The 71615-nt window shown below is 43.0% G+C and overlaps 3 protein-coding genes across 5 annotated transcripts in view; all 3 read left to right on the top strand.

Annotated features, from left to right (window-relative positions):
• LOC109902396 (KN motif and ankyrin repeat domain-containing protein 2) overlaps nucleotides 1-19337 on the top strand; it is a 22330-nt gene extending 2993 nt beyond the window's left edge. Inside the window, exons 1-12 of one of the 2 annotated variants that reach the window (XM_020498711.2) lie at nucleotides 7630-7762; nucleotides 10324-10442; nucleotides 11460-11548; nucleotides 11675-13543; nucleotides 15193-15295; nucleotides 15432-15656; nucleotides 16050-16140; nucleotides 16488-16707; nucleotides 16930-17072; nucleotides 17176-17376; nucleotides 18399-18497; nucleotides 18825-19337. In XM_020498711.2, coding sequence (XP_020354300.1) covers nucleotides 11512-11548; nucleotides 11675-13543; nucleotides 15193-15295; nucleotides 15432-15656; nucleotides 16050-16140; nucleotides 16488-16707; nucleotides 16930-17072; nucleotides 17176-17376; nucleotides 18399-18497; nucleotides 18825-18884 — 3048 coding nt within the window. In that variant the 5' untranslated portion in view covers nucleotides 7630-7762; nucleotides 10324-10442; nucleotides 11460-11511 and the 3' untranslated portion in view covers nucleotides 18885-19337. Of the gene's footprint in view, nucleotides 1-7629; nucleotides 7763-10323; nucleotides 10443-11459; nucleotides 11549-11674; nucleotides 13544-15192; nucleotides 15296-15431; nucleotides 15657-16049; nucleotides 16141-16487; nucleotides 16708-16929; nucleotides 17073-17175; nucleotides 17377-18398; nucleotides 18498-18824 lie in introns of those variants that run through there. The other variant, XM_020498710.2, reaches the window with a different exon arrangement.
• Nucleotides 19338-19813: 476 nt separating this feature from the next.
• ndufa7 (NADH:ubiquinone oxidoreductase subunit A7) lies at nucleotides 19814-23318 on the top strand. The gene is made up of 4 exons (XM_020498712.2): nucleotides 19814-19949; nucleotides 20194-20243; nucleotides 20466-20600; nucleotides 23096-23318. The coding sequence occupies exons 1-4, from the start codon at nucleotides 19899-19901 to the stop codon at nucleotides 23184-23186; spliced, it is 327 nt and encodes a 108-aa protein (XP_020354301.1). The 5' UTR covers nucleotides 19814-19898; the 3' UTR covers nucleotides 23187-23318.
• A 10844-nt stretch (nucleotides 23319-34162) lies between these two features.
• LOC109902399 (low-density lipoprotein receptor-related protein 8) lies at nucleotides 34163-71060 on the top strand. Of its 2 annotated transcripts, XM_020498713.2 has the most exons (15): nucleotides 34163-34446; nucleotides 36050-36175; nucleotides 36620-36736; nucleotides 37675-38046; nucleotides 38861-38980; nucleotides 39290-39415; nucleotides 50048-50219; nucleotides 50362-50577; nucleotides 51006-51124; nucleotides 60341-60480; nucleotides 61685-61826; nucleotides 61957-62085; nucleotides 66775-66849; nucleotides 67888-68045; nucleotides 68898-71060. In XM_020498713.2, the coding sequence occupies exons 1-15, from the start codon at nucleotides 34386-34388 to the stop codon at nucleotides 68931-68933; spliced, it is 2109 nt and encodes a 702-aa protein (XP_020354302.1). In that variant the 5' UTR covers nucleotides 34163-34385; the 3' UTR covers nucleotides 68934-71060. The 2 variants fall into 2 exon arrangements, with proteins under 2 accessions (XP_020354302.1, XP_020354303.1); XM_020498714.2 differs by lacking the exon at nucleotides 36050-36175 and having other exon boundaries at nucleotides 34166-34446.
• The last annotated feature ends 555 nt before the right edge of the window (nucleotides 71061-71615 follow it).

Raw genomic sequence — 71615 nt, 5'->3', positions numbered from 1 at the left:
GCTTGTTGTGATAACAATTGATTCTCATATGGTGGATTGAGTTGTGCTCTAGACATGGCTGGTCCAGACTGTAATTCATCCACTTGATTGCTAACCATCCCCAAGTTGTCTGTCATGTGATTCTATGCTTTAAGCTGGCTTATTGCCAGTCGGATTCCCCAGTCCATTCTATCTCACTTGACAGCCACGGGATCATTGTTTTGCAACGTCCAAATGAGTTCATCTTGAGTTCACATGTTGAGAACTATCACTATGCAGGCTGGTCTCGTAGACTAGACTCAACATAGTAAATAAAAATCTGGGCCACTCAAATTAGTATGATATGTTACACTTTTGGTATGGTTACATAAGACAGAATGTCTAGCAACCCAAAGCTTGTGTTTTCGAATCTCATGAACAACTTAGCATGTTAGCTAACAGTTGCCTTAACCCTTTAACCTATCTAAAGTTAGCCACCTAGCTAACGTTAGCAATAGCCATTTAGCTAAGTTTAGCAATAACAAATTTGAATCTGTATTTTATATATATATATAATTTGTAATATTGCATACAAATGGGAATTCGTAAAATATCATACGACATGGATGATGGACGTCCACACATTAATACATACCAATCGGAGGGCCTGTTGTCCGGACCTCTGGCAGTCTATGGGGGTGCCACAGGGTTCAATTCTCGGGCCGACTCTTTTCTCTCTATATATTAATGATGTTGCTCTTGCTGCGGGTGATTCTTTGATCCACCTCTACGCAGATAACACCATTCTGTATATATCTGGCCCCTCTTTGGACATTGTGTTAACAAATCTCCAAACGAGCTTCAACGCCATACAACACTCCTTCCATGGCCTCTAACGGCTCTTAAATGCTAGTAAAACTAAATGCATGCTCTTCAACCGATCGCTGCCCGCACCCGCATGCCCGACTAGCATCCCTACTCTGGACGGTTCTGACTTAGACTATGTGGACAACTATAAATACCTAGGTGTCTGGTTAGACTGTAAACTCTCCTTCCAGACTCACATTAAGCATCTCCAATCGAAAATGAAATCTAGAATCGGCTTCCTATTTCACAACAAAGCCTCCTTCACTCATGCTGCCAAAATTGCCCTTGTAAAACTGACTATCCTACCGATCCTTGACTTCGGCAATGTCATTTACAAATTAGCCTCCAACACTCTACTCAGACTGCATCCAGTTTGCTATCACAGTGCCATCTGTTTTTGTTACCAAAACCCCATATGCTACCCACCACTGCGACCTGTATGCTCTCGTTGGCTGGTCCTCGCTACATATTTGTCGCCAAACCCACTGGCTCCAGGTCATCTATACTTCTTTGTAGTTATAGCTCTGCCTTATCTCAGCTCACTAGTCACAATAGCAACACTCACCCAGGGCACGCGTTCCAGAAGGTATATTTCACTGGTCATCCCCAAAGCCAACACCTGCTTTGGCCGCCTTTCCTTCTAGTTCTCTTCTGCCAATGACTGGAACGAATTGCAAAAATCACTGAAGTTGGAGACCTATATCTCCCTCACTAACTTTAAGCGTCAACTGTCAGCAGCTTACCGTTCGCTGTACCCAGCCCATCTGTAATTAGCCCATCCAACTACCTACCTCATCCCCATATGTTTTTGTTTTTCTGCTCTTTTGCACACCAGTATTTCTACTTGCACATCCTCATCTGCACATACCACTCCAGTGTAAATTGCTAAATTGTAATTACTTTGCCACTATTGGCCTATTTATTTCCTTACCTCCTTACTTCATTTGCACACACTGTATACAGATTTTCCTATTGTGTTGACTGTACTTTTGTTTAACCTATGTATAACTCTGTTGTATGTGTTTCACTGCTTTGCTTTATCTTGGCCAGGTCGCAGTTGTAAATGAGAATTTGTTCTTAACTGGCCTACCTGGTTAAATAAAGGTAAAAATACCAAACGTTACCTATCATACTAATTTGAGTCTCCCAGATTTTTATTTACTCTGTTAGGTCTACCAACGACTGCAGTTTGCCCTATCAGGCTTTCTTTAAAAAAAAACGCTTTGGTGGAATTTTCACGTGTGTATGTGGTACATTTTCACAACCCTTATTACAAAACTCAAAACAGATCGTCAAAACTATAAGCACATTTTCAATTGACTAAGTACAGCACACACAATCATAGCCACTTTTTCACCAACCTTAAAACAACCCCCCCCCCAAACCACTAATTCTTATAATTTACAGTGTTAAATAACATGAATATGTGGGAACAATATTTTTTGTGAACAAATGTTGAATTTTGTCATAAGAGGGTGGTAACTACATGTGAAAAATCGTGTTGGAAATCTGTTGCAGCCCAAGTCTGGTACAAAACCCACAATGCAATGCTTTCTCTATGGGTGGGCTGGCTAGCTAGCAAACATAGCTACACACAATAATACCAAAGTCAATATCAGGATATGAAGTAGCTAGTTTGCTGTAAAATTGCCTAAATCAATTTAGGAGTCGACAATCTCACCATGTTCAACCTGCAGATCATGTGCCGCATAGAGTGGAGTTTGATATAGAACCCCTCACTGTGCGTGTCATAATACCCATAAAACCTAGTGGTCAAACAGGGAAATGGTTCCAGTCGTTTTTTTTTTACCATACATTCTTCCCATAGGGGATTTTAGAAACACTTAAAATAAGGTCTGTGTTTCGTGTAGGCTTACCCTGGCGTGACGTTTTGATAACCATGTAAATCTCTCTCGGACATTATTCAAAAATGTATTGAACTTATTAGAAAATGAATTACATTTGCCCACGTTAATCATGAACAAAATACATCAGTGATTCATATTTTCCTGCAACTTTCTAAAATGGCATAGGAATGCCTCAAATCAAATGTTATTTTTCATATGCGCCGACGGTGTAGACCTTATAGTGAAAAGATTACTTACAAGCCCTCAACCAACAATGCAGTTTTAAGATAGGTGTTAAGAAAGTATTTACTAAATAAACTGAAGAAAAAATATTATAATAATTAAAGAGCAACATTAAAATAACAGCAACAAGGCTATATACAGGGGGTACCAGTACCGAGTCAATGTGCAAGGGTGTATGTCTCGTCTACACGTTGTGTAGCCGTTAACGATAATGCTAATGATAACCGTCTGCTGGTAGATGGAAAGGTTTTCCCCAAATCCCTTGATTTGAATTGACAATTTTAAGATTCATAAAGAAACCACAACCAGGCAACCAATATGTGTTTCAAAATTGCACAAGATTATATAGTCGAAGGCCATTAATGTCCTCTATTGGTATGCAAGTGGCTGCAGTGCAAAACAAGTGACATGGGCACTCTGTGTCATACATACAATGTCCACATATTTAGATGTATACAAACAAAAAGCTAAATCAACATTAGGCTATCTCAACATTAACCAAGCCTTGCAGAAGTTTTTGAACTTAAGACTGGCAGAAATCGTTTTTATCTCAGCTGGGAGTTTGCTCCACTCTACCACTGCCATATCTGAATGTGTTCTGGCCAGTACCGACATAGCACAAAATCTTGTGGCGTAGGAATGAGAGAGCTCTTTAGATACTGAGGGGACTGTACCATACATGGTTTTTCTGGCCCAATCCCAGCTTCAGCTGAATGACTCTTTTTATCAACTGATAGCCACTGTATTTCACAGAGTTGAAAGGCCAACAGGGCTAAGATTCAGAATGACCCTTGATATTTTATTCTGAGCTGTCTATAGCTTGTTCTTGATGAAGTTAGGGGAGCTACTGTACGAGGTAGCGCATGCATGGTCAGTGAGTCTGCACTAACGCTGCTGCAAGTGTTTAAGGTCCCTTTATCTAGAAATGTGGCTTTTCTGAACAGAAATGTCACTTCCTGGTTGACCTTGGCAATTACTTTCTGCCCCATGCTCTCCCCTGTCAGAAAACAGTCTAGTTCACAGCCAATGTATCTTAACACAGTTCTTGGTTGTAACCACTGTCACCAACCATGGCTCTAAAGCTAGGTGATCTACAGTTGAAGTCGGAAGTTTCCGTACACCTTAGCCAAATACATTTAAACTCAGTTTTTCACAATTCCTGACATTTAATCCTAGTAAAAATTCCCTGTCTTAGGTCAGTAATGATCACCAGTTTATTTTAAGAATGTGAAATGTCAGCATAATAGAGTGATTTATTTCAGCTTTTATTTATTTCATCATATTCCCAGTGGGTCAGAAGTTTACATACTAATTCAGTGTATTTGGTAGCATTGCCTTTAAATTGTTTAACTTGGGTCAAATTTTTCGGGTAGCTTTCCACAAACTCCCCACAATAAGTTAGGAGAATTTTGGCCCATTCCTCCTTACAGAGCTGGTGTAACTGAGTCAAGTTTGTAGGCCTCCTTGCTCGCACATGCTTTTTCAGTTCTGCCCACACATTTTCTATGGGAGTGAGGTCAGGGCTTTGTGATGGCCACTACAATACCCTGACTTTGTTGTCCTTAAGCCATTTCCCACAACTTTGGAAGTATGCTTGGGGTCATTGTCCATTTGGAAGGTCCATTTGAAAGACTCATTTGAGACCAAGCTTTAACTTCCTGACTGATGTCTTGAGATGTTGCTTCAATATATCCACATAATTGTCCTTCTTCATGATGCCATCTATTTTGTGAAGGGCACCAGTCCCTCCTGCAGCATAGCACCCCCACAACATGATTCTGCCACCCCCGTGCTTCACGGTTGGGATGGTGTTCTTCAGCTTGCAAGCCTCGCCCTTTTTCCTCCAAATATAATGATGGTCATTATGGCCAAACAGTTCTATTTTTGTTTCATCAGACCAGAGGACATTTCTCCAAAAAGTGCAATCTTTGTCCCCATGTGCAGTTGCAAACCGTAGTCTGCCTTTTTTTATGGCGGTTTTGTAGCAGTGTCTTCTTCCTTGCTGAGCGGCCTTTCAGGTTATGTCGATATAGGACTCGTTTTACTGTGGATATAGATACTTTTGTACCTGTTTCCTCCAGCATCTTCACAAGGTCCTTTGCTGCTGTTCTGGGATTGATTTGCACTTTTCGCACCAAAGTACGTTCATCTCCAGGAGAAGGAACGCATCTCCTTCCTGGACGGTATGACAGCTGTGTGGTCCCATGGTGTTTATACTTGCTTACTATTGTTTGTACATAGGACCTTCAGGCGTTTGGAAATTTGTCCCAAGGATGAACCAGACTTGTGGACATCTACAAAAACATTTCGGAGGTCTTGGCTGATTTCTCTGGATTTTCCTGTGATGTCAAGCAAAGAGGCACTGAGTTCGAAGGTAGGCCTTGAAAAACATCCACAGGTACACCTCCAATTGACTCAAATTATGTCAATTAGCCTATCGGAAGCTTCTAAAGCCATGGCATAATTTTCTGGAATTTTCCAAGCTGTTTAAAGGCACAGTCAACTTAGTGTATGTAAACTTCTGACTTCAACTGTAAATGGTTAATATCTCTTAAAAAGTTCTAGCATTTCTCAAGTCAGCAATTAACGTTAAGTGTGTAACCTAACAGTAGAGGCCTTCAACCATAAGTAGCATGCACCCCTACTTAGAAAATGGAAATTGCCACTTTCAATATCCAGCCATTCTTTCTGATTGGAGTTGTTTTTTTCATTTGCACCTCTACAGAAAGAATTTGATTGTAAGTTAAATTTAAAGTTTGAAGAAACATGCAGGCTAACATTTGTACACTTTCTTCAGTTGCATTTGGCCAACTTGGAGATTGACACAGCATCTCAAAAAGGACTTGTCCTGGAGCGAAGATTTGATTGATACGAGTAGGAACATACTGCTTAATGGGCTTTTGTTACACAGGAACTCTATTCAATTGAATCCATCTTGGATATAAGATTGACTTCCTACTACACTTTCTACAGAGAAATGCTGAATGAAAAATGTGCTAAAAATACCCAATTCTCTAACAAGGTCTGAGGGAGAGAGGCTATTTACTAATTGAATCCAGTGCCTTGAGATGGTGTTTATTCCCCCTCAAAGTATAATCAGCTGCTTCTCACAGGAAGACACAATTTAGCCTAGGCCACTTTTGGAGACACTTAATGCATGTCATTATGCTGTTGTCGCTGAAGTCCTTAGCTTCATTCATTTACGTTTATCACAGTGAAAGGCTTCCGTGGCCTTTGCACTCCACTTAATAAAAAAAACAAGGAGAAATACTGTTCTCCCTAAAGCTATTTACTTGTATTCAATGTGACGGACTGCTATAGGCATCAGACCTGAAACATACTGCTATGGTGACCAATGGAAAAGTTGTATAATTGGGAAAAAATAGATTCATAAGAACTGTTTCTGTGTGAGACAGTTGCATCATTTATTGGACCATTCCAAGTCTTGTTGACAATGTAACAGTTTGAAAATATACAGTTTGAAAAAGTAAAATAGTTCATGTCAGACTGGGTTTTGTATTTGGCCTCCCAAACACCAACCAAAGCCACAGACTTCCCCAATGCCTGATTGAATTCACTTTTGACATTTTGAACCCAGTAGGGAGTGAGGGGGAAGGGGACTGGGATGTTGAACAAGGAGACCTCAGAAAACAGCATCACCACTGACATGGCATAATGCCTCATTGTGGGGCTTGAATGTGACTGTTTGGATGAGAATCAAGGGGTGTTGTGTGATGTTTGAGACCAATGTTGCTAGTTAAAAGATAGGGTTCTAGTCTAGATGCATATTCAAGATTGATATATTTAATATCTAATGTTAGAGCTGAAGCATAACTTGGGATTGCATTGTGTTTATGTGCATCTCGAAATCCCCTCATTGACATCAATGCATGACTTACGAGACAGAGTTATGGGTAAGCGTGCAGCCCAAAGTGCCTAGGGAAACATCTGTATATTTCCAGGTATTTGGGGGTTATTTCCTTAAACTTCCCATGCTCTTGCCTTCATGCTGTTTACACATGTTATATATCCCTGGCTCTAATAGCATGTTGTCCAAGTTTTGCATGATGTGTCATGCTTGTACTCCAGGTAAAGGACAGGACCTGTAGTGGATGTGTGTTTTGCGTTTCTGTGTGTTGGTCTTTTGTTATTGTGTCGCAACGAGGTAGATGATGTTGTGTGTTTGTTCAGCTCCTCTTTTTACTTGTTTTTTTACCTGACTTTTTCCTCTGGCCTCACAGGAAGCAGCTTTTTGGCCTTAGCGATGGGCTTCCTGGCAGGAGCAGAGCGGCCCTGAGTTCCTGCTGCGAGACAATAGGTCTCCCCGGGGCTGGGGGCTGTTCTCAGACCTGATTCTCTTCAGGAAACAGCAGATTTATCCCAGCAGCTGAACTGAGCCATACAGGGAGTGGGGGAGTGTGGCCCTACCCTATGAGTGTCTCTTTTCTGAATGGGATTTTTCTTATGTTAAGTAGTGTGATGATAAAGATGAGCCTGTGGTTGTGGTGGGGCGGGCTGGAAGGATGAAAGAATAGTCTTGGCCTTGCCCAAGAAGTCCCAATCTGGGTTAATATGTGTGGGCTGAACTGGAGTGACTATCATGTATCTCAGTTAGATGCCTTGCTTTTTCTATTGTCAGCTGGACTTGTTGTAGACCCTCCCCTTCCTTTTGAGGGGAAAAGGGAGGTGGTGGCAGGGATGAGGTTACTTTTCCAAATCATGGCTCATGCGATGTAGCCAGCAGCCCTCGACCAGAACATTTCCTGTTGAAAAGCAGTGCTGAAAAAGTCGACTTCAGTGTTAGATTTATGGTGAATGCTGGGGAAACGGCTGCCTCATTGATGACGGTAATAGTAGAGAATCATTATTTAAAAAATGTTAGACAAATATTTACAGAAATCCTCAACACCTATTTGAAATATGTGCAGTTAATTGCATTGCTTAGCTTAAAGTAACTTGGCCTCAATTTGTAGAGTAATCCAGTGTGTCTGTTAACAGTGGGACAGGTTTACAAACTGAAGACCTAGGCCTGCTATTAGTTGTTCCTCACAATGAAATCGGGGAGGGGACTGTGGATGTGTCGCCCTCTGTACGTTCATCACACGTGATATCTCAGACAGCACTGGCACAATTTTGATTAAACTTGGGTGGATGATGTGTCTTACCAGAGAGATCCGGCATTTACAAAATGACACTGATGGGCCCAATGCGGGAGATATAGTAATTAACAGAAATGTGTTAGTCACACGCAATATCTCATTTGTCCCAAGGGGTGGGGGGGATGGGACATGTTTACTGTTGCCTTGTTTTGACTTACAGCCATAGGCATTAGTTAAGGTCGTTTATGGGATCATAGTCTACAAGATCGCTACCACAACAGAACGGTGTGTATGTAACAGGCAATTTGTGTGTGTGTGTGCTCACTCCTGCTGGTGTGTGTGTGTGACATCGCTGTGGCTCACTACTGGTGAGGATGAGGGGCGCAGCAGAATGTGGTTTCTCCCCCTGAGTGTGTGGGTTGCCCTGTAATTTGTTGCCTGTCATCAGGACCTGGAAAAAACATATTGAACTGGCCTATTTATGCTGAGTGGGAGCTGGAGGCACTAAGTGAGGAGTAGTGAGGGTGGGATGGGGACTACGTGTTTATGTTACACTCCTCTGATCTGAGGAGCTGGCATCTGGAGCAAATCTGAGGCACTTGGAATTTGGCACGTCCAGTGGGATACTGTATTTCAAGAAGCCCAAACACAGACAGATTCTTTCTGCAACCTAGAACGGAAACCTTGTCCACAAGAAGTTATACAACAGCTATTTTGAGTAGTTTTCCAGTTTACTCAGTATAACTAATGGACTCTAGATAACCACTTGTTTTATTTTATTGTTCTTAACTGGTGGCTGTGCAGCCGTAGATTCCGTATGTTTTCAGCTAACCTGCGCAGCACCTTGACTAATTAGACTGAATGTTGTGTTCACTCCATTGTGCTAGGGCAAGCGTTCTGCAAACAGCTGGTTTGTATTTTCTTAGCAAGTTGTGGCTAAATCGTATTAGCCACTAATCGCTAGTTATCTGGCTAATAAATGTACCGAGTCAGAGCAAACGTAGCAAGCTATACAGCCTAATACCATTGGTGTAGGCCTAAATGAGCATGTTGTTTGTGCAACAGTATCCTCTAAATCAAAGAGGAATAGGTGAAGCTTGAATATGTTAGCTACATGAAGTAGCTAAGAGAGAACATTTAATGTAGCCAATGATTTATAGGGTCCCCAAGGAAACACGGACCAACACTTTGGTTCCAACCCTATCACAATAACTTCTCCCTGGCATTTTAATTTGTTGTCATGTCAAAAAACACTGCATTCAAAGTGCCCCCTACTATTTTATAACTGTAGAATTAGGAATTTATGAAAATGTAGAAAACTATTTGTGTTTGAAGTTTAATTGAACAGTATAAAAAATAAATCAGAATGGGGAGAGACCCATGAAATCACTTAGGATGTATGTGATGCCACCCTAGGGTCACACACTACTTATAAAGCAAATGTAGAACTTTTATTATTAAAAAACATAAAAATACTATCATAAATTAAAAAAATACCGTGATTTGATTTTTTTGGGGCCATAGCGCCCAGCTATGGCAACGCCTAGGAGTATTTCCATACCAGTACTTGAAATCCTGTCCCTAGTCAAGTTATAGACTATAACTAGAGCCCAGAGATGTACCTAGTCAGGAAAATCTCTGCTCTATGGCCCTAGAACCCTGTGTAGGAGGGACAGGGTCTTTCCTCTGGCTGGGGGAACGAAGCAGTGACAGCAGGCATGTCCGGCTGGCTGAAGCTAACCAGAGTCCACTTGATGTCTCACGCTAATGACCAGTGTCTGTGGATGCCATTCTCTTGTGATAAGCTTGTTTTGGTGAGGCGGAGGGCTGGAGGGACTATCCGCTGCAATCATTTTAATTTGACGCCTTGCTTTGTGGTATATTAACATAGGCTACGCTGAGCTTTGCTGTCACAGTATCAACAGTATCAACAGCTTCTCTTTGAATGGCAATGAGAGATGTCAGAAATTCCTTGTTTTTGGAGATGTTTTTTTATTTATCCTATGTAATTACAACTACCTTGTAGCCCTCCTCAAGTATCTGAACATGTCCCAGCCTGGTTCATGCTAGCAGGATGTGAGAGGGAATTGTGTGGTGGAATGTGCTTAAGGCTATATGGAAACGTGTGTGTGGGTGTGTGTGTGTGTGTGTGTGTGTGGGGTGCTCTGACCCTTTGTCGATCTCTCTTAGTCGAGCCGTGTATGGAAATGTGTCCCACAACTGTGAACTCTGTACATGTGTGTGTGCCTCTGCATGCATGTGTGTTTTCTGCTCTGACCCTGATGTCTATCCATCACTCTCCCTGTCAGTGGAGCTACGGAGCGGTGACCCAGAACTGGATTGACAGCCAGGAAGACCAACCCAAAGTGAACCCCCTGGCCCAGTGTCAAGACACCTTTATGATTGTTCCACAGACTGTATGACTGAGGTAACTTAACTTCAATACAACTCATTTGTCGATCAGAAAAACTACACTAGCAACACTCCCACAGTTTTGAAACATGATGACAGCTGACATAATGGAAGTTTATTACTAAGTAAACCTGTTTGAACAACGTGTTAATTTAACCGTTGGCAAATTCTGTGATTGAGAGCAATAGTTTGGGTTTCCGATCCTAATGTAATATCTGGCTTGTCTGTATTGGCTTCTGTTCATCGTTGTTGTTGCTTTTGTTCTTGGGCCACTTAACTTCGCTTTTATCTGGGCTTTCAGACATAATGCTTGGAGGTATAGGTGATGTCATGGTTAATCCCCTTCTTGACTTCAACACCTCCGACCAAGAAAAAAACTAACCATAGGATTAACCCCTTGTTACCTACAGTGCCTCTTTCTTTCTAATGGAACATTGGGGAGTGGGTTTCCCAGAGTTCGTAGCTAAAGCGCAACGTTATTTCTCTCCACAACCCAGCTGCACAGCCACGAGAGAGTACCAATTATAACATCGATGTTTGTCTTGTATGTGTGAATTAGCATCATTCGTAAAAATGAACCACTTTGCTCTTCTACTAGAGGTGTGATTCTGGGCTGGTGTGAGAATTAACATACTACTTTAGCGTGAAGGCTTTGAAAAACCCACCCCAGACCAATGTGGGAAATTGCCCTTCAACAAGGGGTGTATTCAAAAACTTGCTATTGCTAAATAGAGTCTCTCGTATAAAGGTCTTCAGGTGTCCTTACAGTAAGTGTTTTATGGGTAGTTTATAAGAAGGTTTTGTCTTGAATGAGAAAGATTTGCTACAGCTAATTTCGCCATCAAGCGAAGAGTGTCAAGCTACGACGTCCTGAATAATGTAATTTTAGGCTACAAGCCTCCTTACTTAACCAAATGTCATGCTCTCTTCACCTCTGGGTAACACATGAAAAATTCATACATGCGTACACTAGCCTCAGTAAAACACATACAGTGCACAGGTATCTGAGTCAGTGTTTCCCTTCTCTTATCAGGTTGTGCGTAGACTCTCTGGGGGCTTCTGCTGAAAGGTCTCAGTCCACAACCATGACTCAGTCTGTGCAGGTCAACCCCAAGTTGCCTGGTAAGCATTTCAGTTCCAGCTGGTATTTATCAAGTCAATATGTGGTAACAATGGATACTGTCTGGGACTTGAAAAACTTAACCAGATTTGATAACTGTTGTTGTAATGTTTTCCTGTGGACTGCAGATCTGGGTGCACCGTTTCTATTCTCCAGTCAGGAAGAGGCGGATCAACAGGGCTCTTATTCGGTCCAAACTCCGTATGGCTTCCAGCTGGACCTGGACTTCCTCAAGTATGTGGAGGAGATAGAAAGCGGCCACCACGTCCGCCGGGCACCCGTCAACTCTCGCAGGTCATCCCGTGGGGTCAAAGTCTCCCAGCGGAGCCCGAATGTGGGGGGAAGAGCCAGCGGCTGGACCTCAACAGAGTCCCTCTCCTCACCCGCCAGCGAAGATGGTCGTGCGCCCCCTCCTCCACCCCCACGGAATCGCATCGGCTCCTCTCCCAGTGAGGGGCAACCCCTGTCCCCGCTATCTGTCCTTAGCCTCCCCCTCTCTGCTGGCGCCAAAGTGCCACCACCACCTCCGCTACGTAACCCCAGGGTAGAGAGGACCCTCCTGGAGACCAGCCTGCGACTGCAGCAGGAGCAGAGCCACCAGCACCAAAATGGCACCTGTTTCCAGCTCTCTGACCCACCAAAGCAAAGCCCCAGGGCTGTGACTACTCATCTTACCCCAGCTAGTGCAGCAGCCACAGTAGATGACCAGCCCTTGCACCTCTTCTCTGCCGCCCCCAGCCCATCTCAGAGTAGTCTGACCAGACCCAGTCCCCACTCCTCCGGTAGGAGCACCCCGGCCTCTAGCACTGGAATGGCTACTCTGCCTCCCAGCCAGTTGCAGACTGTGAGAGAGCAGATGGCCACTGCCCTGAGGCAACTGAAGGAGATGGAGGAGAGAGTGAAGGGCGTCCCAGTGCTGGAGAGAGAGGTGGCCAAGCTACGGGCTGAGAAAGACATGCTCCTACTGGCACTGAAGGAGAAAACCTTGGCGGCCCAACAACAGGCTGCAACAGTAGTGAGCAGTACAACCACCACAACGGTGGACACAGGCACACAGAGTCAGGAACGTCCTCCTTTTTCCCCCAAGAGTCCCAGAAGTCCCAAGAGTCCAAGCAAAATAGGAGACCTCAGAAAGCTGACTGAGAAGTTTGAAGGCAAGACTGGGAAAGATGGAGCACGTTCTGAGAAGGTTGTGGAGAAGAGGTCTGTGGCCGTCGGGGACGACATGTTGCTGGACGCTGGGGTCTTCTACTACAGCCAAGGTGCCAAGGATGCCTCAGAGGGCACGCCTCAGGTGGACGTCTGCGAGAAAGGTGTGGCCACGGAGGCACCGGCCTTCCGTGAGGAGTGGGTGCAGGCTGGGGTGGAGACAGAAGAGGCCTCGGTTTGGGTGATGGAATCCCAGCTGGGGCTAAGCAGTGAGGTCCAGAGGGAGATTGACACCCTACAGGACACCATCAAGTTCCAGCAGGAGTCCATCTTGGCTCTGGAGGGGCGAGTCGGCCAGGCTGACGAGGACCTGGCGGTGCTCAAAGCCCAGGAGGATGAGAGGAAATCCAAAGCAACGTCCGAGAAGGCGGTCCTTGCCAAACCAGACTCAGCCCATGCCCAAGTGGGGACCGAAGCCTCTACAACATCCACGCCAGCTTCACAGCATGTCGCAGTCTCCTGTTGTCCTGAGGTGGTTGACGCTTGTGTAGGTGAGGATTTGAGAGCCATACATTACGACCAGAGCACTCAGACGGACTCTGTGGAGAGCCCTGCAGAAGAAGAACCAACCCCAGTAGCACTGGTCAGCACTGGGAGTCAATGGGAGAATCTGTATGAGGATGAGACTATAGAGAAGAAAGCTCCAGTCACTGTGCTGAAGAAGAGACAGATGACCATTGCAGAGTACAAGGTCACCCCTGAGGAGACGGTCAGTTTAGACGAAGGGAAGGGAGGGAAAGCGGAGGAAACGGCGCCCAGGACACACACAACTCCAACAATGGTGGAAAGTGAGTGCCAAGTGTATTTATTCTTATACAATAGTTCATATAGAAGACAAATGATTCCTCTACAATAATAAAGCAGGTGTAAACGTAATATACAGGGCCTTTGGAAAGTTTTTAGACACCTTTTTCCACATTTTGTTACGTTACAGCCTTATTCTAAAATGTATTAAATTAATACAAATCCTCAGCAAGCTACACACAATACCCCATAATGACAAAGTGAAAAAAGTTTTTTTGAAATGTTACGTAAGTATTAAGACCCTTTTCTATAAGACACGAAATTGAGCTCCGGTGCATCCTTTTCCATTGATCATCCTTGAGATGTTTCTACAACTTGACTGTAGTCCACCTATGGCAAATGCAATTTGATTGGACATGATTTGGAAAGGCACACACCTGTCTATATAAGGTCTCACAGTTGACAGTGCATGTCAGAGCAAAAACCAAGCCATGAGGTCGAAGGAATTTTCCGTAGAGCTCCGAGACAAGGTTGTGTCGATGCAGAGATCTGGGGAAGGGGACCAACACATTTCTGCAGCATTGAAGGTCCCCAAGAACACAGTTGCCTCCATCATTCTTAAATGGAAGAAGTTTGGAACCACCAAGACTCTTCCTAGAGCTGGTCACCTGGCCAAAGTGATCAATTGGGGGAGAAGGGCCTTGGTCAGTGAGGTGATCAAGAACCAGATGGTCACTCTGACAGAGCTCTAGAGTTCTTCTGTGGAGATGGGAGAACCTTCCAGAAGGGCAACCATCTCTGCAGCACTTCACCAATCAGGCCTTTATGGTAGAGTGGCAAGACTGAGTTTGCCAAAAGGCACCTAAAGGACTCAGACCATGAGAAAGCAGATTCTCTGGTCTGATGAAACCAAGATTGAACTCTGGCCTGAATGCCAAGCGTCATGTCTGGAGGAAACCTGGCACCATCCCTATGGTGAAGCATGGGGGTGGCAGCATCATGCTGTGGGGATGATTTTCTGCGTCAGGGACTGGGAGACTAGTCAGGATCGAGGGAAAGATGAACAGAAGTACAGAGATCCTTGATGAAAACTTGCTCCAGAGCGCTCAGGACCTCAGACTGGGGTGACTGTTCACCTTCCAACAGGACAACAATCCTGAGCACACAGCGAAGACGACGCAGCAGTGACTTCGGGACAAGTCTCTGAATATCCTTGAGTGGCCCAGCCAGAGCCCGGACTTGAACCCGATCTAACATTTCTGGAGAGACCTGAAAATAGCTGTGCAGCAAAGCTCCCCATCCAACCTGACAGAGCTTGAGAGGATCTGCAGAGAAGAATGGGAGAAACTCCCCAAATAGATATGCCAAGCTTGTAGCGTTATACCCAAGAAGACTCGAGGCTGTAAATGGTGCCAAGGGTACTGACTAAAGGGTCTGAATACTTATGTAAATGTGTAATTTCTGTTTTAAATTTGTAATCAATTAGCAAAAAAACTGTTTTTGCTTTGTCATTATGGGGTATTACGTGTAGATTGATGAGGAAAAATTATAATTTCATAGATTTTTTTAGAATAAGGCTGTAACCTAACAAAATGTGGATAAAGTCAAGGGGCCTGAATACTTTCCAAAGGCACTGTAGAATTCAATGAAGTAGCAGATTAGTTGGGTCACTCACCGAGTATTGTGGCCACAGGTATGCTGAAGTCCATCATGAAGAAGAAGGATGGGAGTAGTTCCGGTGAAGCACGTAGCAGCGGCAAGAAGAGCTTGCAGTTTGTTGGCATTCTCAATGGGGGGTAAGTAGTGCTTTGTCATCAATGAATGAGCAAATATCTGCACATATTACCATCACACTGATAATACACAGGGCATATTAGAAGAGAAGGATGACCAATGTTAAAGGTAACTAACTAGACATGTACTTCTGTTCAGGTATGAGTCGACATCTAGTGAGGAGGAGGAAGAGGGGAGTTCCTCAGGTGGCAGTGAAGTTGATGATTGCTCGGACAGTAGTGATGGCGAAGATGGAGAGGCAGCTCTGGAGGAGACCTCCGATGAAGAGAGGAACATTAATATGGATGACACCGATAGTGATGATATGGCCTTAGAAGCAGGGACTGAAGCCACTGAGGACAGTCCAGATGCAGTGAAAGAGAAGTATGCTTGATTACAACTACAGCTCATAGAACTGTCATTGTTGGCAGATAACAATTTTAAAGGGATAGTCAACAGAATTTTCAGAATTTGTTGAAAGTTTGCTTCCCTTGAAAGAAGTCTGTTGGTAGTAAAATTTGAATCTTCTATTTTGGTTTGTAGCCTTTAGGTGCCCTGAATTCAATTACCGTAGCCAAAGTTATTTCGCAACATTATCATCTGTGAAGCTATGCATGTGTATATTATTGACATGGAATTATAGCCAGGATGTTTGCACAAAAAAATGGTTGAATATGTTATATAGGAGTCTCATCTTACGTTGCACAAGTGTTCGATCCCAGTCGGTCACTACCATAGATAACGTCCATGTCTAATTGCAGTAATCCCTTGTCCTAGATTTGAGCTGAGTGCAAAAATGCATGAGGCTTCTCTCATTCTGAAGAACCACCTGAATGATGATGTCAAAACACTGAAGAGTAAAGAAGTGGTATGTTTCAGCATGCCTCTTTAATTCCTCTGTTTTATTATATCCTGGAAATCTTGAATTTCCTTTTCAAAATTAGCTCATACCTGATTTTTGTAAACAAATACCCTGTTAGTTTTTTTTCCAATCCACACAATCTCTCAAGTGTATTTTGAAGTTCCATGACTTGAAGAAGTGGTTGCACGGACATAGTTTCCTTAGTCCAATTCATGCCACACTAAATACGATTATAAACATTTAATACATCACCAAGACTTCTGTTCCAAGTGTTTATAATCATATTAGTATGATAACCTTGTATGTAGCTGTATTCCATCAGTGATCCTATCCCACATCCTCCCTCCATGTAGCTCTCCAGCATTCATACTGTGCAGCTGGAATGGTTCCGCATCTCTAGTGCAAAGATGGCCCAGCCGCCCCGTGTCTCAGACTACCTGATGGCCTTCACTGAGGTCTCCTCTGCCCTGCTGGCCCACGTCATCAACATGACCGATGGCAATGGTAACACGGCCTTGCACTACAGCGTCTCCCACTCCAATTTCACAGTGGTGGGGCTACTACTGGACACAGGTTAGTTGGAGTGAGGAGTGTTCACTTATCTCTGGGAAGTTCTGTTAGGGCCGGGGCTTATGACCTTAGTGAAGAGATCCTGATGATCATAATGAATCATCAGAAGTTTGGTATTCATGGTTTAACTACAGGCATAAAATCACATTAGTTATGCCATGTATTTATCGTCAGGAAGTTTCCATGCCCCGGGGTTTCACCATGGGGTGGGTGTGCTCTGTGCAGGCATGTGTTGTGTGGATAAGCAGAACAAGGCAGGCTACACTGCTATCATGCTGGCGGCCCTCTCATCTGTGAAAGAGGAGGATGACATGGTGGTGGTCAGGAAGCTCTTCAGTCAGGGCAACGTCAATGCCAAGGCCAGCCAGGCAAGTCCTTCTCAAATCACTTAAAATCCAGTCTATCCCCCTCAGTCAGTGTTGCTTGTGTGTGCTTGCTAACACCATGCTAACTGTGCTATATTGTGTTTAGGCTGGCCAGACAGCGCTGATGTTAGCCGTTAGCCATGGACGGCAGGAGATGGTGCGGGCGCTACTGGACTGCGGGGCTGAAGTGAACGTGAAGGATGACGAGGGCTCCACGGCACTCATGTGCGCCAGCGAGCACGGCCGTGCCGAGATTGTCTCGCTGCTCCTGGATCAGCCGGGCTGTGACATCTCCATCGTAGACAATGTGAGTTCCTTGGCTGTCTGTTTACCCTGTACACTCTGTCTTTACACGCTTACCTGGCTTCCTCTTTCTGTCCACTTTCTTCATCTTCTACCTCTTTTCCATTTCACGCTGAATTGAAAGAACTAGGCAGGTCAAAGCAAGTACTCGGATAGGCTTTTGCCATATTGTTTTATATGTCCTGTCTTAACATCAGTGCTGCAGATGAAGGAGAGGAGAGCAGGGGAGGAAGCCACTAGATTATTGTGACGCAGCCAAGAAGTGAATACAAAAACAGATTACATTTATTTTATAAATCCTTGTTTGTTTCTTTTTTAAATTAATGCAAATTTTTAAATGAGCAATAAGACAATCTTTTTATAATCTGTACACCAGTGTTTTTCTACAGTATGACTTTACAGTGGATTTTTCTCAGACTAGTTTGAACCTCCAGTCCAGACTGATATATCTAAGAGAGCACATCTGGGGCAAAATGAGTTAGGCATGCAGCACATGGATTGAGTTTCAGTACGATACAGCTAGACTGAGAGGGGCTGGGAAAGTATTTAGGAACATGTTTTTTTCAACCTTGTGACAATTGGATACAGCTAATTCTTCAGGATTGTGAGGCAGACAGAGATGTGGGTTAACCCTTTGCTGGTTTGAAGACCTAGACCAGGGGTGGGCAACCTTAAGGGCCACTGTGGGTGCAGGGTTTTATTTCAGCCAACCCGGAACACAACTGATTAATCTACCCGATTTTAATCCAATCAAAATTTTGATAAACTACGATTAGTTGGTGTGTTGCTTGGCTGCCTGGAAGAAAAGCCTGTACCCACACCGGCCCTTGCAGTGTAAGATAGCCCACACCTCACCTTGACTGTATACAGTAAAGACACAGTTCTATATTGCATGAATGGCATATAGCTTCTTATTCTTTCTAAACTGTGTGATGAGGCTGTGAATGGGCAGGAATCTTATCGGTGTCCCACCTCAAAGGGTTTATCGCAAAGCCTGCTGTCCCTTTTGTCTTCCTACCTCTCTAGGACGGCAGTAATGCGCTTTCCATCGCCCTGGAGGCCTCTCACAATGACACAGCTGTGCTACTCTACGCCCACATGAACTACACCAAAGCCCAGGCAGCTGTGAGTTCCCCAGACGCTGGTCTTGAGGCCGAGAGATCTGCCTGGTTTTTATATGACAAACAGCCAGTTTGGCCTTGAATCCAGTATAGGTCACATTCACAACATATCCGTATCATGCGCAATTTCAAGTGTGTAATATTAGCGCCTCGGCTACACTCCAATGTTGGGGTGTGGTATGTTGGCCTAGTTGAAAGATCTTGTCTTGGCATGTGTAGCAGTAGTGACCCCTAGAGCATATTCTTTACAGCTATGTATTTTCACTGTATATTGTAGTTTTTGCCCTGTTTTACTACTATCACTCTGAAAACATTGGTATATTTCTTTCAGGGGACAAACAAGTCTCGAAACCCCACTAGTCCTCAAAAGACATGGCCTGCTGCGGAGTGATTTACCACCAACATAGAAAAACAAACATTACTGGACATAAGCGTTGAAAAAGCTCCACTGGAATATTGCAGCTGTCTACATAAATATATGTATTTATATCATGGCATACGTTATTCATTTGTATTGTTAATATAAGATTGTTATTTTTCCATAAATGTCATTATTATATACGATACTAATCTGCATTTGCAACATTTCTAATTCAAGGTCTGCAGCATTTAGTTTTCTATGATACAGTAAAGCAGACCTCACATTTATTTGCACTCATTTACTGTGTTGAGTTTTAGTTCCCCTCCCTCTTTTAACTACCTTCTCAATCTTCATGCCAATGTCATTCAAGTCTGCACTAACTGTCTATGCCTTGTATATTCATGTATTGATTTTCATGTAAAAAATAAACATATATTTACATAACATGTGACACTGCACTAAGCAGATATAGCAGAAGAGGTCCAGATGACTTAATTTTTTTTAAATGTTCATGTTATGATGCGTAGCATATATTCTAATGTCAAACATGATCAAGCTATAAAGGTGAGCTTTTGTTTGAATAGTATTTCAAGCAATAACCATCCTGTCAGACATTATCAAGCCAACTTTTAATGCAAATTAATGTAATAAGATGACACTGTTTAATAGGTAACAGGTAGCACACAGAGATAAATACAATATTTATGTAACTTGTTAGCAGTACAGCTCTATGGTAGCACATTCTGATTTCACATGAGAAACACTCTTTTCATGCCACACAGCTACGACCGGAAGTTACTTTTTCTTAGCAGGTTAGGAGACTGAGGTTAAGAAAAGGCTTATTGTTAGCGGAAATGCTCCCCTAGCCTGCTACGAAAATCACTTCCGGTAATATCTGTATCTAAGTGGCATGAAAAGACTGTCCCGATTTCACAAACCGGTACTTGATGTATCACTCCAGAACGGTAGGTGTCAGTAATCTAACAACATGGACTGCCTGTCGTGAAAAGGAAAATAAGAAGTATTTTGCCCTTGACAACAACAATGGCGACTGCTACAAGAATTATCCAAAGGCTCAGAAATATTTTATCCGGGGTAAGCCATATATCTTCACATTGTGTATTTGGTGCAAGTTTTTATTAATGTAACGTTAGCTAACTTATTTCTAGGTCCCCAACGTTACACGTTTGAAGAGTTTATTAAAGCCTGTCTAACTTGCTAAGGACGTTATCTAGCTTGTTAGCTACTTTAGTTGGCTAACGAACATTGCATGTTGGCAATATAAGACTCTTTGAAAAGCAAGTTGTTACTTTTAATTTACCTGATCAAATGTACACAGCATGATCTGCAAGCAAAGCTCCAGTTGCGCTATGGTGAGATTGCGAAGAGGTAAGTGGCAAGTCATGCATTTCTTGAATGTTTGCTAACTAAGAATCCATTTAGGCAGGAAGTTTTCTGCAGGTTTTGCATGACAAGTACGGATGGTGTTTGCACTGTACTGTTTGTACTCGTGTGTGTGTGTGTGTGTATATATATATATATATATATATATATATAATAGGCCTACACTTTGTAAATGCCACACAATCTTAGTTTCAATCTTTTGTGCAGGACCCAACCACCCCCCAAACTTCCAGTTGGTCCCAGTCACAAGTTTGCCTTCAATTACTATAATGGCAGAGATGGGCGTAGAGAGTCTGCACCAGCCACCGTCGTGATGTCCAGTCAAAAGGCCCTCGCTGCTGGGTGAGTGGAACATAAAGTCAGACAGACTCTATGGCTTAAAGGCTGAGTGGGACAAAGGCTATGGCAGAATGTTACATTTTGGGATTCCATCCTCTGGCTAGTCGGGTGGAGGTTGAGAGTGTATATGACTGCTTTACTGTTTGTCCTCAGTTGACTGCCCTTGCCCTTAGTCTGCCTCCTGTCCCTCCTATTGCCATAGGTACACCTTCCTGAAAACAATGGCACAATACTTTGAAACCTCTGCCAGTTCATGTTCTTAGACACACTCCAGTCTCCTTTTCATTTGATTTACTTAACAAAAGGCACATCTCAATAGGTGGTCCAGGTATGATATGGGACAAGGGGCCTTTCCTCTATTGTTCCCACAAGCAAGTGGGGAGGCAGATGAGAGTAAACCCATCAGACCAACTCCTTGAAACTTCAAGAGTTGGCCATTCTAGTTGTGTCAACAAAATAAAAAAAACGTTTCAACATTTTTTTACGCTAAAATTATTAGTAATGCCGGGCATACACAATATGATTTTGCCACGAATACGCCAAGTTTTTGCTGTCACAGACACATTTTTTGGGGTGAAATCCTATGAACTTGGGCCAGGTTCAGTACATCGGGACTCATGTAGTTTGAGCGGGTGAAGGACGCACTGATGGCTGTTCCGTTCTCCAGACCCCAGTTGCATGTCTTGAAAATGTTGTGAAATTTTGGTTGTGCATCTTGTAGTATGACCAGTGCTATGACGCGTTTGGGCAAGGACTACTGCCAATAGTCATTGAGCACTCAGCATGTGAGACCAAAACAATATTGGCGAAGAGGAAAGCAGCAACCACAAGCACCATATGGACCGAGGTGATGGTAGACACATTGGTGGAGAGAACGCAGTTGCCTTTTCAATATTAAAAGTTTTATATTACCTCCAATTCCCTTTGTCGAATAGAAAGTTCATATTGTCCACATCTGCCCAACCATTTGCGGGTCCATATTCTGCCCCTCTGTCTCTTTTTTGATGTTTTTGCACATAAATAATGTACACACTAAGCAGCTCGCTGTTTGATTGTCAGCATTTTTTTCCTACGACAACAAGAGAAACGCAGGGCAGGATCAACTAGGGAATCATCAACCTGGGGTTGAGGATGGACGGAATGAAAGATTTGGGACAAGGAAATCTGGAAATGTGAGCTAGTCCAAGTTGTTAAAGGCATAATCCACCCCCAGGAATAGAAATCAAGTTGGTGAAAGCCTATGTGGGTAAAATAGAAGTTAAGTCATGGTGACCTTTTTTTAAGTGGTCCGTCTGAAATCAGGTAATCGTGTAGGAAGGCATCATAGCTATAGTGTGTTATACCCCATCACATTTCATAACGCTTTTAAACCAATGACTTGCGCTCCAAATCATCAAATCAGCCAATAGATGGTATGGGCATACATCCGTCTATATTTTCGTGACAAAGTAAATATTTTTGTCCAAATGTTCTAAAAGTACAGTTAGATCCTTCAAACGCCTCGTCTCCTTGCTAGCAGACTCGCAGGCCAATTGCCATAGCAACCACACTGACTCAAACTATTGAGCTAGAAATGCGATCTCTGCCAACTTCAACTTGGTGTAACTCCTAAATTGATAGTGCAGTTTGTTTTGAGTTATTTTACACATAGCTACCTACTTCACATGCTGATATTGACTTTGGTTTTAGTTTTTGTAGAGCCCTACCCATGCTGATCGCTTCTGCCAAATTTAAGGCCTGGTCCTACCAGAAATCAGAAATAACATATATCCATTAGCTACTCCTGTCTGTCGCGTGCTCTGCGTAGCCATAGCACCGGCTCTGCTTGGGCTGCTCTGCTCAATGAAGACATATGAGAAAGCAGTTACTTTTCGTAACTCAAGGAACATTATTATTGTCCGTGAAATATATTTTGCAAGGTTGAAGCTTCCAAGTGTCTGCAGGCAGCCAGGTGTTCTAGATAGCTACCTTGCTAACCAGCTTGTCTGTCTGTAGAGAGAGCTTTGCATTGTGGGTTTTGTCGATTTGAGCTCAAATATTTCCATAATTTTCACATGTTGCTTCCTACATTATTATTATAACGAAATGCACACACACACATATTTGAATTATATAACTGTAAATCATAAGAATTTCTGGTTTTGAGTGGATTATCGCTTTAGATTTTAGAAGATTTTAGATTTTTGGTGTAGTGTATGCCCAGTAGAGGTCTGCAATGGACTGATTTTATTCATCCGGCCATTCGCACACGCAGCTTTTCATACCGCACCCGCCCACACCCGCTACCTTTCTGCCCGACTTCCACCCTCTACCGCAAGAACTGGTCCCGTAATCGCAGTCCCGTAATGTTATTTAAGAAGTATGTGGCTCAGCGCTTTAAAATGTTTTAAACTGGTTTGGCGTGTATTTGTTTTGTGAGGGCTGCAATATATTTATTTTACCATCTTTTAAATAATGTACCAACATAGTCATTAACTTATGCTTTCATTTTCTTACAGCCAAGCTCTAGAGGTGCCAGCAAAGCGTCCTGTCACACCTGGTAATGTTCCCAGGGAGCTCACACTGTCTACAGACCAGCCATACCTCTGAACAACATCAACAAATCATTTTTCTCCTGACTTACTTTAGGCCTGACATTAGAGCACAATGTTGCTCTCCCTATTGTTCAAAACCTGTAAAATAGTGTGTCGGTGTTAATAAATAAATAATGTAATGTTTGAAGAAAAGTTTTATTACCAATTATTCATAGAATTAGCATATTTTGTTTGCCAGTCAATCATAGTTTTGGGTACCTGATTAATATCCCCAAAGTAGTTCATCAACCAAGCCCCACTGCTTCTTGACACAATGCCCACTTAACCTGGAAGCCAGCCGCACCAATGTGTCGGAGGAAACAATGTGCACCTGGTGACCGTGTCACTGTGATGGCCTGCCACGAGTCGCTAGCGCGTGATGAGACGTGGACATCCCTGCCGGCCAAACCCTCCCCTAACCCGGACGACGCTGGGCCAATTGTGCGCCGCCCCATGGGCCTCCTGGTCGCAGCCAGCTGTGACAGAGCCTGGACTCAAACCCAGAATCTCTAGTCGCACAGCTAGCACTGCGATGCAGTGCCTTAGACCACTACACCACTTGGAGGCCCATCACAAAGTGCTTCTATAGAAACCCAGCCCAAAACCCCCAAAAGAAAGCAATGCAGATGTAGAATGCAATGCTTAATTTTCATATTTCGTTTCCTCATTACTCCTCGTGTTTTCGACGTCAAACACGGTGGGCGGGGTTTTGATAACGTGAGGCAGAAGAGGTTGCCTGATCTTGCTAGCTATGCTCAGACAGAAATACCGGTACTGTTCATTGCATCCACATTAATGTAAAAGTGTTTAGAAAACAACATATTCTTATTTACAATAAAATGACGTGTACATAGTGTCCCCCCCCCCCCCTTTTTGTACAAAGTGCTGTAATTTCTAAATGGTTCACCTGATATGAATGAAAGTACTGCACTTTAACATCATTGTTTGATTTCAAATCCAAACTTTTGGAGTATATGCTTCTGTCACAATAATTGCGGCGGGCACTGTATATATTTTTTTACACAGTGACTGTGAGAGATAAAGGACCAGTTTAGCCATTAGTCTTTGAGTTAGTGGGATAGTATTTACAAAAACTGGTTGTCATATATGTAGTGGTAGTTAAGTGTTTGGCCAGTAACCGAAAGGGCGTTAGTTTGCTCAGGGATTCGAACCATGTGAAAAATCCTCCTGTGCCCAAACTGATCCTTTAAGTCACTCTAGATAAGAGCATCTGCTGAAATGTAAAAGTAACTAAGTGAAAATACTTAAGTACTAAAGTAGTTTTTTGGGGTATCTGTACTTTACTAAACTCAGCAAAAAAAAGAAACATCCCTTTTTCAGGACCCGGTCTTTCAAAGATAATTGGTAAAAATCCAAATAACTTCACAGCTCTTCATTGTAAAGGGTTTTAACACTGTTTCCCATGCTTGTTCAATGACCCATAAACAATTAATGAACCTGTGGGAAGGTCGTTAAGACAATAAGTATACAGACGGTAGGCAATTAAGGTCACATTTATGAAAACTTAGGACACTAAAGAGGACTTTCTACTGACTGGTTTTTCTACTGAAAAACACCAAAAGAAAGAAGCCCAGGGTCCCTGCTCATCTGTGTGAATGTGCCTTAGGCATGTACAAGGAGGCATGAGAACTGCAGATGTGGCCAGGGCAATAAATTGCAATGTCCGTACAGTGAGACGCCTAAGACAGCGCTATAGGGAGACAGGACAGACTGCTGATCGTCCTTGCAGTGGCAGACCACGTGTAACAACACCTGCACAGGATCGGTATATCCGAACATCACACCTGTGGGACAAGTACAGGATGCGAACAACAACCGCCCGAGTTACACGAGTCGCAGTTTTGTCTCACATGGGGTGATGGTCGGATTTGCGTTTATCGTCGAAGGAATGAACGTTACACAGAGGCCTGTACTCTGGAGCGGGATCGAGGTGGAGGTTCTGTCATGGTCTGGGGAGGTGTGTCCCATAATCATCGGACTGAGCTTGTTGTCATTGCAGGCAATCTTAACGCTTTGCGTTACAGGGAAGACCTCCTCCCTCATGTGGTACCCTTCCTGCAGGCTCATCCTGACATGCAATACCACCAGCCATACTGCTTGTTCTGTGTGTGATTTCCTGCAGGACAGGAATGTCAGTGTTCTGCCATGGCCAGCAAAGAGCCCAGATCTCAATCCCATTGAGCACACCTGTGACCTGTTGGATCGGAGGGTGAGGGCTAGGGCCATTCCCCCCCCAGAAATGTCCAGGAACTTACCTTGGTGGAAGAGTGGGGTAAAATCTCACAGCAAGAACTGGCAAATCTGGTGCAGTCCATGAGGAGAAGATGCACTGCAGTACTTAATGCAGCTGGTGGTCACAACAGACACTGACTGTTACTTTTGATTTTGACTTTGACCCCCCCTTTGTTTAGGGACACATTATTCCATTTCTGTTAGTCACGTCTGTGGAACTTGCTCAGTTTCTCAGTTGTTGAATCTTATGTTCATACAAATATTTACACATGTTAAGTTTGCTGAAAATAAACGCAGTTGACAGTGAGAGGACGTTTCTTTTTTTTGACCACTTTTACTCAACTACATTCCTAAGCAAAATATGTACCTTTTACTCCCATACATTTTCCCTGACACCCAAAAGTACTCGTTACATTTCAAATGCGAAGCAGGACCGCAATATGGTCTAATTCATACACCTAACAATATAATTGTATTTTCATCACTACTGTCTTTGATCTGACGGACGTCACTTTTTGAGCCGAGTTCGCCATGGGCTTTGAACGGGGCGCCCGGCTCACACCTGGGAGGCAGCCCAGTTATCAAAACAATCACTTTTCACCCACTGTAATCGCCACCCACCCGAGCCAGCTTAATCGAATCCCCTCATTGTAATATCGCTGTAACCCTCAGCGACAGGAATAGGCGTATAGCCGGTTGAGAGAGCACTTGAGGACTGCATCCCAATTCTCCACCCTTCTCTTATGGTGTGCACTTGCAAACTCCTCCATCATGGAAGTATGCACGTGCACACGTCAGGAGAAGGGAGGAGAATCGGGACACCGCTCGGCAACATGACAGTAACTCTGCAAGTCCAACTCATTTGAGTACTGCCTATGACAGGGATCAACTAGATTCAGCCGCGGTCAGCGGGCCGGAACATACACTGAACAAAAATATAAAAGCAACATGCGACAGTTTCAGCAATTTTTTTTTTTATCAGTCAATTTAAATAAATTCATTGGGCCCTAATCTATGGATTTCACATGACTACAAAGGGGCGCAGCCATGGGGGGGCCTGAGAAGGCACAGACCCACCCACTGGAGAGCCAGGCCCAGCCAATCAGAATGAGGATTTCCCCACAAAAGGGATTTATTACAGACAAATACTCCTCAGTTTCATCAGCTGTCCGGGAGCCTGGTCACAGATGATCCCGCAGGTGAAGAAGCCGGATGTGGAGGTCCTGGGCTGGCGTGGTTACACTTGGTCTGCGGTTGTGAGGTTGGTTGAACTTACTGCCAAATTATCTAAAATGACGTTTCTTGATATGCCACACCTGTCTGGTGGATGGATTATCTTGGCAAAGTAGAAATGCTCACTAACAGGGATGTAAACACATTTGTGTACAACATTTGACAGGAATAAGCTTTTTGTGTGTATGGAAAATTTCTGGGAACTTTTATTTAATCTCATGAAACATGGGACCAACAGTTTACATGTTGCATTTATATTTTTGTTAATTATAAAAACTAAATTCTTCTACCTACTGTACTGGAGTGTGAGGCCAGTCATGGCCTAACTACAATACATTCTCCATTACTCCTGTTCCTCTAAGAAAGTGAAATAGAGCCCTAGACACCACTTCCCTCCCTTTCCCTCCCCCACTACACCACCCAAACCCCAACCCCCTCCAGCCTCTCTAACCCTTTCACACAATCTCTCCCTATCTACACCATACAGTTCACAATATATCAACACATGCTCCACCGTTTCCTCCATTAAATATTAATCACACAGACCTGTTTCATGTCTCTCTGTCATCTACAATGTGGCATCCAACCACCTTCTGCTTGATTGTCCACCCGTACGCCTTCTGCTTATCCCCTCCTCGCTCCCAGCCTCCCCCAGTTGCCGTGACCACAGGAGGTCCTTCTGAACTCCCTTTTATCCTTGCCCAGTGCGCTAATGCAAGTTTGTCCCGCCTTGTCCTCAGTGGCAGTTCCACACTATCCACCTGCAATGCCTCAACAGGTGTCATCTTGAAGGCACCCACACACACAATCTCAGGGCCCTTGACTGTATCCACCTCAGGCACTGTAGTGCAGTTTTGGCTGCCGATCCATTTATAAAGCACCCATAATCCAAAAATGACCTGATCAATGCCTGGTACATACAGCATACCACGTTTGTCTATCTGACCCCCAATCATATCCTGCCACTGCCCTCATGAGGGTCAGCACCTCCCTACACTTAATTTCAATATACTCAACATGTCTCTTCCACATAAGCCTCTCATCAAACCACATACCTTTTTTTGTTCTTGAATGACTTAAATAAAATAAAAAATATTTAAAGTCATGAACTCACTAAATATTTAAACTCACAACCTATATCCTGGCAGTATTCGAAGCCTGCCTAACATCTTTAACCTTCCTCCTAGAAAACACCATGAAGCAGGACTTGGCCCCAGACATCCTAAACCCCCATGTTAGAGACCAATCTTCCACAACTCCCACAGCTTCTTGAATCTTCCTCATCGCATATTTCACATTCCCACCTCTCTTCCATACAGCCTCATCATCGTCATACAAGGCCACACCCACTCCCTGTCCCACCTCCTTAAATACTGTATATCATCAGGGTGAACAATACGGACTAACCACACTTCCCTGAGGAGTAGCATTGTCCACTTCAAACTGCTTTGATAATTCTGATCTAACAAGAAGTACATGATCCAGATATATAGACATCCCGCAATGCACTCAACTTGATCAACAAACCTTCCCTCCATGTGGTATAGTAAGCTTTCTCAATGTCAAAATACACAACACTCATCACATATTTGATTGTCAGGGCCCAGTACCTCCCCAGATTTCATTATGGGAATTAAAACCACCACACAATATTACCTTCTTACCCCTACACGTTCTATCAAGATTTGCAGGGGTTATAGAAATGAACTAAAACAATGTTACCCCTGTTCCTACATATTTCTATTCCCACACATTCCAATTCCTGTATATCCAATACTCTGTACCCCATTCCATCTTTAACGAACATAGCACAATACCCACCCCGAACCCTCCATTCTATATCACCGTACCGAACTGAAACCTGGAATCAGCTCCAGTTGAGGTTTGAGCCATGACTCTTAGACACATACTACATCTGGCACTACATCCATGTCATATACAAACTTCTTAAATTCCTGCCTGATAGCTATTAAGCTTCTAGTGTTCCATTGAAGGGCGGCAGAAAAACCCCATACTAAATATGATGTTCTAATACTTCATTGAAGAATCCCTACTATTGACTGACCAATCACCAACTAAGGGGCATAGACTTCTGTTCCGAATTTCGGCTTGCCTCACAAAAACAAATGTGTGCCCGACCAGCCGGAAAACCCCTCACCGAAGTCTTAAACGAAAAAAAAATATGTCGTAATATACAATGTATGCACGAAGTCTGTCAAACTGTTTAGGCTGGGAAGTATGCGGACCCTTTAGACAGAGAAAATATGCCCAACACGGCGGGAATATCTGTCTCCCCCCAGAAGGTGACGTTTTTTTGTTGTTGTTATTTTGCGCAACAAGCATGGCGTTTTTGTATGGAGGTCAATGAGAGTGTCGAATTTGGTCAACAAAATAATACATTACTTATTTACTATTTGAGGTTTATTTGATTTAATAGAAGTTTCGTAATGCTTAAGTTGTTACGAGTGTACTGATATAATTAGGACACATGACATTCCGGCAACTTTGAGAAAACAGTTTTTGTATCGGAGTTGTCCCGAAATGTCTGCATATTCACGCCATTAGGCTAGTAGCATAGCATCTCTCTCCATTGAATACAGCTGTTGACGTCAACAACCGTCATCGAATATTCAAAATGGATTACAATAACAATAGAACACCACATGCACTGGGGTAGAGAATAATCAACAGTGTTGCTGTGGACACTGGATAATCTAACACACACACACCTGTTTGATCTTGCTGTGATACTGTAGGCCTATTTGTTACTTTCTGAGTCAATTCAGGTAGCATCCAATGTCCTGTGTTTGTGTTACCATGGCAGCCAGCATTGTAGATCATCAGTGTCTGTGGATCCTTTCCCCTTAAATGCATTTTTAATGTCAGCCATGCCCAACTTTTCAAAGAAACACAATTTATTTAAATGTCAGTTGTCCAACTGCACGTATTCAACTGAAACGTGTCTTCCGCATTTAACCCAACCCCGCTGAACCAGGGGTGTAATAACGAATGCGTGTTACCATTTTATTTTTATTTTTTTTATTTTTTTTTCACCTTTATTTAACCAGGTAGGCTAGTTGAGAACAAGTTCTCATTTGCAACTGCGACCTGGCCAAGATAAAGCATAGCAGTGTGAGCATACAACAAAGAGTTACACATGGAGTAAACAATTAACAAGTCAATAACACAGTAGAAAACAAAGGGGGGGTCTATATACAATGTGTGCAAAAGGCATGAGGAGGTAGGCAAATAATTACAATTTTGCAGATTAACACTGGAGTGATAAAAGATCAGATGGTCATGTAAAGGGAGAGATATTGGTGTGCAGAAGAGCAGAAAAGTAAATAAATAAAACCAGTATGGGGATGAGGTAGGTGAAAAGGGTGGGCTATTTACCAATAGACTATGTACAGCTGCAGCGATCGGTTAGCTGCTCAGATAGCTGATGTTTGAAGTTGGTGAGGGAGATAAAAGTCTCCAACTTCAGCGATTTTTGCAATTCGTTCCAGTCACAGGCAGCAGAGTACTGGAACGAAAGGCGGCCAAATGAGGTGTTGGCTTTAGGGATGATCAGTGAGATACACCTGCTGGAGCGCGTGCTACGGATGGGTGTTGCCATCGTGACCAGTGAGCTGAGATAAGGCGGAGCTTTACCTAGCATAGACTTGTAGATGACCTGGAGCCAGTGGGTCTGGCGACGAATATGTAGCGAGGGCCAGCCGACTAGAGCATACAAGTCGCAGTGGTGGGTGGTATAAGGTGCTTTAGTGACAAAACGGATGGCACTGTGATAGACTGCATCCAGTTTGCTGAGTAGAGTGTTGGAAGCCATTTTGTAGATGACATCGCCGAAGTCGAGGATCGGTAGGATAGTCAGTTTTACTAGGGTAAGCTTGGCGGCTTGAGTGAAGGAGGCTTTGTTGCGGAATAGAAAGCCGACTCTTGATTTGATTTTCGATTGGAGATGTTTGATATGAGTCTGGAAGGAGAGTTTGCAGTCTAGCCAGACACCTAGGTACTTATAGACGTCCACATATTCTAGGTCGGAACCATCCAGGGTGGTGATGCTAGTCGGGCATGCGGGTGCAGGCAGCGACCGGTTGAAAAGCATGCATTTGGTTTTACTAGCGTTTAAGAGCAGTTGGAGGCCACGGAAGGAGTGTTGTATGGCATTGAAGCTTGTTTGGAGGTTAGATAGCACAGTGTCCAAAGACGGGCCGAAAGTATATAGAATGGTGTCGTCTGCGTAGAGGTGGATCAGGGAATCGCCCGCAGCAAGAGCAACATCATTGATATACACATGCTTGTTACAAGTTAGTGTCAGCATCACAACACATGATATTTCAGCCTGCACAAACCACGTAATAGGTGTTAGCCAATTGAAAACCGACCACCTCATTGACACATCTGCAATAAATATCTGGAGTCTGATGCCCAGGCCCAATGGCACAAACAGTTCACATAAAAAAATACTTTAAATTGTTCAATCATTTAACAATGTATTTGACAATGGGTCAATTACTTTAACCATCAATGAAACATGTTTATACACATTAATAAGCAGTTATAGTCAAAATTGTGAGAGTCATTCGTGCTTGTGAAATTGTAAGCCTATTAAGCTTGGTTGAATAACGGTTGATAAATGCACTTAAAATGGTCATAAAACAAACTCTTCCATGTTGAGGAAGATTCTCACTTTTGGATGGGATGCTTTGGTGCAATTATTTATTTATCCAAGGAATTAAGGCATCATGTCAAGATCTCCCCATCTACACAATACGCTCGAAATAACGATGATGTGCAAAATCCATAAAAGATTGCCCTGAAATAAACAAAGTGTTGTAGGTCAAAGACGTCAGCATAGGATAGAGAAAGTACGATTTACATACAATTGTTTTTCTTTTTTGGAATCATGAATTCTGCTGGACGATTTAGCATAGGTAGTTAACTAGCCTAGTGTTGGTTAGCTAGCTAGCTAGCCGGCCTAGTGTTGGTTAGCTAGCTAACTGTAGCTAGCTAGCAAACGTTAGCTGGTGTTTTTGTTGGGTCTACCAACTAGGCTAGCTACCTAGCTAGTGAACATCTACATAATAGGCTTTCCATGCAATATGAGTTTTTGGGGAATAGTTAGCACGCTAGCTAGCTATTTGTCTAACCTTAACTAGCTAGCTAGCTACCTAAAGCTGGCAAATGATGAGCTAGCCTATAGGGAGGAGGTCAGAGACCTGGTCGTGTGGTGCCAGGACAGCAACCTCTCGCTCAACGTGATCAAGACAAAATAGATGATTGTGGGCTACAGGGAAAGGAGGACCGAGCATGCCTCCATTCTCATCGTGCTACGGGTGGGTGCTGCTATCGTGACCAGTGAGCTGAGATAAGGTGGGGCTTTACCTAGCAAAGACTTATAGATGACCTGGAGCCAGTGGGTTTGGCGACGAATATGAAGCGAGGGCCAGTCAACGAGAGCATACAGATCGCAGTGGTGGGTAGTATATGGGGATTTGGTGACTAAACGGATGGCACTGTGATAGACTGCATCCAATTTTTTGAGTAGAGTGTTGGAGGCTATTTTGTAAATGACATCGCCGAAGTCAAGGATTGGTAGGATAGTCAGTTTTACGAGGGTATGTTTGGCAGCGTGAGTGAAGGATGCTTTGTTGTGAAATAGGAAGCATTCTACATTTAATTTTGGATTGGTCCAAACACACTAAGACAGTCGTGAAGAGGGCACGACAAAACATATTCCCCCTCAGGAGACTGAAAAGTTTTGGCATGGGTTCTCAGATCCTCAAAAGGTTCTACAGCTGCCCCATCGAGACTGGTTACATCACTGCCTGGTATGGCAACTGCTCGGCCTCCGACCGCAAAGCACTACAGAGGGTAATGTGTATGGCCCAGTACATCACTGGGGCCAAGCTTCCTGCCATCCAGGAGCTCTGTACCAGGCGGTGTCAGAGGAAGACCCTAAAAACTGTCAAAGACTCCAGCCACCCTAGTCATAGACTGTTCTCTCTGCTACCTCACGGCAAGTGGTACCGGAGTGCCAAGTCGAACTCCAAAAGGCTTCTTAACAGCTTCTACCCCCAAGCCATAAGACTCCTGAACAGCTAATCAAAGGGCTACCCAGACCCCTATTTTACGCTGCTGCTACTCTCTGTTTACGCTGCTGCTACTCTCTCGGATGACACCCATATGGTAAACCCCAGTCAGGGAGGTAAATTTAGTGGAAATTTGCCCATTTGTTACACCTCTAATAAGACTGCAATTACCACCAGTTACATGTTATTACACTGTAACTGAGTTATTACATCTAACTACTTGTTAGTTAATTACACTGTAATAAGGACCCCTTTAAATGAAATGTTACCGAAAATCCTAACAAATCAGGTAAAGAGCACCATGTGATGCAGAAACATATGTGGGAACTCCTTCAAGAGTGTTGGAAAAGCATTCCAGGTGAAGCTGGTTGAGAGAATGCCAAGAGTGTGCAAAGCTGTCATCAAAGCAAAGGGTGGCTACTTTGAAGAATATAAAATCTATTTAGATTTGTTTAACACTTTTTTGGTTACGGCATGATTCCAAGTGTTATTTCATAGTTTTGATGTCTTCACTATTATTATACAATGTAGAAAATAGTAAAAATAAAGAAAAACTCTTGAATGAGTAGGTGTGTCCAAACTTTTGACTGGTACTGTATAAACATAAATTTTTGTTGTTGCTTAACAGGTGGGGCTCAAAACAGGAACGAAAGGTCTGTTTTGTCAACGAACTCAGTGTATTCCAAACACGGGTTGCAACCATGATCCCAATAATTTAGGTAGCCTAGTAAATTATTCACCCTTCTGGTATGTTCTATTGCGAACTGCATGAGACTGGTATGTTCTATTGCGAACTGCATTAACCTACTGACAATTATTATTATTATTATTTTTACTTATTAGGTCAAATACGAAATTAATTGCAATACAAAGCCTGAAATATATTAGCATAACTAGCCTACAAAGAACCACGGTGGACCCAAGGTAAATTGAGAGGCTTTCTCTTCATGATAAAGCGTGTCCCACCCAGTGCAACATGCCCACCTCTGCTCACTGGGGCGTGGTTTACCGAGCGCTCTCTGAAATAAACGCTCTTAACGCAGTATTCCAACAGATTGAGTGATCTGCACATAACCTGCACTATCCCGACTCACTAGATCCGCATTTAAAGTGGCAAATGCACAATTAAAGGGGAATAACACTCAAGTCAAAATGTGTTTGTTTTCTTCCAGACCTAAACATGTTTTTCCTCTGATATGATTTAAGCATTGACATGGACTCAGAACCTCAAATGTCGTTGTTTCTCTATTAACAACTATTTTAAAACCAGGGAAAATGAAACTGAGAACATAACGTGGGAAAACATAAAAAATCATTTGGGGAGAAAATCCACAGATTTATGTCAAGGACAGTTTCATAAACTGCGGTATTTCCCCTGAAGCAGGTCCTTGCTCCTTCACTGACCATTTATATATTGGCTGGCTACGTTCGGCAATGCATGGCAGTGGTAAGCTATTTACGTTACTGCATGCGACTCAACACCAAGAAAGGGTTTCAGCTTCACAGACGTGTTCAGTTCAGATTTCGAACACATCGCAACACAACCGTTTTTAACGCTGCTCGTCTTATTATCTCCCGCAACATTACGTCATTCGCATGCGCCTCTGCCTGCAGACAACGAAGGACAGAGCATGGGATATCTTAGTAGAATACTTCTTCTTACTCAGTTGCTAACCTTACATCATATTTGGGGTAAGATAAACTTGCCAGTTACATATTTGCACGTGTTTTATTGGTATTTGTCATTTTGCGTTGGGGGCGCGTGTAACGTTTCCTCGGCTTGTGTAAAGAGATGCACAATATTTCCATCGCCTGATTCGCAGCTGTTTTATGACGTGTAGCCCACATTTCTTACATATCTGCACTTGATAGCGCATGTTATGAAAATACTTGCTTTAAAATGTTTATCGAGTTGCTACTGCACCTTTTGAGACTACCCCAAATCGATGTAATTAATTCAAAGTTTCTGTAGACACTTTTCACATCTCTCTTGCTGTAAGAGTGGGTATAGCCAAAGCTCTCGAAAAACCTTCTCTATGCAGGGTTTTCAGCAGTTAGCTTCGCCCAAGGCTGGCTCCGTGTGAACTACAATTAAGAAATTTAAGGATCGGCCCCTTTTTTAAATGTACATTTTCGTCTAAAATGACACACCCAAATCTAACTACCTGTAGCTCAGGCCCTGAAGCAAGGATATGCATTTTCTTTGTACCATTTGAAAGGAAACACTCTGACGTTTGTGGAAATGTGAAAGCAATGTAGGAGAATATAACACATTAGATCTGGTAAAAGATAATAGAAAGACAAAACCAACTGCTTTTTTTGTACCATCTTTGAAATGCAAGAGAAAGTCCATAATGCATTTTTCCAGCCAACATGCAATTTAGATATTGGCCACTAGATGACAGCAGTGTATGTGCAATGTTTTAGTCTGATCCAATGAACCATTGTATTTCTGTTCAAAATGTTGTATCAAGACTGCCCAAATGTGCCTAATTTGTTTATTAATAACTTTTCATGTTCAAAACTGTGCACTCTCCTCCTACAAAAGCATGGTGTTCTTTCACTGTAATAGCTACTGTAAATTGGACAGTGTGGTTAGATTAACAAGAATTTAAGCTTTCTGCCAATATCATATGTCTATGTCCTAGGAAATGTTCTTGTTACTTACAACCTCATGCTAATCACATTAGCCTACGTTAGCTCAACTGTCCCGCAGTGGACCCACCAATCCTGAAGAAGTTTAAGAGTGTTTTAACGTTTAGAAACGTCAATAATCATCACATGCAAAACTGTTTTCAAAACATGGCCGATATCTTTCATGTCAGTGAGGAATAATATTTAAAATAAAAAATCTATACTTAATGTAGCAGATTTGCACAGATCCATTATGCAGTGTGTGCATCCAGTCTGCGAACTACACTTCCTCTCCAGCTACACTTAAATACAGGGGTTTGGAGCATGCTAATTAGCACAGGTGGTCGCTTCTGTTTTCTGTAAACGAGCACTGTAAAATGGCCGTGTGAGAACACTAATCCTAACCCTATAAAGGTGTGTAGTAGTTTAACATTTTTGTTTTTTGAAAATGATTTATTGCTGATATCAAAGATCCGTCCCTTATGTTTCCAAAACCGTATCGCAAGCGATGCATGTTAGCATTTAGAGCAAGCGTTGGGACTCTTAACCAAAGTCTCCAGAAAGAAGATACATTAATCAATAATCGCTAAAGGTAGTTATCGTCTATGAATGGGCTTGGGTAGTTTATAAGAAAATTCCAAATTCATCTCTCCATTTGTAGGCATTATAGGGAACACCCTGCCGACCTGTGAACAGTCCCAGTTCAAGTGCAGAAACGGGAAGTGCATTCCCGGCCTCTGGGTGTGTGACATAGACTGTGAGGATGGCAGTGATGAACTCGGCTGCAGTGAGTGACAGTGGAGGGGTTTTCCCTGGTCAAAGTCCAGTGGATCATAGAGAGGCTGAATTCCCCAGTACAGAGGGATGTACCTGTACTAACTTGAGAGTATCCAGTAGCAGGGATGTCAGAGTCCAAAGTCTTTGATTTAGCTGATTTTCATACTTGGCCATATCAGTTGTGAAATTGGATCTGTTTGACCATACTGTAGTATGTACATCTGTGTTATCATTGTGTACTCTGGGTTGTGTTCACTAGACACCAAATATAAGAAAAGTATCAAATGGGGAGCGACTGTTTGAACATGTCCTATAAGAAATGTTGTTTTTGCTCCAGTGCACTATGAATATGATCCAGATCACATGTACGTAAAATGTATTGATATAAGGGATTAATTGCATATAACAATTTTGTCATTTGTGAAAAGAGAATTTCATTTTGGCTGTGTTTCAGGGGAGCAGACCTGCCCGGGGTTTCTGTGTAAAGATGGAGGCTGCATTGCCCAGAGTGTTCTCTGTGACAACACTCCGGACTGCCGTGACGGCTCTGACGAGTTAGAAGACACCTGTGGTAAGAGCTATGGGAAAGATGATACCTGCCATGTGGTTGGGCTCAAGTAACACATGGAACAAATTGCTCTGAACGTCAGTGTGTGAAGTGCACATTTCTTTATCCATCCGATTTCCTCACAGCCTCTTTCATAATCCTAAACACAATGGGCCACATTCACTAAGCCTTTGCACAAATGCAAACTTTGCTTAAAGCGGCAATCAGCAGTTGAAGCAATAACAAATTTAACTCCCCACCCGTTTCTGTAAAAAGTTGAGGGATAGGGCTGGAGAAATGTAACCACTTTCAAATTCTATGGATGCAAGGACTGACCATCCAGGATTTAAAATATATCGTTTTAACCATGTTTTGAGGCTATATAGGGTTTGTTTACATCTACTTTGTTTACAAACATTGGAGTGAATCTAGCTTATATTTTGGGGTACGTCAGTTGAACAAAGCTCAGGAGGCATTTAAGTTATATTCTTCAATAACCAATGGGTGCATTTCTTTAATTCAGTAGTCCAACAATGGATGAAGCAACTGCAGATTGCCCCTTTAAATTCCAGAGGGATTAAAGCATAACAGTAACCAGCAAATCCAGGTTTACAGAATAAAAAGACCTAAACAGCAATAAGTAAAGCTGAGCTGTGTTTGTACACCAATGACCGAATGTGTAAGGGCAGTGTGCAATATGTATGTGGTCGTACGAGACGTGTAGAATATGTATGACTCAGGTAACGTACAATGTATGCATTATGTTATTGAGTGTGTAATGTACAGTCATTTTTTTCTTAGACAATTTCCCCCTTTAGGACATTTTTAAGGTTCATTCTATCCTAGTTTACTATAATAATAATAATAGGTGCAAACTTTGCATTTAAAAGCTTAGGAATTATACCCCTTTATTGAAAGTATATGACCACTAATTCCTCTCTATGGGCTCTCATCTTTCCCAGGTTTGCGCCACTGTAAGAAGGATGAGTTTGCCTGCAACAGTAGTCGATGTGTATCCCTCCGCTTCCGTTGTGATGGCACTGACGACTGTGGCGACGGCAGTGACGAGGCCTCCTGTCAGAACTGTACAGCCGACTTCTTCCTCTGTGAGAGGACAGGGAGCTGCGTTGCCAGGGCCAAGCTGTGCGACGGCCGGCCCGATTGCCCTGACGGGCAGGACGAGGGCGCTGGCACTTGTCCCTCCGGCCAGCACCCTGCCCCTCACACCTGCTCAATCTCTGAGTTCAGTTGTGGGGACGGCCAGTGTATGCCTCACTCCTGGAGATGTGACCACTCGCCTGACTGTGCTGACGCGAGGGATGAGGATGACTGTGGTGAGAGAGAACGTTTGTCACTTTTTCACATTACATCTAGATCTTTAGGCAGAAAATGGAAGAGTATGGACTGAAACGCGGACCACTTGGACTTGTCTAATTTGAACACAACCATGCACGGCTGTTCTCATCTTTATAGACGAGCAGAGGGTAAAATAGCTTAATCCTCTCAAGTTGCAGCCTACTTTAGGGCCCTATAAACTCTGTGATGCGGACAGAATCACGGAATCCAAACAGAATTCAACTATATTGAAAAATGTATTGGCCCTAAGAATGTAATGCTATTGATATTCTATAACTAAGGGCCTATGTTCCGGACACAGACTAAGTCTAGCACTCGACTGAAAAGCACTTTCAATTTTCTACTGAACATGCTTTTTAGTCCAGGAGTAGGCTTAATGTTGCTCCAAGAAACTGGCAAAACATTCTGGAATTTTATATAATATATTTTGGATCTGTGCACTAAAACTAGCTTTGTTTCGTATCCTGTAATTGATTCCCTGATAGCCTATATAGTGTCACATTGTTTGGATAGGTAATGTCCCTTATCACAATGATATCTTTGTGTCTATGCCTTCTGTTTTGTTTGGCATGGTACACCATGTTTGGCTAAAATATTGACATTTTAAAGGCACACAGTATTGGTTGACTTATTTGAATGATGCAGGCACATTACGTAAGAAATGACAATGGGAAAATGTTCTCCAACTTGTTTCCGACTATGCTACTGAATGATTATGCAATGTTCCATTGAACTGTCTTGGTCCTGTATTCACTCTTCCCTGTCACTGACCCTGTATCTCTCTCTGTGTAGATCAGGATGAGTGTCTGGTGAACAATGGTGGCTGTTCTCACCTGTGTGTGGACCAGCCGATGGGCTTCCTCTGTGACTGCCCTGCTGGTATGAGGCTGGTGCATGACTCCCAGTGTGAGGGTGAGTGGCCTCTTTTGAGAGACATTGATAGGGCCAAGATTTTTATGGACCGTGTCATGCGAGACCAACAGTCAGTCCCAGGTCATGTGGTCAGGAAAACTAATAGCCCAAGTCTTTGGTCACACCAGCACACAACAATGAATCTGTGATAATTGGTTGATTTGATGACTCAAATTAAATTTCTGGTAGATTCCAATTCAGAGTATGTGACAGAACACCAATGAAACGCAATGAGAGTGAAAAGTGAATGTTTTCCAGTCAGAAATATCCTCTTGAAATAATGAAGAAATACCCCCTTTTTTTTCTCAGAAATTGACATGTGTCTCGACTCTGACGTCTGCAATCAGCTATGTGTACATGTCAACGGGACTTTCTCCTGCGACTGCCATGAGGGCTACCTGATGAGCCCAAGGACAGGGGAGTGTAAGGCTAAAGGTGAGGGCAAAATACAGCAAGTTACTGATAGCATATGTTTGCTCACAACGTTTGGAATTTTGTTCACACTGATATGATTGACGTGACTACTTTAAGTTCTGAGATAGTTGAAACGTCAAATGCGTAGGGCAGATAACATTTTTTACAAAATGCCACTGTTTTGGTTGTAAAATGTATTATAAGAATATGAATAACAGAGTACACCCACACATACACACACACAATGGTATGCTTTTTTTTCACCAGGATTTAGGTACATTAAATGTTCGAATATTTTCCTGTCACAATGTAAGCCAGCGCAATTCTTTATCAACCCACCCGCCCAAGGTGGGGGAATTTGCACCACTTGACAGCTGGCTTTACCTGACAGGATTTTCTATGAATGTCAATGATTTACTACAAGTATCTCAATACAAACCTGACCTTCTAAATGTGTGCGGGATAGAGACTTGAACAAGTTTTTTTTGTTGAGCGAACAGCATTTTATTTTTGTGATCATCAGAGTAATTCATTAATGATAGAGCTTTCTGTTGCTCTAATCTAGTGAATAGGGAGAATAATGACATATTTACAGCCAGTATTCGAATCCAAATGTATTCATGGGAAGGTTGCACCTCCGTCACTCGGCCGCATCACGCCATTGTTATGAACGTTCTAAAGACATCTCAGCCATAGTGACTCCCGAAAGTCGTGCCCAGTCATAACGGGGGCTGCTGATTGCTTTGTGTAGATTACACTATATTGTCTTGATAATCTGATGATGTTGCTAAAGTAGGCAGATCATTTGTAGGAAGCAACTTTGTCATCATCATTATGATTTTGTCAAATTTACTTTAGACAGATGGTAATGTCGCCATCCCTACTGCCCGATGTGTGGAATTTGCACCACTTGACAGTTTCTATACAGGATTTTATATGAATGTCAATGACTTACAAGTATCTCAACACATACCTGACCTGCTGAATGTGTTCGGGACAGGGGGCTTGAGCAAACATCTTTTTTGTTGTTGTGATCATCAGAGTAATTAATGATGGAGCTTTTCATTGCTCTAGTGCAGTGGTTCCCAAACTTTTATAGTCCTGTACCCCTTCAAACATTCAACCTCCAGCTGCGTACCCCCTCTAGCACCAGGGCCAGCGCACTCTCAAATGTTGTTTTTTGCCATCATTGTAAGCCTGCCACACACACACACTATACGCTACATGTATTAAACATAAGAATGAGTGTGAGTTTTTGTCACAACCCGGCTCGTGGAAAGTAACAAAGAGATCTTATAGGACCAGGGCACAAATAATAATAATCTATAATTGTCCTCTTTATTTAGTTATTTTACATATAAAACATTATTTGGTCATCGAAAATTGTGAATAACTCACCAGAGGTTAATGAGAAGGGTGTGCTTGAAAGGATGCACATAACTCTGCAACGTTGGGTTGTATTGGAGAGAGTCTGTCTTAAATAATTTTCCACACACAGTCTGTGCCTGTATTTAGTTTTCATGCTCGTGAGGGCAGAGATTCCACTTGCACATCGGTACGTGGTTTCAAAGGGCAATAGTGTCTTAACAGCACGGTTTGCCAAGGCAGGATACTCTGAGCGCAGCCCAATCCAGAAATTTGTCAGTGGCTTCTGATTAAATAAAATGTTCACTGAACCTCTTGTTGCAATTCCAATGAGGCTCTCTTGTTCAGATATCGGTAAGTGGACTGGAGGCAGGGCAGGAAAGGGATAATGAATCCAGTTGTTTGTGTGATTTGTTTCGGGAAAGTACCTGTGTAATTGCGCACCCAACTCACTCAGGTGCTTCACTATATCACAAGTTCATTTGCACACAAAAAACCATACAATGATGGAAAAACCTGTGTGTTGTCCTTGTTAATGCAGACAGAAGAGCTCCAACTTCTTAATCATGGCCTAAATGTTGTCCCTGTAATCCTAGATTCAGATCATTCAGGCGAGGAAAACATCACCCAGATAGGCCAGTCGTGTGAGAAACTCGTCATCATGCATGCGGTCAGACAAGTGACAATTATGGTCATTAAAGAACTTTAAGCTCGTCTCTCAATTTAAAAAGTCTCAATACTTTGCCCCTTGATAACCAGCACACTTATGTATGTTTTAAAAGCGTTACATGGTCACTGCCCATATCATTACAGAGTGCAGAAACACACGAGAGTTCAGGGGCCTTGCTTTAACAAAGTTAAACATTTTCACTGTAGTGTCAACGTCTTTCAAGCTGTCAGGCATTCCCTTGGCAGCAAGAGCTGCTTGCACGCGCGTTACTACTCCACTCTCTCCCTGTCATGGCTTTTGCACCATCAGTACAGATACCAACAGCAGCTACGTTTGGCCACATACGGACCGTTAGTGGAATTCAAATCAAATCAAACTTTATTCGTCACATGCGCCGAATACAACAAGTGTAGACTTTACCTTGAAATGCTTACATACAAGCCCTTAACCAACAGTGCAGTTCAAGAATAAGAAAATATTTACCAAGTAGACTAAAATAAAAAGTAACACAATAAGAATAACAATAACGAGGCTACATACAGGGGGCACCGGTACTGAGTCAGTGTGCGGGGGTACAGGCTAGTTGAGGTAATCTGTACATGTAGGTGGGGGTGAAGTGACAAACAGCGAGTAGCAGCAGTGTACAAAAGGGAGGGGGGGTCAATTTAAATTATCCGGTGGTGATTTTTATTAATTGTTTAGCAGTCTTATAGCTTGGGGGTAGAAGCTGTCGAGAAGCATTTTTGTCCTAGACTTGGTGCTCCGGCACCACTTGCCGTGCGGTAGCAGAGAAAACAGTCTATAACCTGGGTGACTGGAGTCTCTGAAAATGTTATGGGCTTTCCTCTGACACTGCCTATTATATAGGTCCTGGATGGCAGGAAGCTTGGCCCCAGTGATGTACTGGGCCGTTCACACTACCCTCTAGCGCATTACGGTCAGATGTTGAGCAGTTGCCTTACCAGATGGTGATGCATTCGATTGTGCAGCTGTTGAACCTTTTGAGGATCTGGGGACCCATTCCAAATCTTTTCAGTATCCTGAGGGAAAAAGGTTTTGTCGTGCCCTCTTCACGACTGTCTTGGTATGTTTGGACCATGATAGTTCGTTGGTGATGTGGACACCAAGGAACTTGAAACTCTCGACCTGCTCCACTACAGCCCAGTCGATGTTAATGGGGGCTTGTTCGGCCTGCCTTTTCCCATCGTTCACGATCGGCTCCTTTGTCTTGCTCACATTGTGGGAGAGGTTTTTGTCCTGACACCACACTGCCAGTTTTCTGACCTCCTCCCTATGGGCTGTTTCATCGTTGTCGGCCTACCACTGTTGTGTTGTCAGCAAACTTAATGATGGTGTTGGAGTCGTGTTTGGCCACGCAGTCGTGGGTGAACAGGGAATACAGGAGGGGACTAAGTACACACCTCTGAGGGGTTCCAGTGTTAAGGATCAGCGTGGCAGACATGTTTTTGCCTACTCTTACCACCTGGGGGCAGCCCGTCAGGAAGTCCAGAATCCTGTTGCAGAGGGAAGTGTTTAGTCCCAGAGTCCTTAGCTTAGTGATGAGCTTTGTGGGCACTATGGTGTTGAATGCTGAGCTGTAGTCAATGAACAGTATTCTCACATAGGTGTTCCTTTTGTCCAGGTGGGAAAGGGCAGTATGGAGTGTGAATTGAGATTGGATCTGTTGGGGCGTTGTGCGAATTGTAGTGGGTCTAGGGTGTCCTGGAGGATGCTGTTGATGTGAGCCATGACCAGCCTTTCAAAGCACTTCTTGGCTACCAACGTGAGTGCCACAGGGCGATAATAATTTCGGCAGGTTACCTTCACGTCCCTGGGCACAGGGACTATGGTGGTCTGCTTGAAACATGTAGGTATTACAGACTAGGTCAGGGAGAGGTTGAACATGTCAGTGAAGACACTTGACAGTTGGTCCGTGCATGCTTTGAGGACACGTCCTGGTAATTCGTCTGGCCCAGTGGTTTTGTGAATGTTGGCTTGTTTAAAGGTTTTGTTCACATCGGCTACCGAGAGCATTATCACACAGTCATCCAGAACAGCTGTTGCTCTCGTGCATGCTTCAGTGTTGCTTGACTTGAAGCAAGCATAAAAGGCATTTAGCTCATCTGGTAGGCTCGCATCACTGGGCAGCTCGCTAGTTTTCAAGCCCTGCCACATCCGTTGAGCGTCAGAGCCGGTGTAGTAGGATTCAATCTTAATCCTGTATTGACACTTTGCTTGTTTGATGTTTCGGGCATAGCTGGATAGCGGGATTTCTTATAAGCGTCCGGATTAGTCTCTCAATCCTTGAAAGCGGCAGCTCAAGCCTTTAGCTCGATGCGGATGTTGCCTGTTATCCATTGCTTCTGGTTGGGATATGTACGTACAGTTACTGTGGGGACGACATCATCGATGCACTTATTGATGAAGCCGATGACTAAGGTGGTGTATTCCTCGATGCCGTTGAATGAATCCCGGGAACATATTCCAGTCTGTGCTATCAAAACAGTCCTGTAGTGTAGCATCCGCGTCATCTGACCACTTCCGTATTGGGCAAGTCACTGGTACTTCCTGCTTTGGTTTTTGCTTGTAAGCAAGAATCAGGAGGATAGAATTATGTTCAGATTTGCCAAATGGAGGGTAGGGGAGAGCTTTGTATGCACCTCTGTGTGTGGTGTAAAGGTGGTCTAGGATTTTTCTTTTTGTAAAACTGATTTAAGTTTGCCTGCATTAATGTCCCCGGCCACTAGGAGCGCCGCTTCTTGGTGAGCAGTTTCTTCTTTGCATATGGCCTTGTAGAGTTGGTTAAGAACGGTCTTAGTGCCAGCTTTGTTTTGTGTTGGTAAATAGACGGCTACGAATAATAGAGATGAGAACTCTCTTGGTAGATAGTGTGGTCTACAGCTTATCATAAGGTACACTACCTCAGGCGAGCAATACCTCGAGACTTCTTTAAAATTAGACATCGCGCACCAGCTGTTATTGACAAAAAGACACACACCCCCACCCCTCAGCTTACCAGAGGTAGAGTCTCTGTTCCGCCCGGTGCATGGAAAGTCCCGCTAGCTCTATATTGTCTGTATTGTCGTTCAGCCACGTCTCGGTGAAACATAAGATGTTACAGTTTTTAATGTCCTGTTGCAAGGATAATCTTATTGGTAGGTCATCAATTTTATTTTCCAATGATTGCACGTTAGCAAGAAGATGGAAGGCAGTGGGAGTTTACTCTCTCGCCTCCGGATTCTCAGAAGGATGCCCGATCTGAGGCCCTTTTTCCGGTGTCTTTTTTTCACGCAAAAAGCGTGGATCTGGGCCTGTTCCAGTGAAAGCAGGATATCCTTCTTGTCGGACTCGTTATAGGAAAAATCTTCTTCCAGTCCGTGGTGAGTAATCGCTTTTCTGATGTCCAGAAATGATTTTCGGTCATAAGAGACTGTAGCAGCAACATTATGTACGCAATAAATAAAAAAATAAGATACACAAAATGCAAAAATAAATAAATAAATAGCACAACAGGTTGGGAGAATGTAAAACGTCAGCCATGTTCTTCGGCACCATCTTCCCACGAGAGAGTAACGGTTAATGTGATTGGATGTTAATTATTTGACTAGGCTACCTGTATTTGACATTTTGTTGTTATTTCGCTGAACACTAGATTATTTTATTTTTGGCAGGGAAATGAGGCCTCGTTGGAAAATATAAATGGCCTGTTTGAAAATGTGAAGGAAAAAAAAATGTAAAAAATGTTTTATATAAAAAAACATCACATTTTTATATGGCGTACCCCCGGTGGCATTGCGCATACCCCTGGGGGTTAATTACATCACCCAGTATTAAAAACCAAATGTATTGTTGTTTTCCAACACCAGACCATGCAAGTCTGTTCAGAACAACCCAGGCTATGATGCCATATCATCTTATAACTACGTCAAACAGTGATCATAAACGTTAAAACTGTACACTGAAAATATCAAAAAGTAGGAACACCTTCCTAATATTGAGTTGCACCCCCCCCCCCCTGTCGTTGAAATTTCCTGTATTACCAAATCTTGAGAGAGCAAACCAAACATAAGTTAGAGTTATCATAAAGTCCATCTTTAATTATATGAGCTCCATCACAACCCTGTGACTCTCAGATCAATTCCGTGTCTATAAATTAATTCTCTGAGAGTGCTTACATATTGGTAACTGAGATCCTTTATAGCAAAGACACACATAGCCAGACAGCATTGGCTATAAATTATTGTTCAGTTTGGTCTCCTAAACTAAGTTCTTACCTCGCTCTTGGTACCACTTAGGACCAAAAACATTACCTCATCCAATGGCATATATCAAATACACCCCCTCCTGGACAAGATCACAGAGAGACAGTGAGCCTCCTAGGCCATATACTAAATCAAGATAAGGGCAACCTCAGAGGGGACATGAAAATAGTTGGACACATTCCCATAAGAAGACAAGCCTAACCTCTCCCCAATGGGAAAAGTAGGGAGTGACTGGCACTCAATCATCCCTTCACATGGTTTAAAAGATACGTTTACATATGAAAATTAATAAAACATCTTATTTATAAATGTTACCTAAAGGTTTCTGATTCTGCCACGACCCCCCCCCCCCCCCAGCATGGACTCTACAAGGTGTCAAGCGTTCCACAGGGATACTGGTTCATTTTGACTCCAATGCATCCCACAGTTGTGTCAAGTTGGATGGATGAGCTCTGATGTCATGTACAGTGCATCATGTTACTGTACAACCACTGAGTTCCAATTTAGGTGTTTATCAGTGCTAATATCTGCCATTTTCAACCTGTTTACTAGTGTGAACATTTAAACGGGCGGCATGGTAGCGTAGTGGTTAGAGCGTTGGACTAGTAACCGGAAGGTTACTAGTCCAACAGGCTTCAGTCCCCCACTTGGCTTCAGCTATGGCCTCCTCTTTGCCAGGCCTCTCACAATGGGCAGACAGGGGTCCTGGGATGGACAGCTCAAACAGCTTCCCCACATACGGTGTTGGGTCAAGGGTGACCTCGTTGAAGAGGAGATCCATGTTTGTTAAATGGGTTTGGGTTTGTTGATGTAGTGATCATCATCCCTTCACATGGTTTAAAAGATACGTTTGGACACTGTGCTATCTAACCTCCAAACAAGCTTCAATGCCATACAACACTCCTTCCGTGGCCTCCAACTGCTCTTAAACGCTAGTAAGACCAAATGCATGCTTTTCAACCGGTCGCTGCCTGCACCTGCATGCCCGACTAGCATCACCACCCTGGATGGTTCCGACCTAGAATATGTGGACGTCTATAAGTACCTAGGTGTCTGGCTAGACTGCAAACTCTCCTTCCAGACTCATATCAAACATCTCCAATCGAAAATCAAATCAAGAGTCGGCTTTCTATTCCGCAACAAAGCCTCCTTCACTCAAGCCGCCAAGCTTACCCTAGTAAAACTGACTATCCTACCGATCCTCGACTTCGGCGATGTCATCTACAAAATGGCTTCCAACACTCTACTCAGCAAACTGGATGCAGTCTATCACAGTGCCATCCGTTTTGTCACTAAAGCACCTTATACTACCCACCACTGCGACTTGTATGCTCTAGTCGGCTGGCCCTCGCTACATATTCGTCGCCAGACCCACTGGCTCCAGGTCATCTACAAGTCTATGCTAGGTAAAGCTCCGCCTTATCTCAGCTCACTGGTCACGATGGCAACACCCATCCGTAGCACGCGCTCCAGCAGGTGTATCTCACTGATCATCCCTAAAGCCAACACCTCATTTGGCCGCCTTTCGTTCCAGTACTCTGCTGCCTGTGACTGGAACGAATTGCAAAAATCGCTGAAGTTGGAGACTTTTATCTCCCTCACCAACTTCAAACATCAGCTATCCGAGCAGCTAACCGATCGCTGCAGCTGTACATAGTCTATTGGTAAATAGCCCACCCTTTTCACCTACCTCATCCCCGTACTGTTTCTATTTATTTACTTTTCTGCTCTTCTGCACACCAATATCTCTACCTGTACATGACCATCTGATCTTTTATCACTCCAGTGTTAATCTGCAAAATTGTAATTATTTGCCTACCTCCTCATGCCTTTTGCACACATTGTATATAGACCCCCCCTTCGTTTTCTACTGTGTTATTGACTTGTTAATTGTTTACTCCATGTGTAACTCTTTGTTGTATGCTCACACTGCTATGCTTTATCTTGGCCAGGTCGCAGTTGCAAATGAGAACTTGTTCTCAACTAGCCTACCTGGTTAAATAAAGGTGAAATAAAAATAAAAATAAATAAAATCTACTCTTTCTACAATGTGTTTTCTAGTGTTTTTGAAGTACTCAATTTGAAATATGCAATATTTGGTTGTGCACTTTTTGTGAAATGTTTTAAATGTTTGTATTAGGATTTTTTGTGTGCCTAAAATGCTCAATTGATTTGAAATGAATAATATGTTGATGTCTGTCTTCACGTGCTTCACAACATATCCCTCCTTTGCCTTGGGAAAGCTGATTTTGTGTCACCGCATTCCTGCGGAGTGATTGCCTTGGAAGCTGTGTAGACAGAGTAGATATTTCATTTTCTAAAATGTCTACCATTACAGCTTGATGATAGTGGAAAGGAGTTGGAAAGTGAAATTATAATACCGCTCCCTCCAGGGGTAAATTACAAATATTATACACACTAGGGTTGAATATTGCCCTTTGGTAAACTCTAAGCGGGCTGTCATGTGCATTTTACTGAGGAGTGGCTTCCGTCTGGCCACTCTACCATAAAGGCCTGATTGGTGGAGTGTTGCAGAGACGGTTGTCCTTCTGGAAGGTTCTCCCATCTCCACAGAGGAGCTCTGTCAGTGACCATCTGGTTCTTCGTCACCTCCCTGACCAAGGCCCTTCTCACCCGATTGCTCACTTTGGCCTGGCGGCCAAGTCTAGGAAGAGTCTTGGTGGTTCCAAACTTTTTCCATTTAAGAATGATGGAGGCCATTGTGTTCTTGGGGACCTTCAATGCTGTATAATCTTTTTTGTACCCTTCCCCCAGATCTGTGCCTCGACACAATCCTGTCTCGAAGCTCTACGGACAATTCCTTCGACCTCATTGTTTAGTTTTTGCTTTGCTGTCACTGCTCATTCTACATAAAATAGTGTTAAATTAACACAATGTTAAATTCACACAATGGCATCCAGTAACAACAGTGTTCTTTTTCTACACAGATGAAAAGGGGTTAGTTGCCAGTATTGTTCTACCACATTCTGCTTGAGCTGTCTTATGGTTTGCCAATAGTGTGCAACTGCAGCCTGTAATTCGGGGACTTCCTACATGTGGGCACGTCCACGTCCCCGTCCTGTGAAGTCATCTTTGCTAGCTACCGGTAGATGGTGTCCTTCGCTGCCGAACAACTGCCCTCACCATTGTTAACAGCACTGCGGGAAACCCGTGCCCGACAGGCGGGGGCGAAGCACACTGTATACAGCTCGCTCATACAGGTCGCTCATGCTACTACAGCAGGCGGAAGGCTGGACAACACTGTGTCGCCTCTCCTCCCACCTGCTGTATACCGGAATGGTTTATCGCTCCTGAGTGGCGCACCGGTCTAAGGCACTACAGCTCAGTGCTTGAGGCATCACTACAGACACAGCCTGAATTCAAACAAGGGTATCACATCCGGCCACGATTGGGAGTCCCATAGGGCGGCGCACAATTGGCCCAACATCGTCCAGGTTTGGCCGGTCTAGGCTGTCATTTTAAATAAGAATTTGTTCTTAACTGACTTGCCTAGTTAAATAATGCTGAAATAAAATAAAATCAGCAGTTGGCATCCAACATTATGGTGCATTACTGCCATATACTGTATTGGAGTACCCCTGCCTCCTGCCTATGGACTGGAGTCATAGCTTTAAAATATACCAACAGAAGTATAAAGGGGGGTTCCTGCAGATGCCAGAATGCCCACATGCAGGAACACCACAAATTGCGGGCTGCAGTTGCACCTTCGGTTTGTAAACAAAGCCATATGATGTGCACGTGATGACTGTTTTAAGGCGTTACTTATTTAAATTAGTTAAGATTCTATGATGCTATGATTGGTGTATAACATTTCCAGCTTTCCCTGACGTTGCATAAAGCTAGAAATAATGCCTGCCTCCTGAATTCAAACATTTGACTAGGGCGAGGGGACCAGTAACTTTATGATCAACTTTGTCAATGTATCAGCTACAGTCATTTTTCATACTTGGGTCACTGTTCAGTACCTTTTTAAACAGAAGCAAAAGAAACAGGGAGGGACCTATCTGAATTTGTCCAATATAAATATTGTTGAAAAAAATTCAGTTTGGGCTAAAGTTTACACCCCTCTTTCCCTTTGCTAATGATGCCAGTGTGCGTTCAGTCTTCAGTCTGTTGCATGTAGATTATCCTAACCTTAGGCCCTGCATTACTGAAGGTGTGACATTGGAAATTCAAATTGATTAAGCTAATAAACAAAAGTGATATTGGAAAGGGCAGGATACATTTTTTCATTTGATGTGCATATCTGTCTACTATTGCCCTTTCCATCATTGTGCTTGTTGATGTATTTTTGTTAGTCCTGAGTGTCTGGGACTGATTTGAGTATACTCGCAGGAGACGTGGCTCAGCTGGTGTTGAGCAGTTCTGAGGGGGTGCGCCGGGTCAACACTGCCGGTATGGAGTACAGGGAGATGGCTGCTCACTTACTGGGACCAGGGCCAATGGCTGCCCTGACTGCAAACCGCACTGTCTACTGGGCAAGGCCAGGACAAGGCTCCATCTACAGGTAAACATCTCAGAGAGTTAAACACTTTCTGAATCTGGCCCTTGTTAATATCAATATGAATGTTGACCACAGTTCTTTTGCTCTGTGAAATGGTACTAGATGTTAGTTCCCATACATTTGATCTGTCCTGCGTGCCCTTTAGGATCTCCATGGATGGGAAGCCCCTGGAGCCTGTCCTGCTGTTGAAAGGCCATGGTGCTGTCCTGGGTCTGGCTGTGGACTGGATCCATGAGCTTCTCTACTGGACCAATGCTGATACTCACTCCATCGATGTGGCCCGTCTGGACGTCTCTGCACAACGCCTCCTGATTGGAGGGCTGGCCATGCCCACTGGAGTGGCTGTGGAACCCTTGTTGGGGTAGGCTGGATTGGAAGTTCTCAATATTAGTCATGGAGACCTATTGTATGCACCCAGGTCATTGTGCTTTTAATAAAAAATCTTTAAAAAAAACTCAACTACATAATCAAATTCTAAATATTAGATATATATATTGTTTTTACTATGAAGAAATATGTTTTTTTAAGATCTCAATTTCAATAAGGGTTTTTGATCTCAAACATGGCCTCCTATTAAAAAAATTATAATAAAAAATGAAATCACTGTACCCAAAATGTAAATTAGTAGGCCTTTGTAATTTGCGCTCAGTCTCCAGCTTGCACAGAGTTTCATAGTGTTTAGATCAACACTAATTTACATGGTTCAAAGTCTGTCTTGAATGCCCCCAGGAGAGATGTGGATGTCATAGCCGGATCCAATGTAGTCATGGAGAGCTCCTGTTTCCCCAGGTTCTTGTTCTGGTCAGAAGGTGGCAGCTCCCCCAGGATCGAGCGTGCTGGCCTGGATGGAGAAGGCAGGCTGCCACTAATCACCTCAGCCATATGGAACCCAGTCGCCATTTCTCTGGGTATGTTTGGCTGTTCTTCTATACATGTGTATTACACCAAACTGGTTTTATATTTCTTGGAGTGTAAGTGTTTTTATTTTTTTTATTTCACCTTTATTTAACCAGGTAGGCTAGTTGAGAACAGGTTCTCATTTACAACTGCGACCTGGCCAAGATAAAGCATAGCAGTGTGAACAGACAACAACACAGAGTTACAGTGCCTTGCGAAAGTATTCGGCCCCCTTGAACTTTGCGACCTTTTGCCACATTTCAGGCTCCAAACATAAAGATATAAAACTGTATTTTTTTTTGTGAAGAATCAACAACAAGTGGGACACAATCATGAAGTGGAACGACATTTATTAGATATTTCAAACTTTTTTAACAAATCTAAAACTGAAAAATTGGGCGTGCAAAATTATTCAGCCCCCTTAAGTTAATACTTTGTAGCGCCACCTTTTGCTGCGATTACAGCTGTAAGTCGTTTGGGGTATGTCTCTATCAATTTTGCACATCGAGAGACTGAATTTTTTTCCCATTCCTCCTTGCAAAACAGCTCGAGCTCAGTGAGGTTGGATGGAGAGCATTTGTGAACAGCAGTTTTCAGTTCTTTCCACAGATTCTCGATTGGATTCAGGTCTGGACTTAGACTTGGCCATTCTAACACCTGGATATGTTTATTTTTGAACCATTCCATTGTAGATTTTGCTTTATGTTTTGGATCATTGTCTTGTTGGAAGACAAATCTCCATCCCAGTCTCAGGTCTTTTGCAGACTCCATCAGGTTTTCTTCCAGAATGGTCCTGTATTTGGCTCCATCCATCTTCCCATCAATTTTAACCATCTTCCCTGTCCCTGCTGAAGAAAAGCAGGTCCAAACCATGATGCTGCCACCACCATGTTTGACAGTGGGGATGGTGTGTTCAGGGTGATGAGCTGTGTTGCTTTTACGCCAAACATAACGTTTTGCATTGTTGCCAAAAAGTTATATTTTGGTTTCATCTGACCAGAGCACCTTCTTCCACATGTTTGGTGTGTCTCCCAGGTGGCTTGTGGCAAACTTTAAACGACACTTTTTATGGATATCTTTAAGAAATGGCTTTCTTCTTGCCACTCTTCCATAAAGGCCAGATTTGTGCAATATACGACTGATTGTTGTCCTATGGACAGAGTCTCCCACCTCAGCTGTAGATCTCTGCAGTTCATCCAGAGTGATCATGGGCCTCTTGGCTGCATCTCTGATCAGTCTTCTCCTTGTATGAGCTGAAAGTTTAGAGGGACGGCCTGGTCTTGGTAGATTTGTAGTGGTCTGATACTCCTTCCATTTCAATATTATCGCTTGCACAGTGCTCCTTGGGATGTTTAAAGCTTGGGAAATCTTTTTGTATCCAAATCCGGCTTTAAACTTCTTCACAACAGTATCTCGGACCTGCCTGGTGTGTTCCTTGTTCTTCATGATGCTCTCTGCGCTTTTAACGGACCTCTGAGACTATCACAGTGCAGGTGCATTTATATGGAGACTTGATTACACACAGGTGGATTGTATTTATCATCATTAGTCATTTAGGTCAACATTGGATCATTCAGAGATCCTCACTGAACTTCTGGAGAGAGTTTGCTGCACATGGAGTAAACAATAAACAAGTCAATAACACAGTAGAAAAAAAGGGGAAAAAAGAGTCTATATACATTGTGTGCAAAAGGCATGAGGTAGGCGAATAATTACAATTTAGCAGATTAACACTGGAGGGATAAATGATCAGATGGTCATGTGCAGGTAGAGATACTGGTGTGCAAAAGAGCATAAAAGTAAATAAATAAAAACAGTATGTGGATGAGGTAGGTAAATTGGCTGGGCTATTTACCGATGGACTATGTACAGCTGCAGCGATCGGTTAGCTGCTCAGATAGCAGATGTTTAAAGTTGGTGAGGGAGATAAGTCTCCAACTTCAGTGATTTTTGCAATTCGTTCCAGTCACCGACAGCAGAGAACTGGAAGGAAAGGCTGCCAAATGAGGTGTTTGCTTTAGGGATGATCAGTGAGATACACCTACTGGAGCGCGTGCTACGGGTGGGTGTTGCCATCGTGACCTGTGAACTGAGATAAGGCGGAGCTTTACCTAGCATGGACTTGTAGATGACCTGGAGCCAGTGGGTCTGGCACCGAATATGTAGCGAGGGCCAGCTGACTAGAGCATACAGGTCGCAGTGGTGGGTGGTATAAGGTGTTTTAGTAACACAACGGATGGCACTGATAAACTGCATCCAGTTTGCTGAGTAGAGTATTGGAAGCTATTTTGTAGATGACATCGCCGAAGTCGAGGATCAGTAGGATAGTCAGTTTTACTAGGGTAAGTTTGGCGGCGTGAGTGAAGGAGGCTTTGTTGCGAAATAGAAAGCCGACTCTAGATTTGATTTTAGATTGGAGATGTTTGGTATGAGTCTGGAAGGAGAGTTTACAGTCTAGCCAGACACCTAGGTACTTATAGATGTCCACATATTCTAGGTCAGAACCATCCAGGGTGGTGATGCTAGTCGGGCATGCGGGTGCAGGCAGCGAATGGTTGAAAAGCATGCATTTGGTTTTACTAGCGTTTAAGAGCAGTTGGAGGCCACGGAAGGAGTGTTGTATAGCATTGAAGCTCGTTTGGAGGTTAGATAGCACAGTGTCCAAGGAAGGGCCAGAAGTAGGGTAGCCTGGTGGTTAGAGCGTTGGACTAGTAACCGAAAGGTTGCAAGTTCGAACCCCCGAGCTGACAAGGTACAAATCAAGTCATTCTGCCCCTGAACAGGCAGTTAACCCACTGTTCCTAGGCCGTCATTGAAAATAAGAATTTGTTCTTAACTGACTTGCCTAGTAAAATAAAGGTAAAATAAAAAATACAGAATGGTGTCGTCTGCGTAGAGGTGGATCAGGGAATTGCTCGCAGCAAGAGCAACATCATTGATATATACAGAGAAAAGAGTCGTCCCGAGAACCCTGTGGCACCCCATAGAGACTGCCAGAGGACCGGACAACATGCCCTCCGATTTGACACACTGAACTCTGTCTGCAAAGTAGTTGGTGAACCAGGCAAGGCAGTCATTAGAAAAACTGAGGCTACTGAGTCTGCCGATAAGAATATGGTGATTGACAGTCGAAAGCCTTGGCCAGGTCGATGAAGACGGCTGCACAGTACTGTCTTTTATCGATGGCGGTTATGATATCGTTTAGTACCTTGAGCGTGGCTGAGGTGCACCCGTGACCAGCTCGGAAACCAGATTGCACAGCGGAGAAGGTACGGTGGGATTCGAGATGGTCAGTGATCTGTTTGTTGTCTTGGCTTTCGAAGACCTTACATAGGCAGGGCAGGATGGATATAGATCTGTAACAGTTTGAGTCCAGGGTGTCTCCCCCTTTGAAGAGGGGGGATGACCGCGGAAGCTTTTCAATCCTTGGGGATCTCAGACGATATGAAAGAGGGGTTGAACAGTCTGGTAATAGGGGTTGCAACAATGGCAACGGATAGTTTCAGAAATAGAGGGTCCAGATTGTCAAGCCCAGCTGATTTGTATGGGTCCAGGTTTTGCAGCTCTTTCAGAACATCTGCTATCGGATTTGGGTAAAGGAGAAGCTGGGGAGGCTTGGGCGAGTAGCTGCGGGGGGGGAGCTGTTGGCCGAGGTTGGAGTAGCCAGGAGGAAGGCATGGCAGGCCGTTGAGAAATGCTTGTTGAAGTTTTCGATTATCATGGATTTATCGGTGGTGACTGTGTTACCTAGCCTCAGTACAGTGGGCAGCTGGGAGGAGGTGCTCTTGTTCTCCATGGACTTTACAGTATCCCAGAACCTTTTGGAGTTACAGGATGCAAATTTCTGCTTGAAAAAGCTGGCCTTTGCTTTCCTGACTGACTGCGTGTATTGGTTCCTGACTTCCCTGAACAGTTTCATATCGCGGGGACTATTTGATGGTATTGCAGTCCGCCACAGGATGTTTTTGTTCTGGTCGAGGGCAGTCAGGTCTGGAGTGAACCAAGGGCTATATCTGTTCTTAGTTCTGCATTTTTTTGAAGAAGCATGCTTATCTAAGATGGTGAGGAAGTGGTCAGCTGGGAGGAGGTGCTCTTGTTCTCCATGGACTTTACAGTATCCCAGAACCTTTTGGAGTTACAGGATGCAAATTTCTGCTTGAAAAAGCTGGCCTTTGCTTTCCTGACTGACTGCGTGTATTGGTTCCTGACTTCCCTGAACAGTTTCATATCGCGGGGACTATTTGATGCTATTGCAGTCCGCCACAGGATGTTTTTGTTCTGGTCGAGGGCAGTCAGGTCTGGAGTGAACCAAGGGCTATATCTGTTCTTAGTTCTGCATTTTTTTGAAGAAGCATGCTTATCTAAGATGGTGAGGAAGTTACTTTTAAAGAATGATCAGGCATCCTCAACTGACGGGATGAGGTCAATATCCTTCCAGGATACCCGGGCCAGGTCGATTAGAAAGGCCTGCTCGCAGAAGTGTTTTAGGGAGCGTTTGACAGTGATGAGGGGTGGTCGTTTGACCGTGGACCCATAGCTGATACAGGCAATGAGGCAGTGATCGCTGAGATCCTGATTGAAGACAGCGGAGGTGTATTTGGAGGGCCAGTTGGTCAGGATAACGTCTATGAGGGTGCCCATGTTTACAGATTTAGGGTTGTTCTTGGTGGGTTCCTTGATGATTTGGGTGAGATTGAGGGCATCTAGCTTAGATTGTAGGACTACCGGGGTGTTAAGCATATCCCAGTTTAGGTCACCTAACAGAACAAACTCTGAAGCTAAATGGGGGGCGATCAATTCACAGATGGTGTCCAGGGCACAGCTGGGAGCTGAGGGGGGTCCGTGGCAGGCGGCAACAGTGAGAGACTTATTTCTGGAAAGATTCATTTTTAAAATTAGAAGTTCGAACTGTTTGGGTATGGACCTGGAAAGCATGACATTACTTTACAGGCTATCTCTGCAGTAGACTGCAACTCCTCCCTCTTTGGCAGTTCTATCGTGACGGAAAATATTATAGTTGGGTATGGAAATCTCAGAATTTTTGGTGGCCTTCCTAAGCCAGGATTCAGACACAGCAAGGACATCAGGGTTGGCAGAGTGTGCTAAAGCAGTGAGTAAAACAAACTTAGGTGTGTTGACATGCATGAAACCAAGGCTTTTTCGATCACAGAAGTCAACAAATGAGGGTGCCTGGGGACATGCAGCTGTGAGCTAGCTGTGAGCTAACTGCAAGCTACCTAGCTAGCTGTGAAGATCAGAAGTAGTGGTCCAGGGTATTATGGCAGGAATCCGGCGTTGTTGTGTAGAGACAGTCCGATACTGGTAGACTAGCGAGTATTATCCAGGCTAAAAACAGGGCTGGTATCTGTGCAGAAGGTAAAAGCCGCTAACAGTGGCTAACAATGAGAAAATAGCTTGTAGCTAATTAGCTGGTCAGCTTCTGGAGGTTCTCTAAAATATAAAATAATAGCGATTCCGCATCACATTGGGTGAGGCAGGTTACCGGAAGGTATAATCGAATAAAAAATCGAAAAGAGATTGAAAATAAAATTGAAATATATATTACAAAAAATACGAAAAACACAAAAGTACACGAGAGGAAAAAACACGTCTTCACTGCTACGGCATCTTTGGCTTACTAGTTGGCCAAATGTAGTTTTAATTTCGGATTTACAACGACTCTAGGTTATTTTCATAACCCAGGTTATCTGTAATTATGAGTGAGATATCTCACAGTGGAATTCATCAGAATAAGCTCCGTAAATCCATTAGGGACAGAAAAAGACAATACAGACTCAAAATGTAATTGATGTTCGACAACTGACTCGCGACGCAGGTGGCAAAGGACTAGAGACTATCACAGACTACAAATGCAAATCCAGCATTATATTTGCATATCAAATCAAAATCAAATCGAATGTATTTATATATAGCCCTTCGTACATCAGCTGATATCTCAAAGTGCTGTACAGAAACCCAGCCTAAAACCCCAAACAGCAAGCAATGCAGGTGTAGAAGCATGGTGGCTAGGAAAAACTCCCTAGAAAGGCCGAAACCTAGAGAGGAACCAGGCTATGTGGGGTGGCCAGTCCTCTTCTGGCTGTGCCGGGTGGAGATTATAACAGAATATGGCCAAGATGTTCAAATGTTCATAAATGACCAGCATGGTCAAATAATAATAAGGCAGAACAGTTTAAACTAGAGCAGCAGCACGGCCAGGTGGACTGGGGACAGCAAGGAGTCATCATGTCAGGTAGTCTTGGGGCATGGTCCTAGGGCTCAGGTCCTCCGAGAGAGAGAGCGAAAGAAAGAGTAAAGGAGAGAATGCATCAATCCACTATAGGCCTATCTAACAATGCATGATCATCTAGCCCAGGGTTTTCCAAACTCAGTCCTGGGGACCCCAAGGGGTGCACGTTTTGGTTGCTGCACTAGCACTACACAGCTGATTAAAATAATCAAAGCTTGATTTCCTCATTCCTCATGAAGCTGGTTGAGAGAATATGCCAAGAGTGTGCAAAGCTGTCATCAAGGCAAAGGGTGGCAACTTTGAAGAATCTAAAATATATTTTGATTTGTTTAACACTTTTTTGGTTACTACATGATTCCAAAATAGTACAAATAAATAAAAACCATTGAATGAGTAGATGTGTCCAAACTTTTGACTGGTAGGGTATATATTCCGGATTCTGGTCTGGACATCCGAATTTTCTTAATTTCTTTAAACTTTCTGGATTATGTGCGTATTGCTAGGTATTATTACTGGACTGTTGGAGCTAGAAACACCAGCATTTTACTTCAGCTGTGATAATATCTGCAAATATGTGTACGTGACTAATAAACTTTCATTTGATTTGATTTTAATTTGTCTGATCAACCCCTGATAACTGGGACGTGAAAAACACAAGGCAGGGGCAATTCTAGCAGAAATATGTTGTTATTTATTCCCGCATTTACACGTATGTCAAAGTTCACGCGTTAAAAAACGCATCTGAACGTCAACATACGTGTGAACGAACATCGTTTGAACTCGTAAGAAAACAACTTGTTGCCATTGACAGTCCATGTTAATTTAAGACTGTTCCATAGGCACTCAGTTACGTGTTAGGTGACTCGGTGAGAGTCTACATATCAGTAGCTTCGTTAAGCTCAATTTGGTCCCCTAATCACTAGGGCTGTGAATTTCCAGGGACCTCACGATACGATATTATTATGATACTTAAGTGCCGATATGATGTGTATTGCGATTCTCACAATTATATATGGATTGCGATTCTATACTGTTATTTTATTGCGATTCCATTGTCCAAACAAATTTCTCACTATATGTCTGCTACAGAGGGACAAGAGAGCCATGAGAAAACGAGTTTGATCAGACTTGGAACTAAGTGCTGAAAAAAATTGGCTTCCTATTTAAAAATAAGATGGAAAATAAGCTATTAACACTTCCTCTTTGCCTATGTAGAACCATTCTTTATCAGACAGCATATAACTTCTGTTAGTTATAATTCTATGCCAAATGTATGCATTGTTTAGTCATTATTGTCCCTTGTAGGGAGGTGCCAATGACACAGAGTTGGTCGCACTTGCACAAAGCTCTCGTTCTATTCAAGTATATGTGCAACGCGTGTACTGGACAAAGACGGTGGATATCCTCTTCCTCCGTAGACGTGAAGGGCGCTGGGTGGAAAGCCACAAGCTTCAAGATGAGACAATTGTAATTGTCGCTGACCTTAGGCATGAAGGCGGAGGGAAACCTTGAAAAAACCTGGGGCAAACTGTAGGCTCGAATGGTGAATTGACAGTGCGTGGAGCTCAGGCGACCAGTAAAGCTTCTTTAAGGAGAGATCCTTCATCTCTCCTTAAGCCCTGGTGTCAGGGTGAGGGTGGAAAATCTCTTGGTTCGTTTGGTTCAGAAGATCTCTGCTTAACAGCAATTGCCAAAGCTCGCCGTAAAGCAGGGGTGTGATCTCCGCAAACCAGGGCTTCCATGGCCATCGAGGGGCTACCAAGATGTAGGGATGAGCCGTGTGTAGTGAGAGTAGGTTCTTGACAGAATAACGCTGTGTAAGCGCAGAGAGCAAGGGCCACCCTTGGGCTTGATGTATGCTATCACAGTCGTATTGTCCGTCTGGGCAATTCAGGAGGGTCAGTCACCACCTTCCTCGTTCACACCACCCTTAGGGGAGTGCCATAAACGAAGATCAAGGGGTTCTTCCAGTGACGCAGAGCCGAGAGACATGTTGAGGTCACCCTTATCTTTCGATTGAGGTGAGGTCGTATACAAAGTCTTTGGGCAGACACCCAACGTTGGAGGTCACTCATTCTCAGTAGGTTAAGGGATACTACTGAACCCAGCACTCAGAGACCGGCTTGAATAAGCTAAGTAGCCAATAGGCAGAGGGTAGTGGTTTCTTGCATCAAACAACACAACAACATTTTCAATGTCAAGACCTGCATGTTTTCTTTTCAAAAGTCTCATGGAATGTAGGCCTACATTTAACACCACACACTGGCTGCTACTGTAGACTGATTGATAGAACAGCTATTTCCATGTTAAAATGTTATGGAATGCATTTTCTCCATTGTTTTTGATGGTAAGCCACTCTGGTAGGTCTACATTAGGATCAAATAGCCACAGTAGCGAAAGTTTAAAACTGTAACTCAAAGCGGGTACAGCCTCAGTTTTGCACAGAATTTTCACAACATTCAAGTTTGCACTCTGAAGACCAGAAATGTTCTCAGTCCTGAATTTTTTTTGAGGGAGCATTGCTCGTGGGCTAGGAGCTTAGCTAGGTAGCACAATGCTAGCCAGTGGAAAGCTAGCCAAGTCTCAGTAGCTAGCCGTGTGACACTAGCCATAACAGAAGACTTTCCTTTCGGTATATTACCCGAAACACAGAGGAGGAGAGCTCTAAATCCTGCTCTCGGCCGCGTAACCTAAGTGGCAAACCTGTGAACCCTTAAGCAGGAAACAGGAATCACGTCTTGCTGTGGAGACCTTGTGTCCTTAAAATGAGGGTAGAGGCTCGACCTTTCTGTCTTCCGAGAGACGTCTGATTGGTTCTTTGAGCTTCTAGAGATTCTGGTGAATCCCGCTGTGAGATATCGAAACAAGTAATTGAAAGAAAGTAATTGAACTGCTTTTGATTGACAAAACACTGATGTAATTGATAAGATAGTACCACTAAAAAGTCAGAGTTGAATAGCGTGTGTTTTTCCTACAGACATGCCTCGACGACTCCTGTACTGGGTTGACTCAGGGATGCGCACCATCTCGAGGGTCGGGTTCGACGGGCAGCATCGCAAGACCGTGGTGGAGTCCAATGGATACCTGGACAGGCCCTTCGGATTGGCAGTGTTTGAGGTATGGACATCCAAATGACACTAAGGTCTAATTCTGTAGACCTTCCCCTGTTTCCTTTCCTTTGGTCTTTGAAAACTCATGATCACAGATCTGGAAAGACTGAAGTGGGGGGAAATAGTACAAATGTGGCTTACACCACAAGGGCATACTACAATAGAGCATGTTTCTGGTTTAGAATCCAGCCCTGTAAAGTTAGAAACACAAAAGTTTGATAGAAGCATACACTCTGCTGCGCCCTGTTCCCTCACTTCTCTCTTCTCTATATGTGTTGACTACAGCTAACAGGACACGTGTATATTGCTGAGAAGCACAGTGGCAGCCTCTTTAGTCATTCTGCCCAATATCGGCTCGGCTTGGTGCCCAAAGTACAATGTTTGGGATGCAAATCCTAGTGTAATTTAATCATTGTGACTGATTGCATTGTTGACTGTGTGCCAGACCTATTGTCTGGAACAGGTTCACTAAGCTTCACCCAGTATATGCTCCCAGGTGGCACAGTGGTATAAGGTGCTGCATTGATTTTTTTTTTTAACCTTTATTTAACTAGGCAAGTCAGTTAAGAACAAATTCTTATTTACAAAGACGGCCTAGGAACAGTGGGTTAACTGCCTTTTCAGGGGCAGAACGACAGATTTGTACCTTGTCAGCTCGGGGGTTTGAACTTGCAACCTTCCGGTTACTTCCAACGCTCTAACCACTAGGCTACCCTGCCGCCCCAGTGTTATAGGCAATACTACATTCCCTGGTTCAAATCCAGGCTGTATCACATCTGACCATGATTGAGAGTCCCATAGGGCGCCGCACAATTGGCCCAGCGTTGTCCGAGTTTGGACGGGGTAGGCCGTCATTGTAAATAAGAATTGGTGACTGACTTGCCTAGTTAAATAAAGGTTAAATAAGCTATATGCAAAAACACATTTTTTAAATATACAATGGTTGGTATTCAAATCCTAGTTTGTGTCATTGAACTAATATTGCATTGTTGATTCTATTCTCTGGAACAAGTTCACCAAGTCTTCACAGAAGACTGAAGTGGGGGGAAATGGTACACCTTACATACTCGCCATTATTATAAAATGGCATCCAGGGCAGACGGTTTCTGGTTTGGATTCCAGCCCTCATTAATTATTCCATTGTTTCATACACTCTAAAGTGTGGTATTCTGGATGTCGCCATATGTTCACTACTCTCTCACGTCTCTCAGGGACATGTATACTGGAGTGAACAGGACACCCACTCCATATGTAGTGCTGACAAGCACAATGGCAGCCTCTTTAGAGTCATCCTGCCCAATATCGCTTCCCCAGGCGGCTTGGTTCTCATTCACCCGGTTCTTCAACCAAAAGGTATGCATCTGTCAGCCCATCGAGTAAACGTTGATAACTGTGCTCAAGACACAAAGGTTTGGATTCAACCTTAGTTTGTGTCAATTAGTCTAATGTTATCTGACTGATGTTATCTAACTGATGTTCCCAGGCCCTGCTGTGTGTGGAAATAACGGCGGAGTTTGTCAATATGAGTGTGTGCCAGACCTTTTCTCTGGAACAAGCTCTCCCAGCTTCACCTGCATTCTTCCAAAAGGGAGTAGCGGTGATGATGATGATGGTGAGTATGTGAAAGTGGAATGAATTGTGGTTATTAAATCAAATCAAATCAAATTTATTTATATAGCCCTTCGTACATCAGCTGATATCTCAAAGTGCTGTACAGAAACCCAGCCTAAAACCCCAAACAGCAAGCAATGCAGGTGTAGAAGCACGGTGGCTAGGAAAAACTCCCTAGAAAGGCCAATACCTAGGAAGAAACCTAGAGAGGAACCAGGCTATGTGGGGTGGCCAGTCCTCTTCTGGCTGTGCCGGGTGGAGATTATAACAGAACATGGCCAAGATGTTCAAATGTTCATAAATGACCAGCATGGTCGAATAATAATAAGGCAGAACAGTTGAAACTGGAGCAGCAGCACAGTCAGGTGGAAGTTGAAACTGGAGCAGCAGCATGGCCAGGTGGACTGGGGACAGCAAGGAGTCATCATGTCAGGTAGTCCTGGGGCATGGTCCTAGGGCTCAGGTCCTCCGAGAGAGAGAAAGAAAGAGAGAAGGAGAGAATTAGAGAACGCACACTTAGATTCACACAGGACACCGAATAGGACAGGAGAAGTACTCCAGATATAACAAACTGACCCCAGCCCCCCGACACATAAACTACTGCAGCATAAATACTGGAGGCTGAGACAGTAGGGATTCATATTTTCTGGAAAATCTCAAAATATTTATTCCCGGGAAAATTGCAAGCCCTTCCCAGGCATCCCGAGATTCCCTTTCAAACTGGAAATGCTATTTAAAAGCATATAATACCAGTGAAAAAAATCTGACATAATTATACCACTGTAAGTTGAGAATATACACAGGAATCTAAGTGTTTTTTTGTTGCAAAGTCACCACGCTATTTCATTGATGTAGCCTAGTTTTAAGGGCTCCTGAGTGGCGCAGCGGTCTAAGGCACTGCATCTTAGTGGTTGAGGCATCACTACAGACACCCTGATTTGATTCCAGGCTGTATCACAACCGGCCGTGATTGGGAGTCCCACAGAGCGGCGCACAATTGGCCCAGCATCGTCTGTGTTTGGCCGGTGTAGGCCGTCATTGTAAATAAGAATTTGTTCTGAAAATATTATCAGTTGAATTACAGCCTGGAAATGAACTTGTATTTAGCCTACTATTGACTGATGTCAGCCAGCGGGAGGGCCCTTTGCTCTTCCATTGCACCTGGCTATCAGTTGAATTTTGGAAGGTTGTGGCTGATTTTTACTTTATGATAACCCAGTTATTGTGGTGATTTTGCCAGAGGGTACATACTGTATCCGATGCTGCGCTAAACAAAACGATAAGCAAATATGGGCTATAGCACCATGAGATTCAGCACCATGGATAGTGCCGTTGTTGCTCAATTCCCTGTGAGTCAAACATTTTGGCCAAGGGATCTGTGGAATAACTTTAAAGTGTGTAATACAACACAATGTCATATTATCCATCTACAATTTATTTTGTTAACCCTGGGAAAAATGGGCCTGGGAGGCTCACAGGGATATTGGTATCCACAGTACTTCACTAATTATACATTTTTTGACTCCAATACTTCTTTTATTCCTCAAAAATATATATATCACAGGAGGTTGGAAGCATTTCGTAGTAATGGCTGGAGCGGAATGGTATTCAATTTTCTCTGTTCCAGCCATTATTATGAGCCGTCTTCCCCTCAGCAGACTCCACTGATATGTACAGTGCATTCGGAAGGTATTCAGACCCCTTGAATGTTCCACATTTTGTTACGTTACAGCCTTATTCTAAAATGGATTCAAAGTTTTTTTTTCCCCTCATCACACACAATAACCCATAATGACAAAGCAAAAACAGGTTTTTAGAAATGTTTGCAAATGTATAAAAAATATTTGCAAATGTATAAAAAATTCTTAACATAATATTGCATTTACATAAGTATTCAGACCCTTTACTCAGTACTTTGTTGAAGCACCCTTGGCAGCGATTACATCCTCGATTCTTCTTGGGTACAACGCTACAAGCTTTGCACACCTGTATTTGGGGAGTTTCTCCCATTCTTCTCTGCAGATCCTCTCAAGCTCTGTCAGGTTGGATGGGGAGCGTCGCTGCTCAGCTACTTTCAGGTCTTTTCAGAGATGTTTGATCGGGTTCAAATCCGGACTCTAGCTGGGTCCTCAGACATTTAAAGACTTGTCCTGAAGCCACACCTGCCTTCTCTTGGCTGTGTGCTTAGGGTTGTTGTCCTGTTGGAAGGTGAGCCTTCACCCCAGTCTGAGTTCTTGAGTGCTCTGGAGCTGGTTTTCATCAAGGATCTCTCTGCACTTTGCTCTGTCAGCTTTTCCTTTGATCCTGACTAATCTCCAAGTGAAAAACATCCTCACAGCATGATGCTGCCACCACCATGCTTCACCATAGGGACGGTGCAAGGTTTCCTCCAGGCGTGACGATCTTGGTTTCATCAGACTAGAGAATCTTGTTTCTCATGGTCTTGAGTCTTTAGGTGCCTTTTGGCAAACTCAAAGCAGGGCTTCCATCTGGCCACTCTACCATGAAGGCCTGATTGGTGGAGTGCTGCTGAGATGGTTGTCCTTCTGGAAGGTTCATCTTCTCCCTTGATTGCTCAGTTTTGCCGGGCGGCCAGCTCTAGGAAGAATCTTGGTGGTTCCAAACTTCTTCCATTTAAGAATGATGGAGGCCACTTTGTTCTTGGGGAATGTTCTTGCTGCAGAAATGTTTTGGTATCCTTCCCCAGATCTGTGCCTCAACACAATCCTGTGTCAGAGCTCTAGAGAAAATTCCTTCGACCTCATGGTTTGTTTTTTTCCCTCAACTCTGGGACCTTATATAGACAGGTGTGTGTGCCTTTTCTAAATAATGTCCAATCTATTGAATTTACCACAGGTAGACTCCAATCAAGTTGTAGAAACATCTCAAGGAATATCAATTGAAACAGGATGCACCTGAACTCAATTTTGTGTCTCATAGCAAATGGTTTGAATATTTATGTAAATAAGGTATCTGTTTTCCTAAAAACCTGTTTTCGCTTTGTCATTGTGGGGTATTGTGTGTAGATTGAGAAATGTTTTATTTAATCCGTTTTAGAATAAGGCCGTAACGTAACAAAATGGAAAAAATCAAGGGGTCTGAATACTTTCCAAATGCACTGTATATTCTTTCAAATGCACTGTAATTTAAGCTTTAAAAGTGCAGAGATTTCTCTCTGCCTCATGGCAAAATGTGTATAATTGCAGGATATTGGCTTTAAAGCTGCAGCAACAAAAACATTTCTCTGCCCCATGACGAAACGAATTGCAGGAAATTAGCTTGCATACTGCAAAGTCTTTTCTTTGATGGCAATAGATGGGCCTTTAAAATGTTATTTCCCAGGGCCCATGACTTGGTTTGTCCGGCCATGCACTGCCGAAGTCATAGTAAAACTCCTTTATATGCTATTTTTTGTTGTTGTTATCCCCTGATGAATTTGCTATCACAAAAAGGGTCCTCGGCTCCAAAAAGTTTGAGAACCCTTGCGCTCGAACACCACAAGCACAGAGGCTCACAGTCGTGTGATTCACAAAAATGTAATGATGACAAATACTTTACTCAGTTGGTCACTCCCATAGAATTCTATGGTCAGACCACCTAAGGCCAACTGAGTGTTTGATATCCCAGGCGTATGTATGCGCTGTGTGCAATAGCCAGGGGACGAGGTTAAAAGATAGTCAACAGTGCAAATTATACGCCATGAAAGTGACGTTTTCTAATGGGAACTTGACTTTGTGTTTAGTAGCATAAATAGGTGGGCTGGTATTGTTGTAATCGCTGGTCTAATGTGAAAGTGAAGTCAGATAGTTTAAATTTTTGCATAGAAATGGTATATTATTGTTCCCTAGATACTGTCTTTTTTGGGAGGAATTAGGAAGGAGATTCATCAGGAGATCTTAAGCTCCCGGTTTACTGGTGTTAAATCCCTATTAAAAAATAGGGGTAGGGTTGTAGAGAATCAAAGTACCATGAATATAATAAGAAACCTTAGGTGCTGGCTTAAGGCCGGTAGCAACCACTACAGAATGTCCGGTCAGAACAAGGAGGAGGCGCATGTCCAGGTTAAGGGAAGTTTAATGGAAGAAGATGCACACATCCCACACACCCACATCTGACCACTGATGGTTCAGATAACTGACATTCACTATGTGGTCGTTTAGATGCACGCAAAATTAAACATCAGACATACAGGGATTCAGTCCACAGTAGAAAAAGTTCAGCAGGAGGGAAAACTGTGGAAGTGCTCATCAGGATGGGGAAAACACGTTTTTGACCACACAGCATGCTGGGGTCATAGAATAACTGCAACTAACATCCCGGGAATCAAGGCCACTGATAGGCTGAACGAGATGTGGTGGTAAGTATTTGGCGTAACCTTGACCAATAAGACTCTAACAAAAGTGTGGGTCCTCTGAATGGGAGACTAAGCTGTCCGAAAGAGTAGAAAATGCAAAGTAGCTTTTTAGCACAACTGGTGCGGCCAGTTGTTGCGTGTACAACTTCCTGTATTACGATTGGCTCTCGTACGCAAGGTTAGCAACAATAGCAAAAACATTAACAATACAAAAGCTATTCTCATCCTTGAAAACTGATGTCTCATAACCTTTTGAAAATTGCAGTTGGTGAAACATTTTCCATTTGTTATTCTTTGTGATTACTTGATTGCGGAATTGTTATTTTCCTTTTTTAGATGCAGTCGTTTCTCACACTCTTCCAGGCCCAGCGCTGTCTGATACAACCTCTGCCGGAATCCTTTCGCTCATAGGTAGGTTTTGTAGTATATTTAGCAATGACTCCATTACATTTAGATCCCTTATGGTCTGTTTATATCATGCCTCATCATTGCTCAGATGTAAAGAAAGATTCAAATGATGACCATTTTATGTAAATATGGGTATAAGTGTCAGTACTTATGGTTTATAGAAATAGCAGCTTATGGTTTATATGCAAAAAAAACCGGTAACACTTTATTTTAAGGTACACATAATAGCCACTAATTTGTAGTTTATACGTGTCTATATAAGTAGCTATTAAGGCCTTTATGTCTTATTAGTCCTATAAGGTGTGCCCCTTTCTGTCCAATGTGGTCCTTTCTGGACAATATTTCTGCAAGTAAGAATAAGGTAACATTTTAGTATAGGGAACACATCTTAAAGGACTATGCCTTAGTTAGTTCCACATTGAGACAGCATACTAAGAGTCAGTTTTTTGTTTAACTTGCTCTTAAAGGTCCAGTGCAGCCATTTTTATCTCAATATCAAATTATTTCTGGGTAACAATGAAGTACCTTACTGTGATTGATTTAAGTTAAAATGGTCAAAAAAGGGGCCTCCTGAGGGGCGCAGCGGTCTAAAGCAATGCATGGCAGTGCTTGAGGCGTCACTACAGACCTGGGAGACCCACGAGGATGCTCACAACTGGCCCATCCCACCAAAACAGGCAAAAATTTCAGGCCATCTTTTCAAACAGCTCTTACACTAAACGGGCATTGTCATAAATTCACAATTTGACAGTATTATTCCAAACTCCATGTGGAGATGTATGTAAAACACAGGAAAATCACATTTTTGACTGCACTGGGCCTTTAAATACTGTGTCTTTTATTATGTCTAACAATTAGGTTATTAAGGATTGGCCTTTTAACACGACTTTGAATAAGAATACACTTAATTATGCCTAATATATGGCTAATAAGACATAGATATGACTTATTACCTTACTTATACACATGCTTAGAAACTATAAAGTATGTGTACCGTTTAAAATAAAATGCAAAGCTAACCAGTCTATATTTTCTACCCAGTTGTTCTGAGTGTGCTATTGGCGGGGGTGGTGTTGTGGTGGTGGAGGGAGGAGTGCAGGCCCTCCAGGACACTCGACCTCCAAGACTTCTCCCTGAAGGAGTCCCAGGACCCCCTCATCCAGGCACCAGCCAGAGGCATGGAGGTTTGTCCTGTCAAGGTAAGCCCTGCCAATGAACAAGACGAGTCCGTGGGATTCCTAGGTAAAACAGATAATAGATCTCAATAAAAATGAAAGATAAATTAATTCCTTTATAAAGTTGGATTTCCTTTAATAAGTAAAGGATGAATTCCTTTAATGTAATTGAGTGTGTTTACATGGAAACAAATAATTTGATATTAACTGATTATGCCGGTTATGGCATTAGTCATGTAAACACTTTCCTCTTAATCGGTGTAAGCATATGGCGATTAAAATACTTGGTTTTCTGAGCAATCTTTCTAATTATTATGACATGTAAAAGCCTTAATCAGAGTTATAGCAGTGTATTTGATCTGCACATGTGCAAGCACGAGCAGCGTGAGCATCCTCGTTTTGCTCGAGTGAGTTCAGAAAAACTGAAAGTATGCATCTTAGAGTTTTCACATACAAACGTTATATGTCCAAACTAAGAATCAAATATGCCTCACAAAAATAACATGGTCTGTGTGGTGGAACGTTTATTTTGATTGGCCATTTTCTGCATTTATCAAAGTCCCATCAGGTAGCCTGATTTCAGACTTGTCCATGTAAACAGGATTATGAGGGAAATCGTTCTTCTTGCAAAGCATGTAAACGTTTAAATCAAACTATTATATGAATCGGATTATGCACAATAATTGACTCCAAGGACCCTGTTGTCTTATACCGTGCCTCACCTGACAGACTGCCCTCACCTGACAAACTACCCTCTGTTAAAATGCTTAAGTGGCACAAATTTCACTGTAAGGATGTATTCGGCGCACGTGACAAATAAACTTTGATTTGGTGAATGTGATTGCCATGCTTATTAAACTGCCATCTTCTCCTCAGGACACTTTGGTTAAGCTGGACTTGGACCATTACTGAGTGTCTTAAGTCACGTGTAAGAGTCACCGGTGTCCAGCTGTGCTCCCACCCCTCCCAGTGCCAGCAGTCCCTGGAGTCTCATCAGTTTATCTGGCCAAAGGGAGTGAGAAGAAGAGAGGAGGCATCTTACAGCACTTCCCCTTGATGACCAGTGGTCCTCCCAGGGCCTCATTCAACCTCAATGTTGATTTCATTTGAGTTGTGGCTCATTTAAAGCCTGGATCAAGTCCACCTCGGTTTCAGTGAAGGCTAAAAATGTACTTAAACAATTGACTTGAAAATGACTTGAGCAACTTGAACAAGATTTTCTGTGAGGATTTTTCCAAGTCATTGCGTTTTCTAACTTGACTGGAGTTGGAATTGACCCCAGCCTTGGGGGCCCTGGAGCATATCAGTGATTAGCTACAGATGTCCAGCCTATGTGAGATACTGTACCTCTCATGCATACACTTGAATTGTGACAAGATCTGAATGTTTTTTTGCAATCGGGTGGCTAGACTATATGTTCAAACTAATCCCCATATTTCGTCAGGGCATGGACTCTACAAGGTGTCAAAAGCATTTCACGGTGATGCTGGCCCATGTTGACACCAATGCTTCCCACAGTTGTTGCAAGTTGGCTGGATATCATTTGGGTGATGGACAATTCTTGATACACACTGGAAACAGTTGTGTGAAAAACCCAGCAGCGTTGCAGTTCTTGACACTCAAATCGGCGTGCCTTGCACCTACTACCATACCCCATTCAAAGGGACATAATTATTTTGTCTTGCCCTTTCATCCTCTGAATGGCACACATACACAATCCATGTCACAAGACTTGAAAATGATTCTTTAACCTGTCTCCTCTCTTTCATCTACACGGATTGAAGTAGATTTAACAAGTGACATCAATAAGGGATCAGTCTATGGCATGGAAAGAGCAGGTGCTCCCAATGTTTTGCACACTCAGTGTATATGTTTATATGCAGTGCATTCAGAAAGTATTCAGACCCCTTGACTTTCTCCACATTTTGTTACTTTACAGCCTTATTTTAAAATTGATAAAAAAAATTTTTTTACATCAATCTACACACAATACCACATAATGACAAAGCAAAAACAGGTTTTTAGATATTTTTGCAAATATATATATATAAAAATCTGAAATATCACATTTATATAAGTATTCAGACTGTTTACTCAGTAATATCTGAAGGATGTTCAATGGAAACAGGATGCGCTTGAGTCTCATAGCAAAGGGTCTGAATACTTATGTAAATAAGGTACTTCAGTTTTTTTATTTTGTAATACATTTGCAAAAAACTTTTTTAAACCTGGGGTATTGTGTGTAGATTGATGTGGATTTTTTTTTCTTTAATCAATTTTAGAATAAGGCTGTAACTTAACAAAATGTGGGAAAAGTCAAGGGGTCTGAATACTTTCTGAATGCACTGTACATTGATTCACACACATGATTAATCACTCTCCATTTGTTACAGTATTATGCAAAACTATGAACCAGGCTAACAATTTGTGGAGTGTAGAATGTCTTGTCATTGATTCATCACATAATATCAGTATATTTCAAGAGACATGGGTTTTACGTTCTGCTCCTAGTTACATGCACTCTCTACTCTTATCTGGTGTTCTGGAATCAACTGTAGTTGAGATGTGTTTTACTGTAATGTGGCCTAAGGGTCTAAGGTGGCTCTGACGTTGAAGTACAGCACTCACTCAATGCTGTAATCGAGTCATTCACACTGATCTGCCTGGTTTAGATCAGTTGCTATGTCTTCCTTGACAATGTTATGCCTTTTTGTTTGATTATTGTAAATTATTTGCTGTCCTTTTAAATAGTTTATTATTAGGCTTTTTGTTATTTGAGGTGTCAGGCAAAACATGTCATTGCCACAATAAAAAGCACAGTATGTCTGAAATCTATTTTGCTGATTTTAAATTCTATAAATATAGTTTTAAATCCGTGGAACCTTAACTACTGAAGAGTATTAGGTCCAAGTGAAGAGAAAAAAATAATAAAACGGTGATGGTGGTAATTAGAATTGTTTTAATGTACGCATAGTACCTTCTCTTGAAACACTTAGAGTAAAGTCTGAATGGATTGTTGAGAATAAAGACTAAATTACATTTCGTGAATAAAGTGGCAATATTTCGATAAAGCTGCACACGCTCGCTCGCGCGCGCACACACACACACACACACACACACGGTATCCCCAAAGCAATACCATTCTAATGGCTATAGTGGGCGGGTTGGTTTAAGCCCCATCTGATACAGCAATTCTACGGTCCATTATTATGACTTAACAGCTCCAGCCACTACTAGTAGCCTCTAAGGTGAGCAAGTGGTAGCTTAAGTTAGCGGTGTAGTTGGGTAAAATAGTTTTGGGATAACTTATGCTTCCTTCATTCCTCCCATCCTTGAAGACATGACCGATAGTGAAATGAGATTTTACGCTACGCTACCAACCATGTCAGATCAGTGGTTATTTCTTTATTATTTCCTATGATCATTGATCTTATAGGCCTATATTTAGATCAATTATTATTTTACAAAAAAAAAGGGAGAATCCATCCATGAATATATTCACACAGTGCTTTTTAAGACGAGCTGCTTTGCACATGCAGGAGGGGTCCTTGCTTTGCCTCTCCTAACATAGACACGTTTGCATAAAATACCTGT

Source organism: Oncorhynchus kisutch, linkage group LG13, assembly GCF_002021735.2.
Source record: "Oncorhynchus kisutch isolate 150728-3 linkage group LG13, Okis_V2, whole genome shotgun sequence".
NCBI classification, from domain to species: domain Eukaryota; kingdom Metazoa; phylum Chordata; class Actinopteri; order Salmoniformes; family Salmonidae; genus Oncorhynchus; species Oncorhynchus kisutch.
The sequence above is the reverse complement of the archived record's forward strand: the minus strand, read 5'-3'. Positions and strand labels throughout refer to the sequence as shown.

What these genes read in the sequence shown, in the direction of transcription:
- ndufa7 (XM_020498712.2), top strand. Translation starts at nt 19,899, where the DNA reads ATGGCGACTGCTACAAGAATTATCCAAAGGCTCAGAAATATTTTATCC. An exon ending in TATGGTGAGATTGCGAAGAG is followed by an intron (nt 20,244 to 20,465) that starts GTAAGTGGCAAG and finishes TCTTTTGTGCAG; the next exon opens with GACCCAACCACCCCCCAAAC. An exon ending in CAAAAGGCCCTCGCTGCTGG is followed by an intron (nt 20,601 to 23,095) that starts GTGAGTGGAACA and finishes ATTTTCTTACAG; the next exon opens with CCAAGCTCTAGAGGTGCCAG.
- LOC109902399 (XM_020498713.2), top strand. Translation starts at nt 34,386, where the DNA reads ATGGGATATCTTAGTAGAATACTTCTTCTTACTCAGTTGCTAACCTTA. An exon ending in GCATGACTCCCAGTGTGAGG is followed by an intron (nt 38,981 to 39,289) that starts GTGAGTGGCCTC and finishes TTTTTTTCTCAG; the next exon opens with AAATTGACATGTGTCTCGAC. An exon ending in CCCAGTCGCCATTTCTCTGG is followed by an intron (nt 51,125 to 60,340) that starts GTATGTTTGGCT and finishes TTTTTCCTACAG; the next exon opens with ACATGCCTCGACGACTCCTG.